This window comes from Nuphar pumila, chromosome 6, assembly GCF_984573655.1.
Source record: "Nuphar pumila chromosome 6, dmNupPumi1.hap1.1, whole genome shotgun sequence".
Taxonomy (NCBI): Eukaryota; Viridiplantae; Streptophyta; class Magnoliopsida; order Nymphaeales; family Nymphaeaceae; genus Nuphar; species Nuphar pumila.
Window position 1 is genome coordinate 86,800,946 of NC_143254.1, and position 72,089 is coordinate 86,873,034.

General features: G+C 36.9%; 1 protein-coding gene across 1 annotated transcript; it reads right to left on the reverse strand.

The window, feature by feature from the left end:
* Nucleotides 1–15,151: 15,151 nt before the first annotated feature.
* On the reverse strand, nt 15,152–57,618 carry LOC149835034 (ubiquitin carboxyl-terminal hydrolase 18-like). The gene is made up of 11 exons (XM_090011652.1): nt 57,166–57,618; nt 54,190–54,388; nt 53,961–54,049; nt 53,769–53,854; nt 53,518–53,680; nt 53,267–53,390; nt 44,178–44,335; nt 40,242–40,326; nt 39,946–40,158; nt 39,800–39,861; nt 15,152–16,560 (listed from the first exon to the last, which is right to left on the reverse strand). Exons 1-11 carry the CDS (start codon nt 57,423–57,425, stop codon nt 15,474–15,476), a joined length of 2,526 nt encoding a protein of 841 aa, XP_089867778.1. The 5' UTR covers nt 57,426–57,618; the 3' UTR covers nt 15,152–15,473.
* Between the last annotated feature and the right edge of the window lie 14,471 nt (nt 57,619–72,089).

Genomic DNA, 72,089 nt, shown 5'->3' on the forward strand with positions numbered 1-72,089 from the left:
TTTGCTAAATCTTACAACGATGTTTACTTATGAAGCCAAATATTGTGACGATTTGTAATAATGGTGATCGTTTAACAAATGGGATAATTTGTATTATTATATACTTTGGGAGGCGGTTGTAACATATAATGATGCAGTTAAATTAATGTGTTGTGCGGGTTAGCAATGTCTGCAGCTCATCAGAGAAGAAATACCGCGTCATTCTATGGGTTGTGTATTAGAAAAGTGATTCGTCAATCACATCTATCTGAGCATTTTGAAAGGTACCAAAATATACTGAAGATTGAGAATGATAAAGACAGAGAGAAAGCATTGAAATTGTATTATGCAGAGGATTATCCCTCAAATACTAAGGCTGAAGACCAAAAGAAGAATAATGAAGAACTAAAGATGAAGCAGAAGAAAAAGGGTGACGAAGAGAAAGAAAAGCAAAGGAAGAAGGAGGAGGAGAATGAAAAGCAAAGGTAAAGGAAGAAGGCAGGGGAGAGGGAAAGGCAAAAAAAAAATAAGGAGGAGGAGAGGAAAAGGCAATTAAAGAATAAAGAGGAGGAATTTGAGAGAGAAAGGCAAAAGATATTGATGGAGCATATAGCTATGCAAAAGAGGGTAAAGCAAATGAAGGAGGCGGAGGAGAGGAAAAGGCAAAAAAGTAATAAGGAGGAGGAGAGGGAAAGGCAATTGAACAATGAAGAGGAGGGGGTTAAGAGGGAAATGCAAAAGATGCTGATGGAGCATATAGCTATGCGAAAGAGGGTAAACCAAATGAAAGAGGCAGAGATGGAAAGGCAAAAAAGAAATAAGGAGGTAGAGGAGGAGAGGCAAAGGCAATTGAAAAAGTATGAGGAAGAGAAGAAAAGGAAGAAGCTTCAGAATGAAGAAGAAAAGGAAAGGTGAAGGAGGGAGAAGGAGTTTGAGGAAGCTAAGGAAAAGCAAAGGAAGGAGAAAGGGGATGAGGAAAAGAAAGAAAGAAAAAGAAAGGAGAAGGAGGACGAGGAAGAAAAGGAAAGAGAAATGAAGAAGCAGGAGGAGGAAAGCTTGTGCCTATACAATTATTCAGCCCAAACAGATAATATGCATATCTCTGCGCGACAACTCTCGACCTTATAGATCATGGATTCTGAGTTTACCAACATAGAGATTACTGCACCCTGCCTGCAGTCCTTCGAGTTCGACTGTCAATCTAAGCGGGTTAAGAAGGGTTGTTCAAGTAAGTTTTTTTGGGTCATTGATCGAGTAAAGACTCTCAAGGCTTGCACCTGCGTTTTTCAGGTAGGTGGTTGCACAATGTTAGACTTGTGAAATGACAATAAAAAGAAATCATTTTATGATCTGAGTTTTTTGTTTGATTTAAACAAGTTCTTTATTTATTGAATTGCGATTTACATCCAATAAATAGAGACGAGAAAGAATTCGACTGGTATACAGTAAAAGCAAATCGTTGATATGTTCGCCCCTCGCAACTAATAATCGTTCAAGCCCTTATCGACCAGAAAAATCGCTGGGTATACATGATAAATCGCCTTAAAGTATAAACATCTTGTAAAATACATTATTGTTTTTTTTTCGTCATTTACGAATCAGTCATTGTGTAAATCGCAAATAAAAACATCTCTTATCGTTGTGGACTATTATAATTTACTAAGGGTGAACATTAAAAGCCCTTATCAATCGAAAAAATCGCAAATCACTTATTGTGATGTTCATTCAGAGAGGGTGAGCATTACCACGATTCCTGAACATCAAACATCTCTTATCGTTGTGGATTGTTTTTTTTAAAGGGCGAACATTATAAGGCTTGTTGAGCGCATAAATCTTAAATCTATTATTGTGATCTTCATTCACAGAGGGCGAGAAAGATCATGATTTTTTAATAGCAAACAACTCTTATCATTGTGGAATATTTTCATTTATGAAGGGCAAATATTACAAGCCCTTATTGACCCCATGCATCACGAGTCTCATTTGCGATTTACATTCACGAAGAGTGAGCAAATCAACGAGTTATGAACGGCAAATATCTCTTATTGTTATGGTCTATTTTATTTTACTAATTAAGAAGAAGAAGAAGAGCAATACAGAAGAAGAAGACGAACGAGAAAAAAGCAGAAGACAAAGAAGAAGTTGGGATGTCGCAGTAAAGAAAGAGAAGGAGATGTTAAATAGATTTAAAATCAAATCGCTGATATGTTCACCCCTCGCAACTAATAATCGTTCAAGCAATTCTGGTTGTGTAAACTGGAAATGATGAGTTTTTTTAACGTGCCTTTATATAAATGTACAAACATTATTTGCAAGATTATTAATAAATGGTGGAATCAATTTGCACAAGCACTCACAGTGCACCTTTACCACGATTTGTGCTCATGAATAGCGCGATTGTTATCCACTTGTGATCGATGTAGAAATGAATCCGTAAATCGTTATACCATGGCGTTTTACAAAATGATGCTTGTCAACTGGACAAAGAGGTTTGTCTAAATGAACGATAACCACATTCGCGATTTACACCACGACCTATGAAGATTACATGTTGTAGCGATTTGCTAGTACAACAATGTCTACATCAACGATTTTTCCTATTCGCTTTTACTGGCGATTGGGAAAGATGGTTTAAGGATTTCGATTTTTTGCTTCAATAATAAAAAAATGAGTTAGATTCTCGAATAGACATGTTTTCGTTTGAAAAAAAAAACCAAAGACAAATCTTTGTTGCCGTAAATTCATAACTATAAATCTACATGATTTACATGAATTACATGAGTTACAACTACTTTCGTATATAAAAATTATTAATAGTTGGTTACAATGTCTATGAGCAGCTGAGGGTACATCCTCTCCAATGTAAAGGAGCTCAGTAGTAATGGCATCCCACTGTACCCTATTTCTCAGTAAACGAGCTCTGCTGTTTTGTCAAACTCTTAACAAATCTGACAATGTGGAAATCGGGTCATGCAAAGAGGCATGACAACTAAATTAATAGTCCACACGTGATTCCTGTGTTCCATAACTCGCTTTTGAATTCATCTGAGTCTGTCATGAAACAGAAAATATAAGACGCTGCATTAAGTTTTACAAGAAATGCAAACCTCCTCCCAACATTGATTACATACCAAAAGACTTGTAAACTGAAGTTATCGTTGCCGAAAATCTGGTTGGAAGGAATGAATGTTACAATGTTGGATATTACGTCTTTAGGGTATTGTTGCATGTTGGACATTACATGAGTTAGATATTGACAAGCTTTATGTAATGCAAATAACATGGGAAGCAATATAATGTCTTACATACCTGTTCATGCGAAGGCCTTTGTTGCTTTTGATTACAGGTTAGTTTTTTCTTAGACATTTTCTTGCCAACCAATTCTAGTGCACTATTTTCCCTCCAACAACTGCGATCAGAGGCACATTTTCTTTTGATACCCTTCGCTTGATGAATATGTCAATCATAATCAACAACGCTCACTACTGACTTGTTGAAGATGATGTTTACGCTTCGGTGCAACTTCTTAGAAATGTCAAAAGAACCATGATTTTTACCTATGTTGTTTGATCCCATTATCTTCGACTGGTATTCATTAGCTGCAACGGACTGAAGGTGAATTAACTGCACATTTTCAAGTAACTCCCTTGATGCTTTTCTCATGCATGCATATCATTCTTCACTTTCCAATGCCAAATCTGCAATATGCATAAATGACATACACAGTTGTTGGTATCGAGAGGCTATGTGGCACTTCTCGTCAACACCAGATTTACTGACATTATCCATATCCAGCATTTCAATCTTTGCTTGTCTCATCCATCTTCGCATTACATAAGACTCAAGTATTTCTTGTATCTTTTATTGATTAAGTACCTTTAATGCATGACAACATAAAATACCTTTGAATTCATACATTTTGCACAAACATTCAACTTTTTCGTTGTCAACATTGTACGTGACATGTGTTTCTTGTCTTTTCTTATGCTCTTGGTTGTCCCATAAAATATGGTATTTGTGTATATTCTCAGTTTGCACGAGTCCTTCTATATTGCAATTCATGACATGTATAACTTCTTTCTTCATTCATTCAAATACAGTTAGTGTATACAGATCTGCAGGTCGCATCAATATTTTCATGTTCAAATTTAGAGACCGTGTATTGAAGCATTTCACGTCTTATTCAAGCTCATTCTGTCTTAGACCGTCTACAAATAATTCATATTGTTCCATGAAGTGAAACATTGTTAAACATGAATATAGGGTTTTCTTCAGTGTGGCATGCATAGATTCAACTCTTTGTGTGCTTATCATACCTGCACAAAAGTATTGTCTTTCATATGCCAATGCTCACTTCTCTTTTTCTGCATATAAATTTTGTTACCAAAGACAGTCTTTAAAGTCGTATATCTTAATCATTTTCTCTCAATCTAACATAAAGGTGACCTCGTCTATGCTCTCAAGTACACACCTTGTAAACTTTTTGTCAAACTCTGTCTTCTGATTAAATATGTGTCATATGTTCTTTGTTGCATTTTGAAAGATATGCCACAAACATAGGTGATGATGTGCATCTGGCCACATATGAAGCACTGCAGCCACAATTGCGTGATCATCATCTATAAGTACAGCTTCAGGTTGCTTCCCATTCATTGCTTATGTAAATGCTCTGAACAACCACTCAAAGCTTTCCTTGGTCTGGCCATATAAAAAAGTGTCGCCTAATATACAACTCTGTGAGTGATGGTTCACTCTGACAAACTACGCAAATGACCATTGTTCAATATTAGTCTTCACTGTAGTATCAAATACAAGCACATCATTAAAGTATTCATAATCTACTCTTTACTTTGAATCTACCCAAAACATATTCACAGCATATCCATCTTCATTCAGTTGCATTGCACTAAAGAAACCATGGTCAATGCTTGATTTCTTCTGTAAGTAATCAACCAAAAAACATATTTCTCCGTTCTTTATGTTATTTGTCTTCTTCCTTCTCAAGTGGTTTCTTAGATCCAAATGTGTAAATGACACATTATCGCGACCACCATCTATGTGGGCAAATAAATTGTATGGCTTTCTTGGTGCAATGTCGGTGCTATCGGCTATTTCAGTCATTGCAGCATGCACTATAGTTACTTTACGATAAGACCTTAGCATAGGAGTCATAAATGATGCAGATAAATAATGATTATGATCACTGATTAAAGTACGAACTAGAAATTTCTCATTCAGAAGTCTTCTCAACACCATTCTCGTTTGACATCCACATATTGATTCTGGCATGCTCCTTGTTGAATTTCCAATTGATTTCTTCCAACCTTGCTTGGAACAAACATATGTCTTTCTCACCACAACACCCTGTGCATTTTTTGACCAAAAAAACCTTCTAACACTGAAGCCAACTTTTAAGGCATAATCATTGTAAAATTTATATGTAGCTTCCTCATTATTAATTTGCATTCCTTCTACTGAAACATAGTCAAGTGTACTTCTATGTACATTCCCAGTGCCTACACTTTTATTAAGTGTAGGCACATGATCTACTACCTCATTATCGAATTGCATTTCTTCTACTGAAACATTCAAGTCAAGAGTGAATCTAATGCATGCACCCTTCTTATCATGTGCATCAATAGTGCACTTGTTCACTTCTTTAGGTGCGTCATTAGTATAGATGTTTAATTCTCCATATCTTTCAAATGATTAAGATAGATCATCTTCTTTACAACCAGATGATAAGCTCGCTATTGTTATAAGCAAGATATCAATTTGTGTTAGCAAGCACATACGTTTACTATGATTTAATCAGGATACATATAACAACGGATACCGATAAGGTTAAGCAAGTCAAAGAAACGATATAATGAATCACAGTATAAAAGCAACTACGGTTTGATATTTGCTTATGCTGAGCATCGAGTTGTTACTTACCATGCCAATAAAAGAAACGACATGTTGTCCATGTGTGTTGACGATAACGCTTTCATTATATCCACGAAGTTGTGAAGCGAGTTCAATAGAAATGGCTCACTGAGTAGCGATTTGATTAAAAGAATTGCCACTGCATGCGTGTAACAATGTGTTTCTGCACGCACACGTTTTCAAAGTCTATCTACAAATATCTTACAAATACATACTACAAAACATATAATATCTTACAAATCAATATACATATCGAATAATATATTGCAAATCGATACGGCAATTCAGCATAATAACTTACAAATCGACTATACAAAACCATAATATCTTAAAATATGATAAATATATTACAAATTGATACAAAAATTGAACATAATAGCAAACAAATCGATATTAACTAACAAAACAATACCTCACAAATCGGTAGTATGTTACTAATGCAGCAGTTTGAGATACAATGCATATACTGAGTGAATGGAGGATACCTGATGGGGTAGAGGCTCTTCCTAGCATTTGTAAACAAGCATTCTTGTCCCAGCGTCTTACAAATATCGATAAGTTTTCAGCCATCATAAGGATAAGATCTACTTGCAATAACAAAACAATGCCTTAATGACACACAAGACGATATACATTCTTCATCGATAGCATAATGAGATGGAAAGCTACTCACGATGCCTTAATGGCACTGGTTGGAATGTTTGTGCATCATTGCTTTCTTCCATAATGCCTAACGACAATGATAAAGAAGAAAAGACATAGTAATGTTTTGTAAGCATGATATCAATTTGCGTTAGCAAGTACATACGTTTACTACAATTTAATCAGGATGCATATAACAACGGATATTGATAAGGTTAAGCAAGTCAAAGAAACAATATAATGAATCACAGTATAAAAGCAACTGCGGTTTGATATTTGCTTATACTGAGCATCACGTTGTTACTTACCATGCCAATAAAAGACATGACATGTCGTACATGTGTGTTAACGATAACGCTTTCATTATATCTACGAGGTTGTGAAGCGAGTTCAATAGAAATCGCTCACTGAGCAGTGATTTGAATAAAAGAATCGCCACCGCATGCGTGTAACAATGTGTTTCTGCACACACACGTTTTCAAAGTCTGTCTATAAATATCTTGCAAATACATACTACAAAACATATAATATCTTACAAATCGATATACATATCGAATAATATATTGCAAATCGATATGACAATTCAGCATAATAACTTACAAATCGACTATACAAAACCATAATATCTTAGAAATCGATAAATATATCGCAAAATATATTACAAATCGATACAGAAATTAAGCATAATAGCAAACAAATCGATATTAACTAACAAAACATTATCTCACAAATCGATAGTATGTTACTAATACAACAGTTTGAGATACAGTGCATATACTGAGTGAATGGAGGATACCTGATGGGGTAGAGGCCCTTCCTAGCATTTATAAACAAGCATTCTTGTCAACAAGTCCCAGCATCTTACAAATATCGATAAGTTTTCAACCATCGTAAGGACAAGATCAACCTGTAATAACAAAACAACGCCTTAATGGCACACAAGACGACATGCGTTCTTTATCGATAGCATGATGAGATAGAAAGCTACTCACGATGCCTTAATGGCACTGGTTGGAATGTTTGTGCGTCATTGCTTTCTTCCATAATGCCTAACGACAACGATAAAGAAGAGAAGACACAAGAATGTTTTGTAAGCAAGATATCAATTTGTGTTAGCAAGTGTATACGTATACTACAATTTAATCAGGATGCATATAACAACGGATACTGATAAGGTTAAGCAAGTCAAAAAAAATGATATAATGAATCATAGTATAAAAGCAATTGTGGTTTGATATTTGCTTATACTGAGAATCGAGTTGTTACTTACCATGCCAATAAAAGACATGACATGTCGTACATGTGTGTTAACGATAACGCTTTCATTATATCCATGAGGTTGTGAAGCGAGTTCAATAGAAATCGCTCACTGAGCAGCGATTTGAATAAGAGAATCACCACTGCATGCGTGTAACAATGTGTTTCTGCACACACACGTTTTCAAAGTCTATCTACAAATATCTTACAAATACATACTACAAAACATATAATATCTTACAAATCGATATACATATCAAATAATATATTTCAAATCGATACGGCAATTCAACATAGTAACTTACAAATCGACAATGCAAAACCATAATATCTTAAAAATTGATAAATATATCGCAAAATATATTACAAATCGATATGGAAATTAAGCATAATAGCAAACAAATTGATATTAACTAACAAAAATATATCTCATAAATCGGTAGTGTGTTACTAATACAACGGTTTGAGATACAATGCATATATTGAGTGAATGGAGGATACTTGATGGGGTAGAGACCCTTCCTAGTATTTGTAAACAAGCATTCTTGTCCTAACGTCTTACAAATATCGATAAGTTTTCAACCATCATAAGGATAAGATCTATCTGCAATAACAAAATGCCTTAATGGCACACAAGACAACATGCGTTCTTGATCAATAACATGATGAGATGGAAAGCTACTCACGACGCCTTAATGGCACTGGTTGGAATGTTTGCACGTCATTGCTTTCTTCCATAATGCCTAACTACAATGAAAATAAAGAGAAGACACGGGAATGTTTTGTAACACAAGGCGGGAATGAGAAGGCGACAATGTGTTGTAAAACAGGATAAAAACAAGGCAGAAACCTTGACTGGAGACGACGACAAAGTTTATGTTGTCAATGGGAGCTACTGTTACAACAGATGGCGCAAGAGTTTAATGAATAGGCTGAAAACGGAATGTCTCGACATTAAATAGTTAACATCAAGCTTTCTGGATGGAGGACTTTTTTGTCTTTTTCTCGAACCATCGTTTCCTAACTTTTGAATGGAGGATATTTTTGTCATTTTCTTGAACCGTCGTTTCATGGCAAGAATAGCAAGAAAGGGTACTTAAGTCTTTGCAACCTCACCAAACTTGATGCTAAGTGATGTCAACATACACGGGAATACGAGCCCCATGTGTTTACATACGTTCATTCGGACCCCCGAACATAGACGTGGGATTCAGTGAATCATCGGGGGAGAACATACACCAACCTCTCGATCTGGTGTGAGTCTGAAGTCCAACATGATAACGTGGTGTTGATCTCTAATGTCCGATAAATTACGTTGAGCTTGGATGTGAAATGCTGAAAAAGTGAAACGGATAATGGCTTGGTAAGAACATTCTCATGCGCATCACCGGGTGAGAGATTCTGAACACACAAAAGGTGTTTGATTACTTTTTCTCAAACAAAGTTCACATCGATCTCGATATGATTGTTGTGACTATGAAATGTAAGGTGAGCAGGTAGGTAGGTGGCGCTCACATTGTCACACCACACAAGGGGAGGAAATGGAACACGAACATGACGTTCTTGAAGTAAAAATTGAACTCAAGTAATTTCAGCAGAGGCATTGGTTACAACACGATATTAGACAATGTATTGTTTGTGAGAGCTCCAAGAGATAAGATTAGGACTCAAAAAAATTGCATATCATTTTGGCAACTTGCCCAATCTGCATCCGAAATATACGTGAATGGACATGGATGAGGACAATTTGAAATGTAACCCATACTGAACGGTAGACTTAAGATAATGCAAGATGCGCTTGACAGTTGTCCAATGCTTAATGGTTGGATGATGCATGAATTGACACAACTTGTTCACACTGAATGAAATATCATGCCTTGTTAGTCTGCAGTGCTCTTATAACGCTGTGATAAAGAGTGGGATCATTAAATTCTGAGCCACTGGTAGTCGAGAGTTTAGAGGAGAAAGACATTGGTGTGGAGACAAGTTTAGCATCAAGTATGTTGAATTGCATAAGGAGGTTGAGGATGTATTTCTGTTGGGAAAGAAAAAGACTGTCTTTGGAGTAAGAGACTTCCATGCCAAGAAAGTAGTAAAGACAACCAAGATCCTTAAGGGAAAACTGTGTCCCAATGGAGTGGATGATGTCATTAATATGTGCTTAGAAATTTCTTGTATCAATATATCATCAACATACACCAAGATAAAGATCTGTATTTTATTATTATATGAAAGCTAAACAAAGCAGGGTCGGTTTTGGAGCTCTCAAACCTACATTGAACCAAGGCATTACTGAGTTCTTGGAACCAAACTCGTGGTGCTTGTTTGAGCCCATACAGGGCCATGTTAAGTTTGCATACGTAACTAAGAGACATGGAGTTTTCAAACCTAGGCGGTTGAACCATGTAAACACCCTTTTTTATAGTTCCATTAATAAAGGCATTGTTAATGTCAAGTTATCGAAGGCCCTAACTTAAACTTAGAGCAAGAGCCCAGACAACTCGAATAGTAGTCAGCTTGACAACTGGACTGAATATCTAAAAAAAAATCAACTTTGGCAACTAAATGAGCTTTATACCTCTCAAAAGTTGGATCAGCTCGTCTTAATCTTGTAGACCCATTTGAATCCTACAAATTTATGAGATTTATCGAAAGTAACAAGCTGTCATGTTTTTCTAAAAAGAGGGAAAGGAGAGGCATTGTTAGAGCTATGGGCAACCTCCGACGAGCCAATAACTCTTCTAGCGGGTCGGCGCCTCTCATGTCAGGTATGGCGACTCTTTTATCTGGTTCAAAAGGAATGTCGATGGTGAGGAAGAAGGGGAACACCAGAGGTCACGGTGACGGCAGAGGAGTCACCACACCCTCTGCAATGACTCCTATACTTGAGACTGGATGACGATGGATCAAGCTGGAGCACATTGTGACACATGAATAAAAATTCACGTTTTGCAACAAAAAAACACTGTCCAATTATCATTTTCTAGCAAATTAACCATTTGAAACACATTTACTAGGTCAAGTTTGTGAATAATATTACAAAAACCCTCATTCACTTACAATAGGCTCCAAACTTTGGTATGCACCTATGTGTGTGCTCATGAGGATATATATATATATATATATATATATAGAGAGAGAGAGAGAGAGAGAGAGAGTTTTATTTTAGTGGTTGGTTTGTCAAAAAAAAAAAAAAACTGAGGAAAAATTGGGGAGGTGTTTTTCATCTTTATCCTTTAGTTTTTTCATCGAGAAGGGGTGCCTTTTCGCCTTTCCCGATAAAGAGAATAAAGTGGTGTGGGTAGCCTTTTAGGTGGAGGAACATCAACCTGCTGACAATGCCCCCAACATACTTTTTGCCTTCGTCTTATTGCAAAAGCTTTCTTCACGACTTTTTCTACGGCCCCTTCACGTTTGGGAAATACCCGGGCCCCACATGAACCCGTGAGAGATACTATACTACTACCGTCCTTCTTGAGCCATATCACAATTACTTTTTACCTGTCTTTTTTTTTTTAATAATTTTTACTTTTTTATATATTTTTACTTGAGATATGTCATACTGTGTCCGTGAGGACCATGCTTACCAATATCCGGTACAACATAAACATAATATCCTTACGTATGGGACAAAAAATCTGAATTCATACTATTCTAATGTAGTGGGGTGTTTTTTTTTTTTTTAAGGGAATGGTAAAGAAATGAGACAGGAAGGACCAAATCTAGAAAGAAGAACAAGTTTGTGATTTGAGAAGAAGTCAAATATGAAAACTTTACAGGAGATCCCAAAAAAAAAGCTAGTGCTGTTAGCATACGGTGTCTGATCAAGGACCAACTCAAACCAAATTTTTAATTGTATAGATCATGTGAGTCTGACCTCGTGAGTCATCACACGTTCATACTCGGATTCGTACATGGCCTTCACGGACCTGGTCTATGGAGATTTCTTTTTTCTTTTTTCTTTTTTCTTTTTTCTTTTTTCTTTTTTCTTTTTTCTTTTTTGGGCTAAGCAAGTCAAAACTCAGTTCTCATCAGTGGCGAGTAGGGGTGTCAATGAGGCAGGTTTGACCCGGACTCGGTCCGTACCAAACCCTATAGGATCGTGAATAAAGAAGGGGGGCCGAGTAGAACCTCGATCAGACTCAAAAGGTACCATTAACAAATGGAGCTGTGTATGGTTTGTGAAATTTCATACCAGACCAGGGCCCTGCCCAAGTTTTGACTGAGATTTGCATTTTTTTTCAATATAATAAAGATAAAAATATACATATATATTATTTTACAGAGTATGGCCCTGGACTGGTTCGTGTAATTCTGATAGGTTCTGGGTACGGTTTCTCTTATGGTAGGTTCAATTGGACCAGGGTCTAGACTTATTAGTAATATCTCAAATCAGATCTGGGTTTTATACTACCTGGATCAGAACCAAACCCCACCCATTGACACCCCTAGCCTTGATGGTTGTGAACCTACTTGGCTTTAGTGCAAGTCTCCAATAAAACCCATGAGCTCCACCACGCCCCTTGGAAGTACTCCTAACTGCAGTCTTGCAACAAAGGATGCACACTCTAGATATCGAACCCACGGCCTCATTCAACTTGATTGTTTTGAGCCAAACCACCTAGCCAAACGTACAATGTCATTGGAGCTTGGAAGCTTGATTCTAAAATAAAAGATGTTTGCTGGCTAGGGTTGGGGTGCGATTAGTGGAAATAGTTTGTTAATAGTTCTTGACCTAGTGATCAAGCTGGTTTAGAGAGAGAGAGAGAGAGAGAAGTGCCAGAAATGGTGAGAGGTTTTTTTGCTCGTAACCTGAAGATTACTGGTGGTGTTGCCAAATGTTGTAAGAATCATCTCAAATCTATTCAGCGATTCTGATTCAAGGGTGAATCATTTTGAATTGGCCAACTTTTAACCATAGAAAAACACATGCCAAAATATATTAAAATAATATTTAAATTAAATTTATTTTGAGTATTTACACACAAAAAAAACCCCAGGATTGAAGGAAAATTTGGCTAAGGCACAAAATCAGATGAAGTAAATCTATAACAAGAATAGAAAAGACCAGGAGTTTCAACCGGATGAGTGGGTGTGGGGCTCAACCGAATATTTAAGGGGCAAACCCAAATTGCGAGAAGCAACCACAAGCTTTCTCTACGTTACCAAGGTCCATACCAAGTGATTGAGCTTATTGGACCGGTGGCTTACAAACTCTGGTTAACTTTCACTGCTCAAGTCCATCCCGTATTTCATGTTTCTAAATTGAAGGCACATCATTGTAACCATCTCAAAGGAAGCTCAGTTACTCTAAAAGTCGTGAGCCCCAAGACCCCAATTTGAATTCTCAAAACCCAAAAAATGTTAATCAATGATCGAAGTAGTCTACCAAATAGTGAAAACTTAGGTTCGATGCTTCACCCAAGAGAAACCAAAAACTTGAACCGACTACCTGACTTGGGCCGAGTGATCCTATCACACCTCTTACCATTCCTCTATTAGGAAGCAGACAAACCTCACCCTATGAAGAAGGGTCTACAAGTCCATCGAGGTTGAGGCAAAGGGTTGCAGTCTTACTGGAATTGAAAGAAAATTTGGCTAAAGCAAAAAATTGAATGAACCAAATCTATGACAATAATAGAAAGGACAATTTATGATCACTGTCTTGACAGCGTAAAACTCTTTGGGCTTACCCCTTGCCCAAAGGGAGCTGCCATTTAAAAAAAATTATTTAAAACTATTTTGGTTAATTTTTTACTTATATAATGTGAATAGGCCGATTCTCAACGATACTGACAATATTGGTCGTGAGGATAATTAATTTAGAAATGAATTAATTATGAGTGGCCTATATTTGATTAATTAGGATGCGTCTAATCACCCGGGCAAGAAAATGTGAGCTAACAAAACAAGCCTTACTTTTCACAAAATGAGTTACATAACCCACAACAGCACTGTACACCTGGCTAGATGGGTCAGCCTAAGACATTCAAGCTAAAGGACATAGTGGGTTTGATATTCAAGGTGTGCATCCATTGTTGCAAGGTCTAAGCATCAAGTTCTCTGGTGGGCCATGACTTTCCAACACGAAAGATATCTTGAACTAACAACTGTTTTCCCATGTAATTAAAAAAATATATTCATATTAAAAAAAGGACATAAGGTAAAATGTCTATGTCATCACTCGTAGGGCTGGTAAACAAGGCATCTTATGACTCAGCTCATTTACTAATGGATCGAGCTGGCCACTCATCTCGTGCTCGAGTTTAGCCTAGTCGAGCTCAAGCTCAGCTCATCCCTAAAGGAGATGAGCCAAACGCGAGCTGGCTGGTGTAAAAAAATTTCATGCCGACTTAAATTGTGCATATTTTATAAATTTAATTTAATAATTCAAATTTCACCTGTGTATTTTTAAACATCCTTCTCTTTATATATGCACATAGATATTCTTTACATCTTTTTATATACTATGAATCACAGATTCACAAATAAAATATATAGTTTTTTAATTTATACAAGATCATACGAGCAAAGCTAAGCTGAACACCCAGTGTTCAGGCTTGAGTCGTTTAAGCTAAACACGCAGCTTGTGTCTTAACTCGCCAACCATAAGAGCCAATCACAAAACAAGTTTGTAACAAGACAAGTCACAAGCTGTTCAGATCATTTACAAGCCCTAATCACTTGACTGGAAAACTCTTGGTCATAATCTAAGATCTATCAGTATCATGAAATAAGGTCCTCATTTGGAAGCCAAATTGATGGATAATGTCTGATTTGCACCATATCCCTTATAAGATCCAGTTTCCAGAGCATAGTTGCCAAAAACGAGTACGCAGTACTGGTATAGGTTCGTGAGGGCTTAAAAAGTTACAGTATTGAAATGATTCTAGAAAATATCAATAAAAATTTCTAATATATATTGATACGGTTTCTAAAAGAATTAATATGAGTTTCTCAAAATTTTATAAGAAATATATAATTTTATAAGGATATCTATAAATTAAAATAGTTAATCATATGTTAAGCAATCATTAGTAAATAATAAGATTTCATACTCTTAACAAAAATAGTTTCTTTGTAAATATCAAATTGTCGTTCCAGAATAACAGAATCTAACGAATCCATTTGATATTTCTGTTCGCATTTAACTTTCTTTATAATTGAAAACTCACAGACTGTCCTCTATTCTCAACCGTCCGGTTCAAGGTGCTCATGTTGACAGGGCACTACTGTAGTGTGTGCATGAACTCGTGTGTATATATGTATGTGTGAAAAGCAAGAGAAGAAATCTCGCTGTTGTGTGTGTGTGAGCTTTCGGTGCCGGCGTGTGAAAAGCAGGAAGAGAAGAAAGAAATCTTACTGCCCAGAACGATTCTTTGTATTCCAAATAACCCAGGTTATCTAAGCATATTTCTGCAGCTGATGGGCTTTTACAAATAATGAAAAAGGGCCCAGATCCACTAATTCTTTTATGAGTGGCATGAACCATGCAAGAATAACAAGAAAAAATGAATGCACCTTAAATTAGCAAGGAGGCCATCGATTACTCTTCCTGTCCCCACCTGAATGTGCAAATCCAGCTGCTACTATAAGTGCAAATTCCCAACCCATTTAAGTATAATGATTTGTGGTAGTCTTTTACACATCAACCATCCCCAGGCAATTCAGTATGTCTCTTGCCTTGGCCTTTTGCAGTTCGCAAGCAGTTCTGAGCCATCTTTGTAACATTCCGGTTCTTTCAAACCGCCATTACCAATCTCACCATCTCCACCGCCAACAAAAGAATGGGCAAAGCCATTGCACAGTGTGCTAGTTTTCATGTTATGATCAGATTTAAGAGTTCTCCTGTCAGTGGCTTCTGGTTCACCAACGTGATCCAGCCTCGGATCTATATCATCTTTATCCAATGGCATCTTTCCAGCTGCCATGTCAAGAAAACCACGAGCAAAAATTGGCTTTGGTCTCCTGAATGATCTAAGAAGGCTTTCCTTGGGAGACAACACAGTATTATCTTCTATCATTTCATTTGAGAAAATTCTTCCATTTCCAATAATCACATTCTCCACTTTCTTGTACACAGATGGAACAATGTTCTGTTCGTCTGTTGTGGATACTCGAGGAGTATGCACCTGTCTAGGTGATTCTGGTTGTAATGCAGAAGCATGGGAAATACTATTAACAGATGAATGTCTAGATGATTCTGGTTGCAATGCAGAAGCATGGGTAATACCATTAACATATGAATCTCCATCCTTGTACTGACAAGGATCCGGCTGTATCCGATTATTATGCTTTGATGACATCTTGTCAACCCATGACGAACCATTTGACAGGTATTCCAAAGAGCCACACTTGCTATTGCTGGTTGTGCACTTTTTCCCCTGTAACTCGTAATTTGCATCTCTATATGAGTCAGACTCTTCACTTCTAGAAACAGAAACTTCATATGATGATGACTCATTAGAAGCTATAATGCTTGAGGAATTCTCAGAAGTTGGAAGGCAATCATATAGGTTTGCAGTGTTAGGCCTTGAATGCATAAACGGTGCCTCCACTGAAACTTCTTTCCCTGTTGCAGAATCAACCTCACAAGCTGACTCTACCCTTTGGACTGGGACTTGAGTCTCCATCATAGTGAGACAATTGGCAGACTTGGTTGTGAAACTCTGGGACTCCTCAGTTGCCACTGGTTGTTCATCATCTTTCTTCAATCTTTCCAGAGGTTTATCACAAGCTGGCCGAACATGTACCCTGTAGGATTTGAAACATCATAGGTTAATACAGTTTGAATTCAAGAAGAATTTTGACTGCACTTATCAGGGAAAAAATGCATCTTGCACCAAAAGGGATGCTAAAATAGAATCTCTAAAACCTGGGTAGACTCTACAAGGTCGGAGAGAGATAAGTTTGTATTTTATTGTTATTTAAAAAGTGAAAAAAACTTATACATGCCATCATGCATCATAAGTATTTCCTTGCCACATTTTAACCCAAAGAAAAAGAACAAGAAATACAAAAGGGCCAATTTTTATCTCGAGGCGTGATTACATAAATGTCTAAAATTTTAGTTGAATACCAGAGAGGGAAGTGCAACCACTCAAGTAGTGCTAGAATACAACAACAACAACAACTACGCCTTCATCCCAAAACAATTGGGGTCAGCGATATGAACCAAAAAAGAAAATCATTTTGGGTCTTCCACATGAATCCTTCTCCAATCATTTCTATCCAATGCCATGTCCTCGGTGAGGTTCAAAGCATTCATATCCTTTCCTATCATCTCCATCCAAGTCTTCCTAGGCCTACCCCGACCTCTTTTAACTAATATATTTTTCCATTTCTCCATCCTTCTAACTGGAGCATCATTAGGCCTTCGCCGAATATGTCCAAACCACCGTAAATGATTCTCTCATCTTATTTTCAATGGGTGCAATGCCTACCTTCTTACGTATCTCCTTGTTCCGAATCTTATCTTTTATTGTATTTCCACACATCCATCTAAGCATACGCATCTCAGCTACACTCATTTTTTGAATATTATGTCTCTTGGCAGCCCCACATTCCGTATCATATAGTAAAGTGGGCCTAATAGTCGTCCTATAAAACTTTCCCTTCAACCACAATGGCATTCTACGATCGCACAACACTCCTGATGCACTTTTTCATTTCATCCACACAACCTTTATCCTATGATTTACATCTCCATCAATTTCTCCATACTTTTGAATGATAGATCCTAAATATTTGAAACAGTCATCCACCGGTATTTCTTGCTCACAAGCTTCACTATACTCTCATCACTACTTCTTTGCTTACTAAACCGACGTTCCATATATTTTGTCTTACTCTTACTCAACTTAAAACCTCTTGCTTCCAATGTTTGTCTCCATAATTCTAACTTAGCATTAACCCCAACTCTAGACTCATCAATCAAAACAATATCATCAGCAAACAACATACACCACGGCACATTTTCTTGAATTGATCTCGTAAGCTCATCCATCACTATAGCAAATAGGAAAGGGCTTAAAGCAGATCCTTGATGTAACCCAACCGTTATAGGAAAATTGATTATCACCCCTCCACAAGTGCGGACATTGGTTACTACTCCTTCGTACATATCTTTAATTATACTAATGTACTTGAGAGAAACACCTTTCTTCATCATTGTCCACCAGAGAACGTCCCTAGGTACTCTATCGTATGCCTTCTCCAATTCAATAAAAACCATATGCAAATCTTTGTTCCTCTCTATATCTCTCAATAAGTTGTCTAAGAAGATGTATAGCTTCCATAGTTGATCTTCCAGGCATAAAACCAAATTGATTCTCCGATATCATGACAACCTTCCTCAACCTAGACTCAATCACCCTCTCCCAAAGTTTCATAGTATGACTCATGAGTTTTATACCACGATAGTTTGTGCAACCTAGACTCAATCAACCTTCCAAGTAATGCTAGAATAGAAAAATGAAAATAAAGAACAAACTTCATCTTGATAACCATATATACCATCCCATCCACTTTTTAAAGCAACAGTAAATGTTTATGGTAGTCCTTTTTCTCAAATGTGAATGATCCTAATTGATTCTGCACTAGTTGTTTACTTTAGCAACCAAGCATGCTGGACCAGACTAGATCAAACAGCATCCAAAGATCCAACCATTTGCCACAGAAAATCCATAGTGAAATACGGTAATAGGAAAGAAGGCAAATCAGCAGATGTAACAGCCTTGCTGAATAAACAAAATTGAAATCAAAATATATAGCGTAATCTCCAGCATGGATCACACGAAATACGGTTGTGTCTGCGCAACTATGTTTCCATTATGCAAAATAGAGAAACTCCTTGATTAGGTCCAGATCTCAATTTTAGCCTTAACCTACGATTTGAGTTCAATTTTCAAAACAATAGATATATTTATGCACCATAATGCAACCTGTCAGACTTCTGATCCCCAAATTCCCAGTCCACGTGGTATCCAAACTTCAGTGCAGTATATGCACTTGCATCTTTGTTCATCCAATTTCTTTTCTCATCCTCTTTTTTTTTTGAGAGGAAGGGAGGACATCCTTTCAAAATTCATTTTTCTTTGAAGACTTTGAAGGAAAACAAATGACAGTAAAGTTACCAAAAGTGCTATATATAAGTGGAAAGCACGTCTCCCTAGAAGCTCATGTTGGAAACGCAAGATGCCTTGCTTCCAAAACGAGAAGGGAATCATGTTCCCCCTGCTCTTCCTCCACGTGTTATTTTCACTCCCTCACACTTCTCGCATGCTTCCTCTCATGCCTCCCATGCACCTCCCTTAAATTGGGAAGCAGGATTCTTAGATTTAAAATCTCAATTCGTACAGCCAAAATTCATGATTTTCAAGAATAAGTCCTTTGATTTTTTAAACTTTAGAAGAAAACATTATAATATGTTTTTAAAAAAGAGTTACAAATATTAAACTAGACTCAATTTATGGTTTTACATTCTTCCTGTTCTCTTCTTTAAGCATCCAATCATTTCTAAGTCCATTTTTTATGCAAAACTCAAGCAATTTCGTAAATGCTAATAGTTTATCCAGTCTTGCGACAAAGTATTTTAAGACTATCAATGCACTCATCATGCAAAAAAATGGTTTGTAACATCAAAAGGCTTTTTCGTTATTTCAAAGACAAGCTAATGTCATATAGGACTATAATTGCATGCAATATTCAGTTTTTTGTTGCTTCTGGTCCAATTCCCGTTTTACTTGCAAATAGGTTCCTGCTTCGCGTTTCCTAAAAAGTTTTAAATGTCTTTGCTTCTCACTTCCACTTCCTGTATCATTTTCTGCTTCTGTTTCTCAGTCTGGCAACCTTGGAACAGACTTTGTGAGATTAGAATATCAAAGTAGCTAATAGCTAATACTTGAACAAAAGACTGTCCAAAATGCAGGTTTAATTTCTTGAAGAGCAAGTTGTACATGATAAATCCTCATCTAAAACTTGAGGAGAAGTATTAGTTGTGTATGCCTATTTTATTTGTTTAATGTTTTGTATTGGTATACTTTATGTGGGACTGTAATTATTTGCTTGTGCAATTATTATTAGCGTGATTATATAAATAAGAATCTTGTCCCCAGCCACAAATGAATTCATTAGGAGCCAAAGGCATCTCTCTAACATGGCTTTCCATTCTTCTTTGCTTCCATACAAGAAAACTGCTAGCCGGTAAACAAGTATGTTAGATTAGGGTTTTGAATGTGAGTGAAGCAAGACGTTGACTCCAAGAAGGATGGAAACTGACAGATTTGAGCCCCTCCACAAGCTTTAACCAATGTGAGAGTATGAAGAACCCTGATGTGCATATATCTTTACTATAAGAATTGGAAAAATTTTCTCCTGGTGCACAGATCAAATGTTTCATTTCATCTGGGAAATATCCGACAAGGTTTTGAGCAAAGAAAAAATTCTAGCCTCACCAAGGAAATGAAGATTCTTTACTATATTATAAAGAATAATACACAATTAAGTTGTTTCATTCTAACTCCACATATGCACATGCATGAACAGTTTCAAGCAAGGCCAGGCCCAAAGTTAGATATGTATCATAGCGTATCGTAAAAAATCATAAGTTTTTAATTTAAAAAAAAATCAAAAATTCCAAAAAAAATCAAGAAAAAGCAGAAAAATTAGCAAAATTTCTAAAAAAATCATCACAGATGAATTGCACAAAATACAACCATAAAATCACATGAAGCATTTATATCTCTATGAGATGCATAAGACAGCATCAAACACCAACTAATATAGATAATATTGCAAGCATATCCCACAAGAACAATGCAAAATATTAAATATCTTGCAATCAAGAACATGCCACAAGACTCATACTTTCATATTATATAAACAAAAACAAAATAACCAAGTTTATAAACACTTAAGTGTTAAATAACCAAATTTTTTGAAAATATAACCTCAGACATCATCATCATCATCATCATCATTATCTTCTTCTTCTCTTCCTCCTTTGACTTCCACATCGTCTCCAATATACGTGGGTTGTTTATCATCTACTTCATGTGCTCTTTCCACGTTGATCCACTGAATATCCTCTTCATTCAAAATGTTTGCTTCTTTAACCCATTCAACTCTTACGAGAGAAATCCGCAAAAGCACTCCATCTTGTGCACAAATCGGCCCCAAATCGCTCTCATGCCTTTTAGGGTGTGTGGGTTCTCGTCTAAAGGCCTCTACACAAATGAGAATCGACTCTAGGGAGGTCTTCAAAACCCAAAATTAAAAAAGTTGAGTTTCAGCCCTTTTAAACTGCACCAAATACGGTACGATATGAGATTGTACTGTACGATATGGTACGATGTGTTAGAATACCTGTATTGAGAAGAGAGAGAGAGAGATATGAAGAAGAGCTAAGAGAGTTGTGGCTGTCACGATTTTTGTTCATCAGAAATCGTGACCTAAAACGTATATTAATACTTAAATGTACAGTATGGGTCTGGATCCATTATAATATCCAGACCGAATCAAAAAATAGCAAAACAAAACTTATATACAGGAGGTGGTTGTGGGTCGGGTTTGGACCCATACACCTAAAACACCTTTTTTAGCCCCCCTCAAGTTGATCATGGTTTTGAACCATGAACTGTAATGAAATGGTGGTCTTCCACGAACGCCCTTTGAATGATCGAACGAAGTATCTAAAAGACACTTTAAGCAAAGCCCTTAAAAAGGGTAAAATAGGAACAACACACACATAAATAAATAATTTTATTTATGTAAAAAGGATGCTTGAAAAGCATTACAAGAAGTGAAGTTTACAAGGGGGCTGCACCCCTATTTATACAAGAGCTAATGGGAGATCACATAAAGAGCTCTCCCTTCTAGCTGTTGGACTAGTCCAACGGCTAGAAATCTAGCTGTTGGACTAGTTCCAACAGCTAGTATTTGGTTAAGTTCCAAGTGGAACTTAACCAAACTAGATATTATCTAGTTCGATACGAACTAGATAATATTTATTGTACAATAAATTAAAAGAAAATAAAAAATAAAAAATAAAAATAATAGATATATATAATAATATATTATTATTATTATATATCTATATTACATTTTAACACTCCCCCTCAAACTTACGATATAATGAGCGAACGTTTGTCAAAGATGAAGTGAAATCTGAGAGCCGCAGGAGGTTTGGTGAAGAAATCTGCTAGTTGGTACTCAGATGTAACATATGGCAGATCAATGGTGCCGTGTAGGTACTCCTCTCGAACATAGTGACAATCCATCTTTCTGTGTTTGGTGCGTTCATGAAAGGTCTGGTTGCTTGCGATGTAGATTGCACTCTTATTGTCACAGCACATGTGTGAGGCATGTGTTGCTTCAGCTCCCATGTCAGCTAACAGTCTTCGGAGCCAAACAACTTGTATTGTGGTGGTTGTCATGGCTCTATATTCGGCTTCAGTGGAGGAAAGAGAGACCTTCTGTTGCTTCTTGCACCTCCACGATATAAGAGATTCACCTAAGAACACACAAAAACCAGTGGTTGTGTCTATCATTAGGATCACCTCTCCAGTCATCATCATTATAAGCAATTAAATCTAAAGAAGATAATGCATACAAGAAAAGTCCCCGTGAAAGAGAACTCTTTAAATATCTAATAATGTGTAAGACTGCTCCCATGTGAACAGAGTGTAATGAAAAGAGGCTGAAGCACCAATGGAGTAAAAAGCACTCTTTAAGAGTGACCTCAAGAGCCAAGAACACAAACACTAAAAGTGTACACACAAAACTCTCAAAAGTAGAAAATGACTTAAAGTCATAAGTTGGATTTATTGAAGAAAGGAAGAGAAGGGTGAAAACCCAATGCCTACAAGAGGAGAATACCTCCTCTATTTATAGAGGAGGGAGTATAAAGGAAGGGACCACAAGGGGCTCCCTTGTAGTCGTTGGGAGCCCCAACGGTCATAAATCTGACCGTTGGGGCCCCAACGACTACAAGTGTGGGGCCCTTGTGGTCTTAAAAAAAGAAGAAAATAAAAAGGGAAAAAAGAAAAAAGAAAAAAAAAAGATTATATTGTGGTTTTACAAGAATACCCCTACCGGGTATTTCAATTAAAAGGAAAATTGTATATATATACATATATGTATATATATACTTATATATATATATACGAATGTATATATATAAGTATATGTATATATATATATATTTTAACACGCCCCCTCAAACTTTACGGGGAGAAGACCGAAAGTTTGCTAACAAGAAACATAAATCGTGGAGTTGGGAGCGCCTTGGTGAAGAAGTCAGCTAGTTGATACTCTGAAGTAACATATGGTAATGAGATAGTCCCTCTGAGATATTCGTCTCGAACATAATGGCAATCCATTTCGATATGCTTGGTCCGCTCATGAAAAGTGTGATTGCTGGCAATGTATATCGCACTTTTGTTATCACAGCAGAGCTTGGTGGGAGTAGAAATAGGGACGGCCATGTCACCAAGGAGACTCCTGAGCCATACGATTTCCATAGTTGTCATTGCCATGGCCCGATATTCAGCTTCAGTGGATGACAATGAAACCTTCTGCTGCTTCTTGCATCTCTACGAAATGAGGAATTCACCTAAAAAAATACAAAGACCCGTTATTGAGATACGATCATTGGGATTTTCTCCCCAGTCAGCATCAGTAAAAGCAATTAAGTCAAGAGATGAGGAAGAGGATAAGAAGAGTCCCTTGGATATAGTATTTTTGATGCATCGCACAATTCTCATTACGGCCGCCATATGAACCGAAGTAGGTGCATGCTGAAACTGGCTTGCTGCATGAACCGCATGAGCGAGCTATATCTGGACGTGTGATGGATAGATAGATGAGAGATCCGATTAATTGACGGTAGGGGGTTGGATCCTCAAGAAGAACACCATCTTCAAGTCTCAGTTTCGCATTAATAACTTCGTGAGTCTCAACTTTCTTTTCATCAGATATTCCTGATTTGGTACAAATTTCTGCAGCTAATTTCATTTGAGATAGAATGTATCCTCGCGCGGAATAAGCCACTTCAATTCCTAAAAAATATCTCAAATATCCAAGATCAGACATATCAAAAGTTTCTTTAACATAGACTTTACATCATTTACTTCCTTTTTGTCATTCCCAGTGATGATCATATCATCAACATACAGCAGAAGCATAATAATGGAGTCATATGTCCTTTTAATAAATAGAGCAGTGTCAGTATAGCAAGAAGAAAATCCTAAATTGATTAATACATTACTAAACCTATCATACCAAGCTTTAGGAGTTTGCTTAAGTCCATATAAAGCCTTTTTTAATTTCAAATTTTTTTCATTTAAATTCATACTTGGAGGCGGTTCCATATAAACTTCTTCATTTAAATTATCATTCAAAAAGGCATTTTTGACATCAAGTTGAAAGATTGGCCATTTTTTAATAGAGACTATAGCAATAAGAGCCCGAACACTAGTCATTCGAGCAACTGGGGCAAAAGTTTCATCATAATCTACCCTATACTCTTGGGCATATCCTTTGGCTACCAATCTAGCCTTATATCTTTCCAATGAACCATCACTCTTAGTTTTTACTTTAAAAACCCATCTACATCCAATGGGTTTCTTGCCATTGGGAGGATCAATGATTTGCCAAGTTTGCGCCCTTTTAAGAGCATTAAGTTATAGTTCCATAGCTTCATTACAAAGAGCATATTGTTTAGCATCATTGTAATGAGATGGTTCATGAAAGGAGTGAAGAGCAAGTAGGCATGCTCGAAAGTTAGGATAAAAAGAATCATAAGAAACAAATCTATTGGGTATTTTGGAAATCCGATTTGATTTTCTTTGAGAGGTTTCTTCGATTGACTCACTTTGAGAAAATTTTTCAATGGCACAAGGAGGATTTCTTTCATTCCTTCTAGAGTAGACTTGTATTTGTCTTGAAACGTTTTCTCCTAAGTTTTGATCATCATTTGGATGATCAGAATGATCTTCACCAAGGGGTTCACTAGGATCAATATGATCATCTATGATGTTTTCTTGAGGCAATAAGTCAAATAAAAAGGAATAATCAATATTTTCATTTGGTTGGTGCGAAAAACCATTTTCTTCTTTTAGAAATGTGACATCTTTTGAGATATAAAGTTTGTTTTTTAGTATGTCAAAACATCGATAACCTTTTTGTTTTTCGCCATATCCCAAGAAAATACATTCAATAGCCCTAGGAGAAAGTTTATCATTTTTGTGAGTTAGAACAAAGCATTTACATCCAAAAATCCTTAGTCTTTTATAATCGTAAGACATATTGTAAAGTTTTTTAAATGGAGAAAGATTTTTTAAAGAGGATGAAGGAGTTCTATTGATAAGATACGTTGAGGTTAGAACCGCTTCGGCCCAAAAGGATTTTGGGATATTTTTTGAAATTAATAACGTTCTTGCGGTTTCTATTATGTGTCTATGCTTTCTTTCCGCAAGACCATTTTGTTGCGGAGTGTTGGGACAAGAACGTTGATGACAAATTTCATTTTCTTTTAAATAGCTTTGAAAATCATTGGACATATATTTGCCTCCCGAATCGAACCTAAGAATAGATAGATTTCCCAAAAATTGATTTTTAACCATTGCATGGAATTCTTTAAAGAAGGAGAAAACTTCGGATTTGCGACTTAGGAAGTAGATCCACGTGAATCGAGTGAAGTCATCAATAAAGACCACATAATACGAAAATCCTCCTTTAGACAAAATAGGGGAAGGTCCTCACACATCGAAATGAACAAGTTCAAATGGCCGAGTGGTAAAGTAACTTCTTTGAGGAAATGGAGTAGCTTTAGGTTTCCCAAAAATGCAATCCTTACAAGTCATGTGATTGTCTTTACAAGTATTGTTCAAAAACGGAAAAAGAGACATTTTTACAAAATTTGGATGACCAAATCTCTCATGCCAAATTCCAATACTTTTGTCTTTTACAAGATTGCAAGATGACTTAGATTGAAGAGTCAAAAAGTCCATAAAATAGAGATCACCCCTTCTATGGCCTTGCCCAATCAGCTTCCCTGACTGGAGATCCTGCACGGTGCAATCTTTAGGTGAGAAAGAGACTTGACATCCATGATCGGTGATTTGAGAAACGGAAAAAAGATTTAAATTAATTTTTTGAACGATTAACGAAAAAATTTTGAGAATCAAGCGTTCCAATACTTTCAATTTTCAATAATGTTCCATCGGCCGTTAAACATAAGAAGATATGGGTTCGGACAAAACATTTGAAAGGGAGTTTTTATGAGATGTCATATGAAAGGAAGCACCGGAGTCTAGTATCCACATACCTGGAGGTGATAAAGAATAGGAGATGGCGGCTCCGGATGTTGAGGAAGAAGTCTTGAGAAGATGTTAGAGAACTTCGGAGATATGATTAAGAGTCTCTTTGATATCTCCCTCTTTGGCACTTTCTTCTTTCTTCTTTGGAGAATTTTCTCCAACTGCGGCTACCTTTCCTTTAAGTTTGGGACAAACCGGTCTAATGTGTCCCGGTTCATTACAATAATGACATATTATCCCCTTTCTAGGCCCATTACTATTTTTGTTAAAGTGAGGAGGTCTATAGGCTTTAACATTTGATCTGGGCCTAGTAACGGCCAAAACTTCATCATTCTTAATGCTTAAGCCAAGTCGAGTTTCCTCTTGGCATATTTCGGCTAGGGCGTCTTCAATAGGTAGGGCTTTGCTTCTATGGAGAAGAGATGCCCTAACTTGTTCAAATTCCGAGCGAAGACCATGAAGAAATTGAAAGAAGTGCTCCTTTTCAATTTGTTCTCTTCTTAATTCAATATCTTCCGGAATCACCCATTTAGGCTCAAGAAGAGCAAGTTCATCCCAAAGAGGGGTTAGAGAGCTAAAATAATCCCGGACACTCATATCCATTTGTTTGGTGGAACGGATTTTTTCTTAACAAAAAAATTGTCGAGCAAGATCCTTTTAGGTATACATACCCTTAAGGAAAACCATGCCTCATTGGCCCTTCTAAATTTGGCAATATTTGCACAATTTTTAAGGTCAACATTGTTCATAAACCATGCCAAAATTTTGGCATGGTTACTTTCTCAATCCTCAACTTTGGATTGATGTTCATTGATAGCTTTGATGCGCTCATCGCCATCTAAAGCTTTTTCAACCTCATTTTCGAATTTAGTGAGAACAAGAGAGGGTTCGGGAGTAGTTCCCATAACAAAACGCCAAAGTTTCTTACCTCTTAGATGATTTTCCATCGTGGAGGCCCACGTGAGATAGTTGGACCCATTTAGCTTAAAAGAAAGCTCCACTTAAGAATCACGTTCCATCGGCACCAAATATCCTTCCTTTCTTCTTAAAATTTGAGAGGCACACGTTCCAAGATAATAAAGAGAAGCTCAATCACCAACCGAGCTCTGATACCATGTAATGAAAAGAGGTGGAAGCACCAATGGAGTAAAAAGCACTCTTTAAGAGTGACCTCAAGAGCCAAGAACACAAACACTAAAAGTGTACACACAAAACTCTCAAAAGTAGAAAATGACTTAAAGTCATAAGTTGGATTTATTGAAGAAAGGAAGAGAAGGGTGAAAACCCAATGTCTACAAGAGGAGAATACCTCCTATATTTATAGAGGAGGGAGTCTAAAGGAAGGGACCACAAGGGGCTCCCTTGTAGTCGTTGGGAGCCCCAACGGTCATAAATCTGACCGTTGGGGCCCCAACGGTCAGATTGTGTGGGGCCCTTGTGGTCTTACAAAAAGAAGAAAATAAAAAGGAAAAAAAGAAAAAGAAAAAGAAAAAAGAGAAAAAAGAAAAAAGTAAAAAAGAAAAAAAGAAAAGATTATATTGTGGTTTTACAAGAATACCTCTATTGGGTATTTCAATTAAAAGGGAAACTGTATATCAGTGTTGTTAAAAGCGTTGAGGCGTAGCGAGGCGCTCCACCAAAATCTGAGGCGAGGCGTAAGCCTCGAGGCGCAAAGCGTAAGCCTAAAAAAAAAATTTTTTTAACTTAAAAAAAACTATAAATCAGAAACTGTAGCTTTTTATTGTTTCATTCAACAAATTTATTTCCAAAATGTAGGTCGGGTGAGCTCCTATACATCAGAAACTGATTGAAATAACCATACAACTGCTCCTTTATGTCCAACTTTTATCTTCAAGAGAAGTTGCGCTGAAGTGACCACCAACATGACAAGGGATACAAGTTCCATAAGAGCCTTTTCAGTTCCTTTCTTTTCAAAGCAGATTGATATTCGCCACCATGAAAAGCAAATGATGCTTTCCAAAAGAATAATAAAATATGCAAATTTAGCAGCAAGGAATTAATTTCTGGACTGTATTCTGCACAAGATGTCCAGGCTCTCTCTCTCTCTCTCATATGCCTCAAGTAAGCAAGCATTATTGACGAAAAACCAAATCAATGCATGCTTAAACAATTCAGGACATCGCATATTTGATTGCACACCAAGAAATCATCATCGCTACAGTTATATGGACAAAAAAGGAAAACAAGGGACCGCAGTCATATGGACAAAAAATGGCTACAATTATTAATAAAAATCTATTTCATATGGACAAATCAAACCATTTGCTGCAGTCAGGGCTGGGCTAGGACTGGGCTGAGCTACAAAAATGGATAAAAATCTATTTCATATGGAATCAGGGCTGGGGTAAGATTGGGCCTTTAAAAAAAAAATTAACTGTTTCGGGAGGCAGGACTGGGTGCCCCCCTTAGCTACGCCCCTGGTTAATAAAAAAAAACGAAAAAGCCATACCTGAAGGAAAACGATGATCGGCGACGGGTGGTGGCCGGCGACGAGTGGTGGCCGGCGACGAGTGGTGGCCGGCGACAGCAGTGGCGGCGGCGAGTGGTCGCACGGCGAGTGGTCGCACGGCGAGTGATCCCTTCTCAGCAGAGGCGGTGATCGGCGAGTGGTGGTCGGCGGCGAGTGGTGGCCGGCGGCGAGCAGTGGCCGACAGCGAGCAGTGGCGGTGGACGAAAGGGGACGGAGTGGAGAGAGAAGGGGCGAGGGCTTTCCCTCGCCCCGAAGCGCCTGTGTCTTTTTTAAAGACACAGGTTCTCGATCTTTCGAGAATACGGGCCCGGATCCAGGTCGAACTCGGGTCCGGGTCATCCGATGTTTAATGCGCGCCTCACTTTGAGGCGCGCCTCGCCTCAAGGCGTACGCCTCAAGGCGCATGAGGCGTACGCCTTGAGGCTGTTGCGCTTTTTACGTGCGCCTCAAGGCGAAAAGGGCCTCACCTCGAGGCGAGGCGCGCTTTTTGCGCCTTGAGGCACGCTTTTAACAACACTGTTGTATATATATACATATATGTATATATATATACATATTTTAACACAGAGGTGGGAGCATGTTGAAATTGACTAGCTGTGTGGACAGCATGTGCAATGTCTGGCCGAGTGATAGAAAGGTAGGAAAGAGCTCCAACAAGTTGTCTAAATGGATTAGGATCTTCAAGTCGTTCTCCATCATCAATTTTCATCTTAACATTAACTACTTCTGGAGTATCTACTTTCTTTTCATCTGAAATGTCAGACCTACAAACAATGTCAAAAGCAAATTAAGTTTGAGAAATCAAATACCCTCTAGGGGAATAAACAACTTCTATGCCTAGGAAATATCGTAATAGTCCTAGGTCAGACATCTCAAAATGAGTTTTAAGAAGAGTTTTGATATTAGCAACTCCCTGTTTGTCACCTCCAGTGATGATCATATCATCCACATAAAGAAGAAGGATAATGATACCTGCATAAGATTGCTTAATAAACAAGGCAGTGTCAGTTAAACAAGAACGAAAACCAATATTAGTCATAACATGACTAAACCTGTCATACCAGGCTTTTGGTGCATGTTTAAGACAATAAAGTGTTTTCTCAAGACGAAGAATTTTACCCTTAGGAAGACTAATACCAAGAGGAGCTTTCATGTATACTTCTTCAACAAGGCTCTCATTTAAGAATACATTTTTAACATCCATTTGAAATATAGGTCATTTCTTAATAGAGGCTAAGGCAATTAAAGTTCGAACAGTGGTCATTCGAGCCACAGGAGCAAAGGTTTCCTCGTAATTAATGTCATACTCTTGAGCATAGCCTTTGCCTACAAGACGTGCCTTGTATCTTTCTAGGGTCCCATCACTTTTGGTTTTGACTTTATAGACCCATCGACAACCTATAGGTTTCTTTCCAAGAGGTAGGTCTTGGATGGACCAAGTATTGGCTTTTTCTAAAGCATCTAGCTCTAATTTCATAGCTTCAATCCATTCTGCATGATTTTTGGCTTCAAAATATGAGGAAGGTTCAACATAGGATTGAATTAAAGCAAGAGTTGCCCTATATGAGGGTGAAAAAGATTCATAGGACACAAACTTCCCGGGGGCTCTAGAGATTCTAGAAGTCCTACGAGGAGGAACTTCAGAAAATCTTTCTAACGCGCATGGAGGGTGTTGCTCTCCAATTCTTCGTATTGAATACTGAAGACTAACATCCCTACTAGTTTGATATTCAGTATCAAGATCAAAGCTAGTAGGACTTTGGTCATTGTCAAAACTACATTCAAAATCTTCATCATCGAATTTGGAAGTTAAGTCAATTAAAAAGGAACATTCAGTAATATCCTTGTGTTTTTAACTTTCAAAAAAATTCTCCTTTTCAAGAAAGGTCACATTCCTTGACATATAATTTATTATTTTGAACATCGTAACATATGTACCTTTTTTGGTTTTCGGCATATCCTAAAAAGGCACATGAGATTGCACGAGGGGAGAATTTATCGTTTTTGTTTGTAAATACAAAACATTTGCAACCAAATACTCTTAATCTGGAGTAGTCTGGAGCTAAGGTATAAAGTTTTTCAAACGGAGATATGTTTTCTAAAGAAGAAGATGGCATTCGGTTTATGAGATAAGTAGCAGTTAAAGTTGCTTCTGCCCAAAGCTCTTTTGGCACTTAGCTTGCTATTAGCAAAGTCCGAGTGGTCTTCATAATGTGACGATGTTTGCGTTCTGCAAGACCATTCTGTTGCGGGGTGTTTGGGCAAGATCGTTGATGAATAATGCCATATGAAATAAGATAGTTTTTAAACTCGCTAGACATAAATTCTCTCCTTGAATCAGTGCGAAAAATGGAGACATTACTTTGAAATTTGTTTGTGACCATTTTATGAAATATTTGAAAATGAGTAAAAACTTCGGATTTATGTTTAAGAAAATAAATCCAAGTATGTCTAGTAAAATCATCTGTAAAGATGACATAATATGCAAAACCACCTTTAGAAATTACTGGTGCGGGTCTCCAAACATCCAAATGTATTAACTCAAGTGGTTTTGAAAAGACAAAAGTTCTACTAGAGAAAGGTAATCTTTTCATTTTTCCAAGAATGCAGTCTTTACAAGCAAAATTTTCATATTTATAAAACTTTCCCAAATTTGGAAAATATTGGATTTTAGACATATGAGGATGGCCGAGTCTTTTGTGCCATAAGTCTCTTTCCAATTTCTGAACATTTAAGCAAAAACATTCTTGGGTAGCTCCAAAAAATCCATGTAATATAGTCCTCCTTCTCTATGGCCTTCCCCAATCAGCTTCCCTGACTGGCGATCCTGTATCCAACAACCATCAGAAGAGAATGATATATTACATCCATAATCAGAAATTTAAGAAACAGATAAGATATTCAAATTATGTTTTGGGATATATCTAACTTCTGGAACACAAAAAGTTTTGTGTTTTTTAAAACACCCAATTCCCTTTATTTCAAGAGATGTTTCATCTGTTGTAAAGACTTTTGAAATACTTGAGTTATTTTTAAGACATTCAGATAAGCATTTATAACGTGGGGTCATATGAAATGAGGCACTAGAATCTAAAAGCCAAGAAAAGTTACCTGGACCGGAAACAGATGCAATTGCCGCTCCAATTGAGGCTTCAGCAGAAGAAGAGACCGCTTGAAGAAGAGGTTGAAGGATCTCCATAAGTTGAGCCATAGAAACAGGTGCATCTTGATCTTTTGATTCTTCAACTTTTGCAACCTTCTTTTCATCTCTTTTCTTTAATTTTGGACATTGAGGCCTATAATGCACGGTTCATGACAGTGATGACAAATCACCTTTCTTTTATCAAACTCGTCATTTTGCCTCCCAAAAATAAGGTGGCCTGTAAGTGCGAGTGTGATTCACAGGCCTAGATATAGCTAGGACTAAATCATCATCAGTTTTAGAGGAACATTTTCGGAGACGATTTTCATCCATTGTTAGTTCTTCAATAGTTTCAACAATGGAGGGAATCTTTCCCCGATGAAGGAGGGCTGATTTGGTGGTTTCAAATTCCGGACTTAACCCACTTATAAATTGGTAAAAGTGTTCAGCATCAAGTTGCTTTTGGCGAAGCTCAATGTCTTCGGCACAATGCCACTTTAGTTCTAAGAGAGAAAGTTCCTCCCAAAGTTCTGACAACCCATTATAATATTCACGAATCGTTTTATCACCTTGAGTCATTATTCGAACATTTTCTTAGAGGTTGCACACATGTGCAATATCTTTAAGGGAATACATATTTTTAAGGTATTCTCATGCCTTATTGGCATGATCAAATTTGACAAAGCATGAACATTTTTTAATGTCAATGCTATTGATAAGCCATGACATTATTTTTGCATGAGTCATTCTCCACTCTTTCCATTTTTTCTCATAAGAGGCTAGGGCTTTGATTTTCTCTTCTTCCGATAGAGGAACCTCTTTATCTCCCTCTTTTTTGGTAAGAGATAGTTTAGGTTCCGAATCGGAACCATCCACAATCCCCCATAAACCCTTTCCCCATATATGGTGCTTCATGATAGAAGCCCATGTTACATAGTTCGTATCACTTACTTCATGGGAATGACGGTGACTTTATCATTGTCATTCATCGATTACAAGGAGAGAGAAAGAATAAGGATAGAAGAGAAGAACAATAAAAGAATGAAAAAGGAAAGGAATATAAGATGTGGGAGCTCTTCAAATGAAGTGATAAAACACTTCCCCTTCAAGCGGCAAAACACTTTTGCAAAGGGCATGAAAATCGAGGCAGATTTTCTCCAAGATCTAATATTCTCGTAGCTCTGATACCATGTAATGAATTGGTGGTCTTCCACGAATGCCCTTGGAGTGATCGAACGAAGTGTCTAAAAGACACTTTAAGCAAATCCTTTAAAAAGGGTAAAATAGGAACAACATATACATAAATAAATAATTTTATTTATGTAAAAAGGATGCTTGAAAAGCATTACAAGAAGTGAAGTTTACAAGGGGGCCCTATTTATACAAGAGCTAATGGGAGAGCTCATAAAGAGCTAGAAATCTAGCTATTGGACTAGTCCAACGGCTAGAAATCTAGCTTTTGGACTAGTTCCAACAGCTAGTGTTTGGTTAAGTTCCAAGTGGAACTTAACCAAACTAGATATTATCTAGTTCGATACGAACTAGATAATATTTATTGTACAATAAATGAAAAGAAAATAAAAAATAAAAATATTAGATATATATAATAATAATATATTATTATTATATATATCTATACTACATTTTAACATGAACAACTTGTCTTTAAGCATCCAAAAATGATCTTTTGTCAAGCCCTTTGTAAATATGTCTGCAACTTGTCTTTCAGTGTTGACAAACTCAGGCTCAATCTCTTTTTCTTCAACTTTTTGTCTTACAAAATGTTGGTCAATCTCAATATGCTTAGCACGACTGTGGTGAACTGGATTGAATGACATGTTGAGAGCACTTTGATTGTCACACAGCAAGGTAGAGCGAGCAATCGTTTCTCCTACTTCAGTTAGGAGATGCCTGACCCATGGGACTTCGGCAGTAGCTACAGCCATGGATCTATACTCAGCTTCAGTGCTTGATCTAGCAACAGCCTTTTATTTTCTACTGCTCCAAAAGACTAAATTTCTTCCAATAAAGACACAATATCCTGATGTAGATCTTCGTTCATCGGTATCCCCTGCCCAAACTGCATCACAGTATACACTGAGTTTGCGCTCATTCTTGCCTAACAACTGCGGTGAATATATCAATCTATCCCCAATGGTTCCTTTCAGATATCTAAGTATCCTCTTAACCGCTTCCATATGTCCAGTACGTGATGCATGATGTGATGCATGCATAAACTGAGACACTTGATTGACTGAATAAACAATATCAGGTCGAGTGAATGTGAGATACTGCAACATTCTTATTAGGCTGCGATACCTGGTGGGGTCGTCACATAGATCTCCATCATGAGCACTGAGTTTTTGGTGAAGCACACTTGGAGTTCCTAGAGGGTTGCAGTCTTTCATGACTGCCTTGCTGAGAACATCCATGGTATACTTGTGTTGAGTGAGCGTCAAGCCATGAGCCTGGTTATCAACTTCTACACCAAGAAAATAGCGCAGGACACCAAGGTCTTTCATCTTGAACCTCTGACCTAGTAAATCTTTTACTTCTTGGATGTGAGCTTCAGAATTCTCTGTGATGACAATATCATCAACATAAATTAATAGTAGAGTGGTCACATTCTGACTTCTAAAAATAAATAGTGAGTAGTCCAATACGGATGAGCAAATCCATGTTTTTGAATCTCAAGTGAGAAGCTATCAAACCAAGAGCGAGATGCTTACTTTAAACCATAAATAGCTCTCTTTAGCCTGCACACATGTGTTTTGCAATTTTGTTCTTGATATCCAGGGGGTTGTTCCATATAGACTTCCTCCTTCAAATCCCCATGTAAGAATGCATTTTTCACATCAAGTTGACTCAGCTTCCATCCATGTTCAACAACCAGGGAAAGAATAATTTGAATTGTTGCCATTCTCACCACAGGACTGAAGCTCTCATCATAGTCTTGCCCTTCTTCTTAGGTGAATCCTTTTGCCACAAGTCTTGCCTTGTATCGTTCAATGATTCCATTTGTCTTATACTTTATTTTGTAGACCCATTTACATCCGACAACATTTTTATCTGGGAACAACTTCCCAAGTTTCACATTCATGCAATGCCTGCATTTCATCATTCATGACTTCTACCCACTTGGTAGAAGTGGCTGCCTGATAGTACATAATGGGCTCACCTTCCTTATTGAGTGCAGTTAAAAAGAGTTGAAAATCCAAGGAAAAGTTGTTATAGTTGACCCACCTATCAATAGGATGTCATATGTGATTTGATTTTCTGACTTCAAGAGTATGAGAGGGAATAGGATCGGTGACTGAAACATGATCTAGATGATTTGATATTTTCGGTCTCTGTCTAGAATAAGAAATGCCTTTGTATCTGCCCGGTACGAATGGTAGTGCTTCCTCCTCATTCTGTGACCCCGATGTCCCAGTGTTCTCAAATATCTCCTCTTCTTGCTGTACACAATCTGGAAAACATGCTTCATTGGAACTAGCAAAAAGTTCTAAACTCAGCAAGGATAGTAGACTTCAGTTGTGTTAGGGAACATATCTTTTGTGTCGGTACCATGATCAAAAAAAAATTCATCAAAGACAACATTCCTTGAGATTCTGATGCGCTTGTTGGTTGGATAATAACACCTATATCCTTTGTAGTCATCTGCGTAACCCACAAGCCTACACTTCTGAGCCTTGTCCTGAAACTTGTTTCTCAGGGACTGATCAATGTACACATAACAAACACATCTGAAGACATGCAGATCGTGATAACTAGGGTGAGCTCCAAAAAGACAATAATAAAGAGACTTATTTTCCAGAACCATAGGCAGTCTATTTATCACATGAACGGCAGAATGAAAGGCTTATGTCCATAGGTTGATGGGAAGGTTACTGTCATGAAGCATACTCATAGCACTTTCAAGGATATGCCTATGTTTTCGCTCAGTAATCCCATTTTGTTGTGGGGGTGCGTGGACAGGACACCCTTCTTCCTATTCCGTTATTTTGAAGAAAGGAAATAAAGTCACGAGATGAGAACCCCCCACCTCCATCACATTAAAAAAATTGATTTTAACCAAGGAAAAAAAATTTGAAACAAAGAGAAGACTTCCGACTTCTTTTTTATGAAATATATCCAAGTGTATCGAGAATAGCTATCAACAAAGATTAAGTAGTATCTGCTCCCAGATCCAGAAACAATTGGGGCAAGTCCCCATACATCGGAACAAATTATCTCAAAAGGTTTTGAAGCTCTCTTATTAATGGAATGAAAAGGCAATACATGACTTTTGCATGAAAGACAACTCGGACACTTCTGACTTCTCTCATCCCCATTGAGACTTTCTTTTGGAATGAGATTATTAGAGACAAGTTTCTCAATAAAATGACTCCCACAATGTCCTAATCGACTATGTCATAAGAAAGGCTTATTGCATTCAGAAATTACTAAAAACATTGGCAGAAGGGGATGAACATGACTCTAATGAAGACTTCGAATCCAGATGAACAGGGCAAACGGAATGACATGGAGCTTCTTCAAAAACATACATATTGTCTCGTCTCTTTCCTTCAGTGAATGTTTCCCTCGTGCGTAGGTCCTTGACCTGCATAGAGAAGGGAGTGAATTCAACTGAAGCATTATTATCAACAATAAGTTTGGAAACAGAGACAATATTTTTTTTATGGCGAGAGCGTGAAGAACATCAGAAAGTTTAAGAGCGGAATATGACATGAGAATAACAGTTTTTCCAACATGAGAAACAGGATAGTGGGATCCATCTCCAGTGACAAACTTATTTTTTCCAAAATAAGGAATAGGGTTAGAAAGTTTACATGCATCGCCTGTCACATGAGTTGTTACCCCTGAGTCGACAAACCAGTGTCTTCATCACTCTGCTTCAATTTTAACTCTGACAAAGCGGATATCAACAGATCTTTAATCTCTCCACTGTTTCTGATATTTGTCAATTTTCTTTTGGTTTCTGTCCGTGGACCCTTTCCTTTATTTTCTGGATTATGTCAACAATTCGCCTTGATATGCCCCATTTTGTTACAAAGGAAGCAAGTGGGGATGGATCTTTGTCCTTGCGCATGAGTTAACATATTGGGAGTGGGAGGCAGATCACGTCCTCCGTGTTAAATTCACCATTGTCCTCCTTGTCCTCGTCCTCTACCATAAGTCATTCATGTGGCAAAAACTTCTTGGGAATTTGTGTGAATGTGAGTTTCTTCAAAGAAACCCTTCAGAGTCATTTCATATTGAATCAATTTAGCTCGTAGCTCATCAAAAGTAAGAAGGACAGGGAGACACAATAGTGAAGTAACTATCATATTGTAGTCGGATCCCAATCCACTCAGAGTTTGTTGCACCATATCACTGTCACTTACCGCACATCCTATGACTGCAAGTTGGTCTGTGATAATTTTTATATTGTTCAAATATTCCATGATGGTCATGGAATCTTTTCTTAGCATCTGAAATTTTCTTTTGAGAAAAACCATCCTCGCTTGTGAAACCTGTGAATCGTCTGAATCAGTCGCTCCCAGAGTTGCAATGTTGTACAATTGTCAGGGATGGCAACAAGGACCTCTTGAGACAGGGTAGATGTGATGTATGCAACTGATTGATCTTTTCTTTCCCAGTTGAGAAATTCTGCATTTTTGACATACACGATCGAACTCGCCCCTTTATCATCTTTTTCTTCTCTCGGGGCAAATTCTGGTGGGACTGAAGTGGTTCCATCCAGGTGACCTAAGAGACCTTGGCTCCTTATAAAAGGAATAATTTGTCTCTTCCAAATCAAGAAATTTGAGGTATTCAACTTTTCAGAAACGAGTTGATTGAGAAAGCTTGAAGAAAGATTCGATTGAGAAGAATAAGGATCCATTGAGAAATAAAATTCAACAAGAGTGTTCACGAAGTGCTCAGTCTCTTCTTTTTTTTTAAATAAGCAAGAGACCGCAGGCTGTCAGATTCAGAAAAATATTGAGACTAAACATTGAACTTTTCTTTACACTCTTGAAAATTTTTTGAGATTGACGTGATGAAAAGAAATTTTCACACGTTAGATACGTTTTCAGGTAAATGTAGAAAATGAGAGTCAGGGAAGAAGAACGTACAACAAAAACTGGTATATATGGATATGCAAAACAGATACAAAAGAGAAGATCGGACAAAGAGAACAAATCAAGTGATACCAAACAAAGGCGGATCTGAAATAGGTATCAATTTGGTGTTTTACGTGAATCGATTTCAGTGATTCACGTGAAAAAGAATCTACCCTTTTTGCACAGTCTGAATTCACGTAAAGAGGGTTTACGTGAATCTCATATTACCACAAAGAGATCAAGCCCACATGAGATGTGGGTCGGGTGCATAGAAAATTTCAGAGAGAGAACAGAAATAAAAATGAAAAGAAGGAGAAAGGAAGAAAAGTAGAAGGGGAGGAACGGAAAACCTCAAATCTTCGATCGTCGCACCTGTTGGAAACCTTCTTCAGCCCTCAGATGGATCTCCGCTCTGATACCATGTTAGAATACCTCTATTGAGAAGAGAGAGAGAGAGAGAGAGAGAGATGAAGAAGAGCTAAGAGAGTTGTGGCTGTCACGATTTTTGTTCATCATAAATCGTGACCTAAAACGTATATTAATACTTGAATGTACAGCATGGGTCTGGATCCATGGTAATATCCAGACACAAATCAAAAAATAGCAAAACAAAACGTACATACAAGAGGTGGTTGTGGGTCGGATTTGAACCCATACACCTAAAACACCTTTTTCATGATACACCCGATATGAATACGATACACACTCGTATTCGTATCGAGTTAAGCTATAGTTACAATATGTATCATACGATACTTACAATATCGGTTTCAGGTAGGGGTGTCAACAGGTCGGGTTTACCCGGATCAGACTAGTACCAAACCCTATAGAGTCTGAGTATCGTGATAAACAAGAAGACCCAATTAAGACCTGAGTCCGGACCCGAAGGTCCAATTAATACATGGACCCAGGAATAGTTTGTGAAATTTTATACCAGACCCGGACCAAACCTGAGTTCTGATTTAGACTTGCAATTTTTCAATGTAAAAATTAAAAAAAATATTGTTTACCGAGTATGGCTCGGGTCTGGTTCATGTAGTTCATATCGGGTCCGGGTATGGTTTCTCTTATGGTGGGTCCGATTAGACCCGGGTCTGGACCCGATACCATACCCAAAAATAGGGGCCAGGACTGGTTTCACCTGCATCCGATCCAAACCTGACCCATTGACACCCCTTGTTTCAAGTATCAACACTAGAAATTCGTTTGATGGCAAGCTGATTATGCTACATCTGGTAATCGTGGGAGTACATTTCTCAAACATCTACCTAACAGCCACTCGACATGAACTAACAAATGTGAAAACATTAAGAGGCTGGATGGTGAGATCAAAATACCACACAAGGATTTTAGTAAGTAAAGAAGCTAAAGTAATGCCTTTGATATTAAGACAAATGGAAATGAGGATTTTATATTACACTTAATGCACAATGCAAAATAAGATTTTTTGTAACACACACACAGAGAACTACAACTTCCTGAAAGAGCCTACAGCTAATCATCTTCCTTGAGAAAATGAATGGAAAACCATAGCGATATGGAAAGGAACGATTGAAATACGAGAAAAATTAGTAATGATGTCCAAATAAAGAGAAAATGTGCATTTCAACTTTAGAAATAAAAAAAGGAAATATCTTTAAAAAATCCAATTAAACTTTCGCAACAATAACACGATATATTGAAAAAGTTTTTTATTTGCAAGAGAATACCTATAATATTACAGAAAAGTTGTGACAACATCATGATATTCTCAAAATGACAATGGCACATGTGATATATATATATATATAGCGGGAGAGAGAGAGAGAGAATCTCTTCACAATATTGACCATATCATCAGATACAATTTCTAATTGTTCTTTTATAGTTAAAACATCAATATGATAAGAACAACATTGCATTTTCTTTGTAGGCAATTGATAATAGGCCTGACCTGCTATATAGGAGCATATATGCTCTTTGAGAGAGTACCTCCTCTAATTCCACTTTCATCACCTGACAACGACAGCAGGGAATATCAGAAAGCAGAGTCAATAGAGTAGAAAAGCAAGTGTTCCACAAAATTCAACATAAGAATACCTTGCAATCATCAATCCTGTACCAATTCCCCTGGACATCCTTTGTATAGCAGATGTAATGTCCAAAAAATGAAGCATTAAGCATGTCAACATGAACCACAACAGCATAAAGTTTGTAAAAATTGGTGCTGCCACCTGCTTCACTCATGTATGAACATAGATCTAATGTTTCTGGAAAAGTTACTCTCTTGTTTAATTTTCCAAATCTTCCACTCTGAAAGTTTCAACATGAAATATCATACAACCTCTAATAGGAAATGCATTCATTTAGATGATAATGTATAAAAATATACTAACCTGGAATCTCTTTAGAGCAATTGTAAGGATGTTTGGAGCCTGATGAACAGTGAGCCGCTTCCATGCCATCACGTAAGCATTGCATCTGCATAGAAACAAATGTCATGGTCCATCATGAATCTCAAAGAAGAAAGAAAGAAAAACAAAATGAAGAAAAAAAGCTTTTTTTTCTTGCATGAATGTCATGATGCACCAGGGATCTTCTTATAAGAAAAGAAATAAAAACAGAAAAACACAAAAAAAAATAAAATTTGTACGAACTCATATTATTTTTAATTTGAGAATCGCTAGCCTTAAAATCAGTTTAAATTACCAATGGCAGAGATAACTTCCTATTTATGAAAAAGAGAGTAGAGAGCCAGATTATCTAATATCACATTTCCTCCATTAGTTGATACTTCAAGGAGGTTACCTGAAATGAAGGAACAAAAATTGATCTATGAAGGTTTAATTACTGAATCACTTCCCAATGGCATGTTTTGGGTTCACTTAGATAACGATATTTATAGACTTTGCAATAAAGATTCAAATGATTAGGTATTTCAATTTTCATGGGAGCAAATTTCGAGGCTCAAACACTAAACGTTAAAGAGATTTATTTTATTTCGAAGAGTGGATTCGGAATTAAGGAACAAATATGAAAATAAGAGCCTCTGTTTGCAAGATTTGTGAAAAATGTTGATTGATCAGTAGGCGAGGATGAATTACAGTAATTTTTTTCAATCCAAAACATAAACATGAACAAATTTAACTTTCTAAGAAACCTAATGTTCAATACTACAGTACAAATAAATAAAGGATTTGTTTTCACATGAAATGGACATATCCATATATCTCTGGTTCATATTTATGAGATGATACATAGAATATGACAAAACCTATACCAAGAATTGGTTCACATAGAAATAGCAGTATTAGTTCACGTAAGAATGGGGAACGAACACCGATAGGAGTTATTCATGTTCAAGCGAGTTTCAACAATACTATTGCTACTGTTACAGACCCACAATGCCGGGTCGTTTGTTGGTCCTCCGAGGGTACTTGTGGATTCAAGGGCACAAGATTATTAACCCTCTTCATAATTACAAACAGCAAATTTGCAATAGTCTTCATTTCTTTATCTTTTGAATTCAGTAAATGTAACATTTCATTTATATGCTCCTCTATATCTTCTTCTACTCCACAGTTGAACAAAATAAGAGCAATGAAAATGGAAACATCCACAAAAGGCTAATACATGAAAAACACATGATACAATGACCCTATACAGAGATAACAAGGAATCAGGTGATGTAGAAGAAATGTCAAGCATGGGACTATTAAAAAGAAATCATTGCATATGTAAACAATATATATACAGAAAAATAGACACTAAATGAATGATTTGACTGGAAGTTCCTTTGAAAATTTTAATTATTGGAGACAAGACATTATTTTTAGATATAAGACATACCTACATGCATTTTTGTACATGCATATCCCATGCACCAAAGAAGTGGTAAAAAATCTACAGTTCCAAAACAACAATATTTGTTCTTTTTCTTTCTTTCTTTCTTTCTTTCTTTCTTTCTTTCTTTCTTTCTTTCTTTCTTAATCTAGACCGAACTACTGTTAATATATATATATATATATATATTCGGTATTGTAATAGTTTGCTCAACAGGGGCATTTTAGTCTTTTCACATGTAATTATAGGTGTTTATTAGAAACAGTTATATTTTTCTTTTTCTTATTTTCTTATTTTTATTCTTTTTTTTTCATGCCATTGGGGGGCCCACTCCATAGAGTTGTTGGTGTAAAAATATCTCAAAAAGAGATAGTGTGCAAACCAAGCACCAACTCCACGAAAGGATATGCGCACAAAGGCACAAGAACACTTAGAACAAAATGTACCCAAGGTACAAATGAAGAACACAAATGCAAAAATATAAAGAATTTTATTGAACAATTGGAGAACAATGCTCTAAGCATTGAATACAATTATGAGGGGGGTTCACCCCTATTTATACAAAAGAGGGACCCTTGGAGGGGCTCCCACTAGACGTCGGAGCCCCTCCAACGGTTAGAAATCTAACCGTTGGAGGGGTCCAACGTCTAGTGTTGGACCCCCTCCAAGGTTGACTAAGTCAACAAGGAAGAAAAGAAAAAGGAAAAAGGGAAAAGAAAAAGGAAAAAAAGGTACAAACATATTCACTAATGTGAATATGCGCAAAAGGAGGAAAATACCGAAATACCCTTACGGGTTACATGTTGGGAAAAATATATATTTATATAGATAACGATAGATACATTGGGGATACAATTTAACAGTTGGGGCCCCAACGGTCATAAATATGACCATTTGGAGCTCCCAAACGTCTATGAAGGGAGCTCCCAATGGCCTCCCTCATGGCTTGTATATAAATAGGGGAGGTGTTCCCCTTATACTTTCTATGCTTTTCAAGCATATTATTAATAACATCCTATTATTTTACTTGTTGGTGTTTCCCTTGGTTGGCTCTTTGTATTGTCCCATGGACTTTTGAGTATGCACTTTTGTGCTTGTATTGTGCCTTTGTAATTGTCCACTCTTGGACTGTGTGTGCTTTTGCACTTTTTTCTTGTAATTCCGCATACTTCATTATAACTACATGGGAAGATACATTATAGGCATGGAAGAAAAGGTCACTCAACACACAACATGCTAGCAACAATATCAAATTAAACCTTAGAAATAGTTGTGAAGACATAAACCAAACAAGATGTTCCCAATTGCATCATCTGGCATCAGAAATGCCAGTAACCCATTCAAAGTAAAAGAAACCAGCACATTATCCTCAGAAGGGTTATGAAATGTGTTTCATGTTATGGGAACCAGACCTTTTGTTACATTCAAACCAAAAAAGATCATTTCATCATGATATAACCTAATAATTTGCACATGAATGTCGACAGAGAGAGGTTCACGAAATTTAGGAGGCCAATATCCCACCAAGTGGAAGCTTCAAACTAATGCCAAAAGTGATCCCTATTGCACACCAACTTGCCACCACAAAAGAATTCAAATTGACACGGATCTTATCTAATTTTTCTGTAACACATGCTTCAATATTTCTCAAAAAAGCCTCCACAAATACCTAAGATAATAGTATATAACCACCGCATACAGCAAGGTCGTGACACTAACATGCATCTGCACATAGTTCATATCAGAATACACATTAAAATACATCTACATAAGGAAAAACTAAAAAAGATAAAAAAGTGCTGAAACATCCACATAGCAGGACAAACAAGAAGTGGAATAGTGTCAAAATGTAGAACTGATGAGGCTGACAATGTGCACAAAAACTGTCAACCTGATGTCAACAAAACATGTAGAAATCTCAGGAAAGTATAAGTTTCTGCAATTACAAGGACATCATAGCCAAGTTTCAGTGGTGGATGGTGACCAATTTTCACAGCCATGACTTTTCCTTGAACATTAGGAAAGCACAAGAATATCTCTTCGACCACCACAGCAAAAGAAATAGAGTGTATTTTCAATAAGGCATATATAACTGCATTATCTACAAACATTCATGGCCTAATTTAATTGAATATATTCCCATTGAAACATAAGTTTTCAATAATGAAACTTGTGTGTCAGCAACTATTAAAAGAAAAGGAAGAGAACCTTTTTCTCTTGTTGAAGAGCAAAAGTCCAGAACATCAGAATTTAAACATTGAGATTAGGATGATAAATTAAAAAATGATAAGAGTTTAGCATGGTCATAGCAAACAGAAGAGTAGCAATCAACAATTTCAATGAAGAATTCATAATTCCAGTTTTGCACCTCAGAATCATGTATTCACCCACTAATAGTGCAGTAAAACAATCTCCCAGTAAATTAGCAAAATAGAAGAAAAAAGACCATGTAATTTCTCTAAGCAGCAACTGAAAAAGAGCACGCATACCCATCACATTTGTACATATTTTCTCCATCCAGCCACTCCTTCCCAGTGAACTGGTTCAGACATTCTTCCAGAGATTCAGCATCCCCATGAATTTCAACTGTCAAATCCATCATATTCTCGTATCGATTTGAGATCTTATTGCATTTTGAGCATATAACCTGTATATAGGTCAAATTAGACTAGAAGCTTTGGAAGGCACATATAAAGTGACAAGAGAAGAAAGAGATTTCATAATATCACAAACAATTTAAAAGACAACCTATTTTTTCATTAATTTAAACAAGGGAAGCAGTGAAAACAATGGTTAACTGTGGCATGTGACCAATGAAATGAGGGGGAAAAAAAGACAAATATGTGCGAACACTGAGATGCAGCAAAATTATCAACATTGTTGACAGTCCCTGAAAAAAGATAGATGCCATGTCACGTAGGTAGGCATACAGGTACAGGTAGGGAGAGTACAAAATGGCAAATTCAAAAAAAAAAAATCAGCCACAGGAACGGTGATATATATAGGGGTTAATAACTTAATATTGAAGGCACAGAACTATTACAATATAAATCACCTCGATCACAAATCTTTTGGATTTCTTTTGTAAATTGGACCTTATGGATGTGATCTAAAAGGTTTGTTTAGTAGAAAATAAGTTTTGAATCATGTGACTGTGACATATAAGCAGTTTTTTTAAGGTCTTCAAAAATCAATGGCCCACAATAAACTAAAAATTCACAACTCAAAAAATATTATTTTTAGTTCGAAATAACATGATCCAAGGTTTGAATCTTAGAAAACAAACCATGCTGAACACATCTATGTAGTCAGATTTAGTTGATAAAGCTTGAAACTACGATTTCCAGCTCAATAGTTGTGTGCCTTCAATAACACCAAATATTATACAACTGGTTTTGCAAGTCTTATTATAAACTAATTTTTTAGTGGAAGAGGGGAATTCTATATTTGAATAAGGGGGAGAAGAGGCACATGATATTTTTTTAAAATAAAAGAAACTGAAGGCCTAATGAAGTTCTTTAAAAATTTAAGGGAGGGGTGTTTTCCCTTCAAGTACTATACAAAATGATAAAGCCACTATAAAGCCATTCTATAAAGGGAGGGGAATGAAATTCTTCAAAAAATTAAACCATTCAATAGGGAACTATACATCCATCCATCCTTTTATGTACTATCCACGACTGTTCGCAGTGCACCATGAATCAAGGAAGATATGTGAAACAATCTACTAAAGACGGCTTACATAGTTAAATTCTGCAAACTCAAGAATCAAAGAGTTATTTAAACATAACTTGCAAACTGGAGAGAGAAAGGGAGTATACATATATATTATTTATGTATACTACTACTTACCACATTAGATTCATGATATTGTTTTTATATTGAAAATCTTGGATCATGATATTAGTTTATCAAATATAATAAGTTTATAATTAAGCCCACGTTCATAGTAGCTAATTGTTTAGTAAGTAGTTAATTGGGATGCTTGATATGGTAATTTGGTGACTCAACAATATGATGAATCTGTTGTCATACCCCATTGTGCTATGTTCCGCCCTCATATTCATATCTGATTGGCACATAACAAAGATGCATCGTGTATGGACTTATGGCAGATGACCCCTGTGCAAACGAACTGATCAGTGAGTGGTGGCTTCTCACGTCGACCACCAGGTTGGTTGGATCAGCAGCCAATCAGATTGATGCTCAGCCTTTGCCAAGAACAGAGAGAGAGACAGACAGAGAGAGAGAGAGAGACCTTACACCTGGATGGATTCATAGTTCCAGATCCACTTTAACCAAACCCAGACCAAAACTCGCAACAAAACATAAGACAACCTAGAAGCAACTCAAAAAAAACACAAGAAACCTACATCAACTCTGACACTCTTAACACATTGCATGCATTTTTTTAGTTATAATATGTATTTTCACTATTTTTATATATAAAATAGAGGTTAATAAAAACCCAAACGTGTCACTGGGTTGAAAACACCAAGCCTTGAGCTTGAAAGAAACGAGTTGAATCACGAGTCATCAGGTTTTCAACAATGGACCAACATTAAGTGTGGAAAGAGATAAAGTGGATAAAGGATTCAATCATCAAAGGAGTAGAGTTGTTTAGGGAGAAAGGTTGATAATGGGAAAAACATTTGATGTTAGTTCGACTTTGGTCAATGCTGGGCATTTTGAAGTATCTACAGGTTGAGCATAAACCATAGTCGCCAATGGCCAATATTTCGAAAATATCACCTCGTAATATCTGCATTTTAAAGTGAGACAAAAATATCAGCAAAATATTGTGATATTTTCAGAATATCGACAAAATATAGATAGTGATATAAAAGCACAGAAACAACCCCTTCTTCACCTTTTCGATTAAAAAAATCTAATACCATTTGATTTTATCAGAATCTTTCCAAAAAAAGTGACCCAACCCTCATATCGTGATATTTACAAAATATCAACAAAATATAAATCATGATATATAAGCACAGAAACAACTTGTTTCCACCTTTTTGACTAAAAAAATTCAATATCAGTGGATTTTATCAGAATCTTCCCCCCCAAAAAAGTGACCCAGCCCTTTATCAGATTTGAGAGTTTTCTCCAAATAGGAAAGAAGAGAAGGAAACAAGGAAGAAAAGAGAAGAAAGAGGAAAGAAGAGAAGCCAATTAGGAAGGGAAGAGAAAAAGAAAGAAGAAAGAAAAGGAACGACACCAAGGAGATAAGGAAGAGGGGAAGGAAAGGAAGGAGAAGAAGAAGGAAAGATGAAAAAAGAGGGAAGAAATTTTGTATGTTTATCTTAGTTTTTTATATTTTCTATTTTTGTATTTGTATTTAATTCTTAACATTTTTTTGAATTGGTTATATTCCAATATTTTCCCAAGTAAAATCACTTTTTGAAAAAAAAAACTCTGAGAAAGACCTCGGCGAGAAATTGCCAAGAATGATACTTGTGACCTATGTCACAGGCAAGTTGTTAAAAGCACGCCTCGCCACAAAGCGAGGGCCCTTTGGCCTTGAGGCGCACTAAAAAGTGCAAACCCTATCAGGTGCACGCCTCATAGCTTAGGTGTGCGCCTTATATTGCATTTGACCCAACACAGGGGGGGGCGCGACTGATTAGGGCACTCCCCCCTCTCGTCTCTCACTGTCTCTCATCCCTCGCCCTCCCTCTTGCTCTCTGCCTTTCTACCGAAAGGATGAAGAAGAAGAAGAAAGTCTCTCTCTCTCTCTCTCTCTCTCTCTCTCTCTCTCTCTCTCTCTCTCTCTCTCTCTCTCTCTCGCGCTCTCTGTTTCTCCTACACCATGTTCTTGTCTAATTTTTTTTGTGCATGTGTAATATGTGAGAATTTGATTTTTTGCCAAGTGCTCGGTAGGCGTTATTAATCTGGTTGCTAGTCTTTCTTAATGGGACTATCATGAAGTGTTTGGTGGACTATATGGTTGGGTTGATAGTCTTGCTTAGTGAATCTGTCTTGTCACACCTCAATGTGATTGCTGCAATGATGAGTGAACATCTATGTCACAGGGATTCGGCTAGCAGGGTGCCGCACCTGCGTCGACGCGGGTGCGGTCAACCCGACCCTGGGTGCATTGACCGCACCCAGGGTCATTTCGTTCTTTTTTTTTTTGGATTTTTTTTTAAAAAAAAAATTGCCCTATGAAATGGGCTGCGGAATTTTAAAAAAAAAAATCTGGGGGGGGGGGGGGGGGGTCGCTGCCCCCCTATAACCCCCTGCAGGGGCAGCCCCCCCTGGACCAGAGTTACCTGAAGCGCCTAGGCAAAAGGGGAAGCGCGCTTCCCCGAAGCGCAAAACGTCGCGCTTCCCCGAAGCGTGAGGGAAAGTGTCCCCCTTTTTGGGAAGTGTGCTTCCCTTTTATGGGAAGTGCGCTTCCCCCACGCTTCCCCCTCACTTCCCATTTTTTCCATTTTTTTTTGCTTCCCCCTCACTTCCGGTTCGCTTCCTAGGTCGCTTCCGGTTCGCTTCCTAGGTTGCTTCCGAGACGGTTCGGAATTTTCTTCTAAGTGGTCCCACGCTTCCCCGCTTCCTAAATTTTTTGAAGTGACTCGCTTCCCGCTCCCGCTTCCCGTATCGCTTCCCACTCCCGCTTCCTCGACTGGTAACTCTGCCCTGGACCCATGCCCGCTGACCGCGCAGCTGGACCCGCATCGGGGGGAACCCCCGAACCTTACTTATATATATATATATATATATATATATATATATATATATATATATTACATTTTTGCCCCTGCCGCACCCCCGCACTTGGGTTATTTGGAAGTGCCGAATCCCCGTACCCACACCCATGTGACATAGGTGAACATGCATCATCCTAGTTTTGCATGAACCTCGGTACGAGACGTGGCTGGAGGTCTTTTGACCTCTATTGGAAATTTAAACTTGCTATATGCAGCAATTATAGACCCCAAATGTTTGTTAAATGTTTAGAACATTACGGATCTTTTGTTGAGCTATGTAATTACTAAAAGTTTTCTGCAAAGCTTCTATTCTATGATATTATTATGCATTTGAATGGAGACTTGGGTGAAAACTTGGATGATACTTGGCAATTGCTTTAATGTTTATGATTGGTTTGGTACTTTATGTTATTTGACTTTTATAATATGTAATTATAATGTATAGGTTTATTATTTATTTTTGGTAAACTAAATAAGAAATCAATAAAGCATTTATTTTATTTATTTGTATTTTTAGATATTTTTAAAGGGTTTTTTAAGTTTTAAAAAATTTTGAGGCTTACGCTTTACACCTTGAGGCTTAAGCCTCTCTTCAGTTTTTGGTGGAGTGCTACGCTACGCCTCCACTTTTCACAACATCGGTCACAGGACGTGCACTTTTGGTGGCAGACACAAGCAAACACGCTCAAACACATGGACACGGACATCGACATGTGAAGTCATTATTTGAATATTTTTAACATTTTTAAGTTTTTTTTATAAAATATGCATTTTTAATACTAAAATATAAAAAAAAAATATTTTTTTATTGATTAAATATTAAACAATTTGTGTCCTTGTGTCCTATTTTTCAAAAACTTTTGAACTTGTGATTTGAACGGCAATGCGTCCTCACGTCCATGTGTCTTTGTGACATAGCTTGTGACTATGGCATAAACACATCAAAGAAATTCAAAATGGGCCTCTTTCAAAAAGTTTGGATGTTCTTATGGTTTTTTAATAATAGTGAGCCACAGATAGCAAAACATCTACAACCAAGAAGACCACCATCTTGCTAGCAGATGCAGCCTATGAAAGGAGTCTAAGCCAACTATAGAACTATTGCAGTTTTCAATTTCTCATGGAAAATTTTCATTCAATCATGGATTGAAGAACCTTTTGTTGTTGGTACGCACAGACAGTCTATGGAGACATCGCTAGAGTTGATGGATGAGATAAAGTAGGAAAAGTTTGAATAAGGTCTACAAATGATGGATCAGAGCAATGACCATACATCGTATAAAAAGGAATCCTACATTTGAAGATAAGCTCACCACTATATTGTGACCACATTCATGTAGAAAATGATGTCAAAGTACGCACATCAGTCACAAGGTTGAACAAAATCTCTCTTGAATGAGTACTAGATGCATTGATAATGGAATTGGGCCTGCATCTGTCGGCCACTAATTTGTGGTTATTGACTTGATACTCACTGGTAGTGATCACTTTCTGTAAAACATTGTTATCCAAATTCTCCTTTAATTTTATGAGGCTGCTATATTGTTTGGCCTCCAAGACAGAAAAATCAAACTACGACACTCTCAACCTCATTTCAATACATTAGAAAATACATATTAAATTTTAAGTCTTACTCAAAAATCCACCTAAGTTTTTGCAAATTGGGTAACATACCCACCCCACTAAACTCCACCAAAATATTAGCCCTCTTTAAGATCAAACAGTGTTCCTACCCTCTCCTCAAATCCTTTCATCTTTGCTACTCTTACATTCAACCCTATTGTATTAACATATACATTTCTTACTGTGGTATCACATTTGCCTTTTCTCCTAAAAAGTAAAACCAGTGTGAGAAATTCCTAAGTTTTCCTGCCTCCCTTTTATGCTTACTTGACTACATGGCAGATACTTGTATTTTCATGCTCCTTGCTAATCATTGAAAACAACCTTAACCCTACTAAGATAATACCAACATATGCCAATGTGAGAGGAGGGGAGGTGTGACAGCAATGGCTTCCGATTACTTAAATGAGGTAACAGTATCAAATATTCATTAAGCCAGGAAGGACATAGAAAAAAATATAATTAAAGATTAAAATATTGGGGAAAGGAATTGGTTAAAAAGAAGAAATAAAGAGGTTTCAAATAGTTTCATCCTACTTTCTGGTTGCTTTAAAAAGACCGAGAACAAGAGTTTCATCATAATCAAAAAGCGACATCTATGTCACAGGAGCTAGAGCCAAGTAATTCCAACAGCATTGGTTCATTATGCCACAGTTTTGACTTTTATCATAGATCCATTCCAAGTGAAGCAGAGATAAAATTATTTTCATGTTATTGTCACAGAAGCGAAGCAACTGTGTCCACATAACATATGCAGTATGATGACACTCAGAATTTCTTTTGTACTACAGGTAGGAATGTCAACAGGTCAGACCAGGGCTGCGTCAGGGTCAACCCGAACCTGCCCATATAAATAGTAGGTGGGTTCGGGTTCGAGTCATAGTCAGGTCAAATATATAAAAACTCAAACCCGACCATATTATTTTTCATAAATCTCATATTTGCATTATTCCATTAATGGGTCAGGTCAAGATCAGATCAAGGCTTAACTTAATCTGCCATCAATGGGTCGGATCAGGGTCAACCCAAACCCACCCATATAATAGTAAGCATGTTCAGGTTTGGGTTCTACACATGATGACCTGACTTGATCCCACCCGGCTCTATTTCACCTGGCTCAACCTGACCCAACTCCACTCAGTATGTTGAGGCTATGTTCTCTGTCTTTGTTTCTAGCTCTATTTTGATGCTTGTGTAGTTTCGAATCAGCACATTTGCTAATAGACTAACTGAGTCATCATATTTGCTTGTTAGAATCTGAGATCCGATGCGAACAATCAGTCGAACAAAAAGAGGAGTAGGCCCCCGCAAACAAGCAGTGGAAGCTGTTTACCCCAAGTATCGATTAGTCATCATGACTTGAAGGGGGCGCAAAAGATCAACTTGAGGAAGTCGACTGTGACTAACAGTGCTCCATCGATATTTTTTTCCTTATCCTTCTGATTTTTTCTCCTTATCCTTTTGTCCTTTTGCATTCCTCTTGAATACATAGGAAAACAATGAGAGAAAATAGAGCAACTATAATGTGTACTCTGGAGTTATCAGTGGCTCACGGATCCGGTCAAGATGCAACATCTAATTGCCTCCATTTGAGACTCCCATGACTTGCTTGAGTCCTACCTATATATGAGTCTGCCTTTGTGGATATCTTTGGAGATCACAGCATTTCAATTCCTAGTTTCAGTTCATGATCTGATTGACTTGAAACTATTTTAAACATGTACACCCACCTAAGCTGAATCCAAGCCAAGTGCACCATAGTCTAAGACCAAGATGGGCTGAGTATCTTGAGTTGATGAATCTTAGTTCTTACAAAACCCATTAGGTTCGACAACAGAAAGAACACATGGTCTTCTTAGATATGCACATTCAGTCAACATGATTCTAATACATCTCACAAAAGAAATTTCAAAATCATATCCAAAAACAAATTCAACTTTAGAGAGAGAGATGCAAACGGACTACTGGGTTTGTATGAGAGATTAGTTTAACCTTTCATCTTCCTTTCTCTTTGTTGTTTAATGCGATAATTAAAAAATATATATGAAAGACTCAAAAGGTAACTGTTTCCAATGAGTAAAAAGGATAACTGCTTTCAATCCCCACATTCATGCACTAACTACAAGCCTTCTTTTATAAATGTCAATTTATTGAAAATCTCTTCCACCTTCTTTCATCAATTACAACACCACTTGCCCAAAATAGTCTCTGATAAAACTTAAGGACCGTTTAATCAATTCATATACACGACCTTTTCCAGCAAATGCTCATTGATGTGTCAGTACTGTCTTTTGCTTTCTAAAATGAAGGCTAAGTTCAAATTTCGTCGTTGGCATTTACCTTTTTGTTGAAGATCACTTAATACCCGAGTCTCTTCAGAAGTCAAACCACAGTGCTTTTCCAAATTACATATACCCAGACCCAAACCTGATCGGGTTCCAATTCAAAGTCCTAAACTGGCCCTTTCTTTTCAGGCTTCTAATTTTTTTGCCAAACCCAAAAATACAGGTCCGGATCAGATGGGAATCTATGTCACACAGACATTTCACTTAGCACATGTATCCTGTGTCAACACGACACCCGGACAAGATACAACACTTCATGGACATAATTAAACCAGTTTAACAGACAGTCAACATTGGGACATTAACTTTATCTATTTTCTTTTATAATCTTATTTACTTATTTTGTATTCTTTGAATTCATTTTCTTTTAAAATGTGTCATCAATTACATTACATTTCAATTATTTGATGTTCCTAATTATAGTGATTTAGAACTGTTGTTTTATACACACTCACTCATATGTAGATACATCTATGTGTGTGCACGGCTGTGTCCCCGTGTCCTAATTTTTGAAAATTATTGTATCATACTAAGCGTATCAAACGGACACAGTTTTCTAAGAATATTAAAAGAAATGCCTGTTTGTTGATGTTGATGTTGATGCCTGAAGGGCACCTCCGTCAACGAGAAAGGGTGAGGGAATCCATATCCATGTGACATAGGCGGGTACCCAACATCAGATTCAACCCACTGACAGCCCTAACTACAGGTCACTTATAACCTCTAGCTCCTCTTATTACCAACAAAGGTTTTTTCTCAAGCTGTCTCATACATTTCAGTAGGCACCAATATATGAACAAACATGAAAACAGGATAAAGAATAAATTATTGTGAACATAAAATTTATAAACTAGTCCCCAAAAATATTTTACTTAATGATGTCAATGGAAGAACATTCACCTGAGATTGGAGATGACCACCAAATATGTGATGGATAAGAGTAGTCTCTTGACTGCTTGGCTCAATAACTTTTTCTCCCCCAAACTCATCAAGGCAAACTGATTGCATTGTATCAATTGCAAATCTGGGACATAAAACTTAATAATGACACAGGACCAAAACTTCCATCTGACCTAGGATAATAGAAAAGGCAAACATAATATACAAATAGGTTGTTCAAATTTAATCCAATCAAAAAGCAAGCGTGAAACCTCATAAATTCATGAGCATCTTCCTGTTTCCCATATCCAAGATTGCCACCAATGTTAGGAATGCGAGAAAGGATATTGAGTGGTGAAAAAGGGCACAAGCTCCGTCTCACTCGATGTACATGGGTTTGAAGCTCACATAAGAAACACCAATCATTTCGACTGCCTGAGGATTACCAAAAAACGAAAATTTAACATAGCTTTAAAGCCATAGAGAACATAAGATCTAACATGGAATGGGAGTCAATATTTACATTCTTTACAATGATCTTTTTCCAGCAAGTAAGCAATCAGTGGTCGAGTTGATGCAAGACATTGTAGAACCACATTTGCAAAACAGCTGCAAAGGTAAGCAATTGAACAAAAGCACTAAGCACTGAATCTGTTAAAAAACAGCATAAAAAATGAAAGATGACTAAGAGAACAGAATGGTACAGTACAGCAACCTGTTACCACAATTTAGAAGTCCACAAGGCGGCAATCCTGGTTTGTCCCAGTTGAAAAGCTCCACAAATTCATCATAGGGGAAAAGAACCTGTGCATTAAAATACTACAATGAAATTCACTATGACATTCCCCAAGAAAGTAATTAATCTAACGTTTCTGTGAGACCAACAAATATTATCACATTGTGCATCCTTTTTCGGTAGGAATCCTAATAAACTGATCATTCACCTTCCTCGGCTGCCTTGGTGCCTTGCAGATTCCACGGACAGGCAACAAGGAACCTCCATTACAAGGATCCCCCATCTGCCTGGCGGGTTTTTTCCATCCAAAAGCAGTACTTGTCAAGTTTGCATCATTCTGGGTCACTGCTGGCTTGCATATCATTTTGTGACCTTCATTCCAATCCTGCTTCTGGCATCCAGGAGAGCTAAAAAGAACAGAAAGGTCATGCAAGCTTCCAACTAACAACATTATTGAGCATAATATTGGTTCAAAAAGAAATGGCAATACCAGAAACGACAAGAAAACTGTCACCAGATAAAAAATACAATGTTACATCAAAAAATATATAGTATTGAAAAAATATGATAGAATATTATGATGACCAGTTGTTGGTTCTTTGGCCAGAAATTAAATGGGAACACAAGGAAAGGCCAACTCAGTGACCACTTATCAGAACTGCATCCTACAGCCATATGAGAAATAGGACTAGGGATATTCCAAAACTCATAAACAGCATAGCTTAACAACACACGCAACTATAAAGTAAGACCAGATTATCTATGTAAAGAACAGCCAAGAAACTTAAAGCAGCTCACAAAACCATATTTGAACACTGAAAAGGGAGTGGTTAAAGTCTAACTAGATTACATCAAACATAAAACATTTATCAACTATATTAAGATCCTAAATCAGCCATGTTCAGTACGTAAAGTTCAGGTTCTATCTATTAATATCAACAGCTAAAATGTCAGCATGAATTACAAAATCCACAACTCTTTTAACATTTAACAGAAAACAAAACACACTACATATGCCACATCCTACACCCTTTAACAGTTATCAGTTGACTTGATTGTTCTCTTGCAATCCGCTTGCTTGCATGCATAAGAGAGATTGTGTTCATCTAGATTTAAAGAAAAAGAAGATAAAAACAATAGCACAACAATTAGATGTAAAATTTGGAAATGCCACTTCAAACCACCAATCTTAAGCTTCAATTTCATATATAATCACTAAAAAAATAAAGAACACAATGAAAGCATCAAACAAAAGATCTGAAAAAAAAAAATCATTGTTAATATTAAACATTTTGCCTCTTTGTGTAGTATAGACAAGTGACCCTTCACCCTTTTGAAAATGAATATTACCATTTATTGGCTATAACGAAACTGCTGGAATAGTAAATAAACCATGCTTGATGTATCAGTACAGCCAGCTGCCCTTTGGCTAACGAAATGCATGTGAACCAAAAAGCATACAACCATAAAATATCATAGTTTAGTTGATTGTATAGGATAAGCTGAGGCACTTATGATCTATGTCACATGGGTGCGGGTACGGGGGGTGCGGCACTTTCAAAAAACTTGGGTGCAGGGGTGCGGTAAAATATATATATATATATATATATATATATATATATATATATATATATATATATATATATATAAAGTCCAAAAGTTGGACATAAATGACCCTGGGTGCAGTCAACGCACCCAGGGTCAGGTAGACCGTACCGCGTGCCGCACCCACACGCGCACCCGCATCGCGTCGACGCGGGTGCGGCACCCAGTTGGCCGAGTCCCTGTGACATAGCTTATAATGTTTGCCCACTATGATATGACTGGAAGCTGTTGGGGCTGCAACCTTTTTGATGGACAAAAAACAGCAGGAGCATGCCTTTTTTGATGGACAAACCTCTAATACAGATGGTTGAGTTGGCTTTAAGAAATCAGATTGATGGAACAACATGCAGTTCTCTAATCAGCACCAAGTGGACAACATATCCAACTAGGTTGATCCATATAAAGCCACATATTTAAACTTTCATATGTAGTACAATAAATAAATGAGGATTGGATATGGTCAATCTGGATCTGGTCACAAATTCCAATGACTACTTTGCAATAACCATATCCATATCCACATCTAGCAGATATTGCATGACACAAACATAAACTGCCCATTACCTGGTATGCACAAATTTTCCAGCAAATGTTACGTAAATGAGTTTCTTGATATCTTTATAGCCCATCCAATTAGCTGATCATATTCCCTTTCAAGTGCATTGTTATTTCAACTCTGCAACTTTGCTTGAACATGTTTCGGTTTGCCAACTAAATTTGCATGTATAAATTACTTTGCCATGTTATATTTCTTGAACAAGTGAGCTTGTTAGACCCAGATGTATTTTGACGGTCAATCAGTTCTTTCCCTGAATACCAGACCATATAAGAACAAGAAGACACCAATACATGACAAAATGCCCAAACGCTTCCTAGTATAGAGAAATTGGAATTACTATCTCCAATCAATCTTGAAGAGGGAAAGAAACTTCTCCCTTTAACACTCAGACAGGGGTTTCTCGGACCCAACCAGATACTCAACAAAGAAGATTTGCAACCAACTTCAAAATACACAATGACTAAACTTCGGCCTTATCTTCTGGCAACCATCGACGGTTTTACACTTGAACCCGAAGAAAGCAATTCCAAGACTCCAAACATCAGGGCAAACAAAACATTCACAAACCACAAAATCGACAAAGGGAGGAATGCCCAAATCAATCTCAGAATAAGCATCGAGCGAAGATGATCATATGATAAAACTAATGTAATGCAAGAAAGAAAGAAGAAGCATTCTCATCGAAGTGCATAACCCACAAAAAAAAAGGATCTTAATACCAAAAACAATCAGAATTCCAGGCAACAAACGACGATAATCCATAATATCCGATCACAGTTAATTCTCTTTCGGGTTTAGTTTACACTAAAACATATGTGATAAAATTAGCGAAATCTACAGCAACGAACAAATCGAGATCAAAGAAACACCGTGCCATAATTAAACCGCAATCAAAACAAAAAGAACTCCACGATTAACACTAGAAGTCAATACAGAATTCAATCCAAGATCACGAAAGGGTTTCTAAAAGGAGGGGGGAGAGCTAAAACTTCGAAAATGGGGGAAGGGTTTCGGCCTTACCAATACCGCACGGCCTTGCACTGGGAGCACTTCTTGGTGGTCCGGCTCCCGCAGACAAGGCAAGCGTCGGTCGCAGCCACCGTCATGCGCCCGGACTCCTCCGGCCGCCGCCCGGCGTCGTCCCCGAATTTCCCGACGTTCAGATACCTGGAGGCCGTGTCCCTGACGAGGAGGACGGCGGCGACGCCCACCAGGAGGGCGGTGACGAGGAGCTTGATGAGCGTGGACAGATCGACGGCGGAGATTGCAGAGCTTATCATCTACTTAGGCGTTGGGGAATCGGAGGAGGAGAGGGAGGCGGTCGTCGTCTCTCTCCCCTTCATGGATCTACAGGGTGGTGGCGGAAAGAGGGAATTCCCGTTCCCGTTTGATTGCTCTTCCAAAACACGCGCTCCTCCTTTCCTCTTCCACTTCCTCTTCATTCAATGCGGCCTCTCCAAACGCTTCCTGCGGAAAGAGAGAGTGAGAAGCCTCCCCACTTTATACTTGCGCGGTTTTTTCGCGTACTTTTTAGGTTCTGGATTTTTTTGTTTCTTCCTTTTTTTTTCTCTTTTCTTGAAGACAAAAAATAAAATAGGTTATAAAAATAGTATTTTACAAAAACACTGCTTAAGTTACTATATATTTGACATAAGGGTTCCAAATTCTTTGTAAAATCTATAATCTACATCATAAAAACATGATCCAATGGCTTTTTCTTTTTTTGAGAAAGCCAATGATCATTTCTACTAATCCAAAAACATCTAGATCATATTTAGAGGGTCAAATGTGAAAAAATAAAAAATAAATAAAAGGCATTACATATTTTTCACTAAAAGGTTCCACAGCCAAGAGGGTAACAAATACTATATTTATACAAAGCCATGATCATTATATTTAGCAACATGCTTTTATAGTCTATGTTACAAAGGCATACTTTGTGATAAAAGATGTGTTATCTTATTAAAAAGACAACATTGTCATTTTATACCTCAAATGAGTATTTGAAATTTGAAATGCATTCAAATAAAGGCCGTGTTGGCTGTATTAACTGAAACATTAAATCGCTTTTTATAAATAATGACAGGTTAGGCAGTCTTTCGTATATTAGTCAAAAAGGTGGGCTTTGTTTCAGTTATCTTTTACGGTTCCTTTAAAAGAATAAGGAAATGTTCAACTGACCGCCAAACATATAGACCTAATTAATATATCCATCAATAATTTTTTGCATAAGTCGAATAAATTTAAGTGAAGCAATACCATGAGTTAACTCGCACTAAATTTATGTAAAAAATAATAAGTTTACACATAAAAAATAAAGAAGATATTAAATTCAACCTTTTCACTATCCTTGTGTTGACTTCTTTCCCTCAATTAGAAGTAATCGAGATTATGTAAAACCTTTTTTTGTGCTGATAATCTCGATGCTCCACAGTAATGATTAAGATTATAAGTTTGGTGGACATCCGAAATTTCACTTAGAAAAAAAAGATCGCATGACAAAATATTGAATTCGAAAACTAAACCTTCTTGTCAAACGAGTAAAAGACCTGTGAATTGTTGGTAAAAGTAAACATCATAGACCATCATATATGGAATATTGGGCCATAGTGACTTCTTTTGTTCCCTTTTCAGAGTAGGGCAGGTCTCTACCGTGAATGATGGACCATTTGGTGAAGCTGTATGGCAAATATTGCAGTACTTGTGGAAATATTATGGCGAAATACTTTATATTATGATAACATTACAGCATATTGAACGTACATTATCTTTGTTCTTGATCTTAAAAAAAAAAAACTTTGTTCTTATATAAACGATTAATGCTTAAATTTTGTCAATATTTTTTTTTTAGTGTGGACTTTCTTAGAGTTAGATCCTCTAGACGTGATCTACTTGATTTGTTTAGTTGAACTGGTTGATAAGTTGGTCGTTAGTCTGTGGAAGAAAAGAAAAAAGAAAAAGATCATTTCTAATCCAGTACAAATCTAATCCAACCCCTTGTCATTTCTTAATTTCTAATTTTTTCTCTCTCCTTCCGACATTTTTTGCTTTCCCGGGCCCATCCAAGTGATGCATGTGGTACACAGTTCTGATTCATCCTAGTGGGTCCGCCCATCCAAATGATACATTCTAGATTTGGAGGGGAGTGTACACACTTGATGGAAAATATGTAGAAATTATTTTGAACCTTATGGTTCTTCCATCTTATGAAAGGGTAATGAAATATTAAATTGTGATTTTAAATATTGACCACAACAGAAGAATGTCGCTGATGATTTAAAGTATGGTTTTACTGCAATATTTTTGAAAACCAACAAAAAAACAAATACTTTACTTTTTGAAGGTATGCGATGTTATGAATATAATGTCATGCATTTTCATACTTAGTCAATTTAAATTTTTTGAAAAATTAACTTGTCTAAGTATAGGAGAAAATTGATGAACCACCTATATTAAGAATGTGTTAATGGAGTATGGGCTTGGCCCAGATCCCATTGGTAAGGTCGATATGAGCTAACAAAAATGTAGTAAAGAGTTTTATTTTTTACTTTTAAATTCAAGCAAAATTCAGGTTAAAATTGAGCAAATTTCAGAAACAAAATTCAAAGTATATGTCGTTGGATGCATCTCAAAATCCTGAGTCCAACGATATTTTGTTTTTCTCAATCCGAGCTATGGTTGGCCCGAAAATCTTTTTTTTTTCAAAAAAGAACCGCCTTGAGGGGTTGGGTCCAGATTTGGATCGGATGGGATCCAAATCCATGTGATTCAAATTAGACTCAGTCTAAAACCCATATTAATTAGAAATAGATTTAGTTTAGGATCCAAATAAATTTTGGGTATAGATTTGGATCTTAAATCCTAATCCATATCCAAAATTCAAGATTCGATTATAATACAACTTTAAATTCAAATTTTAGGTTAAAATAAAGTAAATTTTAAAGTTAAAAAGACTCCTAGAGGGATAAGGTATCATCTGGAAGCTTCTGGATAACTATTTAGTAATAAATAATTAAATTATTATTTAATAGGTATTAATTTTGATTTTCAAAGGTTGTTTTATGGTAAGTCTTTAGAAGAATCTACCCTAACCATAAAATAAGGAGAAAAAAAGGCAAGTAAAAGTAAAAGAGCGTAATTAGTGAAAGAAGAAAGTAGCAAATGAGGTTTAAAAAAGTCAACAAAAGAGGAGGTTGAGGAAAAGTAGGAAAAAAGGGATTTGGAGATAGAGTGAACAGCCCACCATATGGCAAAACCCTAAAGGGGTGTCACCTCTAGGGGCTTCCTTAATAAAAAAAAATGTGAATTATAGAAAGGGAGAGAAAGAAGAAAAATAAGAGAGAGAGAGAGGTGTGAAGAAGAGAAAGAAGTTGCCTTCCCCTCCGTATAGTTGAAGCATATTGGGTTCTTTTTAAACTTCAAAAAAAAGGTATGGGCTCTTCCCTCTTTTCAAAAAAAAAAAATGTAAATCGGGTTCTACGGAGTATATTAGCAGAAATACAAAGAAGAAAGTCGATTTATTCTTCTTCAATAGTGTTTATGTATATATATTGTTACCGATTTCTCTTCCTTGAAAGTACAAGTTGAAAATTTGATATATATATACTGGTGCAGATCGATTGTCTCTTGTGCAGATCTGTCCACTTTTATACGTAGACAAGTTTGCATAGATCGGCCACATGTAGTATGGGTCGAGCTGGACTACTCTAACACACACACGTGGGACAAATTTGAGGCAGATCAACCATGATTGCCCATGCACAGATCTGACCCAAATCTGTTGCAGTGTGAGGCTACAAAAAAAAAGAAGACAATGCATAGTGAATGCTAAATTTGTTATTTATAAAGTTGATATCCAATGCATAGTGAATGCCAAATTTGTGATTTATAAAGTTGATTCTCAATGCTAAATCTGTGATTTATAAGGTTGATATCCAATGCACAAGGAATGTTAGATTTGATATCTAATGTAAAGTGAATGTTAAACTTGTTATTGAAGAATACTGAGATGTATTACACGGTCTGCAGTTCAATCATTTACATATTCCTATTTTTTTATATAAAATCATATCATAGGCTGACAAATGATATATTATGTAAGTTCATGATTTGAAAAAAATGACGCATGTTAGATTTTCGGGCAAATAACTGCCTTGTCAAACCCAGCCAAACTGAGTTTGGCTGGGTAGATATAGTGACATGTTAGCCCCAGCCGAATTGGGTTCGGCTGGGCTGAACAGAGCTTGCTGGGTTAGTCCTAACCGACTGAGTAGGCTAGGATGAGCCATATTAAAAAAAGAAAACATATAATCACTCTATCCGTAGGAAAGAAAATAAATGTATATCTATCAAGGTACTTGTCCATATTTCAGATTTATGCATGTCAAGTATTTGACTAATTTGAAAAAAATGACGCATGTTAGATTTTCGGGCAAATAGCTGCCTTGTCAAACCCAGCCAAACTGAGTTTGACTGGGTAGATACAGTGACCTGTTAGCCCCAGCCGAATTGGGTTCGGCTGGGCTGAACAGAGCTTGCTGGGTTAGTCCTAACCGACTGAGTAGGCTAGGATGAGCCATATTAAAAAAAGAAAACATATAATCACTCTATCCGTAGGAAAGAAAATAAATATATATCTATCAAGGTACTTGTCCATATTTCAGATTTATGCATGTCAAGTATTTGACTAGATACCTATGTTGGTTTTCGCATGTTAAGTATTCAAATTTATCCTTGTTATATATTTAGCTTTTTGATGGGATAAATACTCAGCATGTGCACATAAACGTGCAGATTTAAGCATGTATAAAATTCTGTTTTAATGTGTTATCATTATCCAAATTTATACATGTTACACATGCTTATGTTATAAAAGTTCAGATTTGCATGTATGAGAGGCTCATGTTATTTTCAGATTGGTATATGTTAAAAAGTTTAGTTTCATGCAAGTAAATGTATAGACATAGATATACATTATATATAGTTTTGCATAAACATACATGTACGGATTTTTTCAAGACCTTTACTGAACTGTTATGCATATGTCATGAGAACATTGGAATATGCTATTATACCTACCAATGTTGTCCAGTTTTCAGGTAGCAATGGTATGGCCTCGATAGGTATGAGTGTCGTACCCCGAGCTTGCCGAAATGGCAAGGACATGTCAGTTATGCATGCTTTTGGCATTTAAAGTGTTGTCTACAAACATATGCATGAAATGAAAATGTACACCTTGAAATTTGGATTTTTGTTATGGCACTTACCTAATCACATGGATAATTGCATAATGATCATGAGAAGAATTACGAAAATAAAAGTTGTATTTTGTATCATGTGATCATATACATGAGGGATTGGTTATTCATATATAACTTTGTTTAATATATGTGAATGTGCATTTAAGTGCATATTGAATGATTTCATAAGTGGCATGTTCATTATGGTATTTGCCTTAGATGCATCAGTGGTCAAAATGGATCACTTCAGGCTATGTAGGCCTTGAGCAGGTATTACTTCATATTTAGTCTATGTATCACAAAAATCAACTTAATGTTTTTAAACAAATTGCATTGTTTCATATGATAACAGGTCATGGTTCTGTGACGAGTTTCACGTGTTGAATTACGAAACAAGGGTTTGACTTTTGCATACTGAATTGTAAAACAAAAAATTAAAATAAATCATTATTTTAAATAAAAAGATAAATGAGAAAATAGTGTAATTAATATTTTCCTAGATATCCCTTTAGTGTAAGAATCCTGAACTACGGTTTTGGAGAACCGTGAGAATACTAAAACTCTATGTGCGTTTGTGCTCTACAACCCAACTAGGTGGTTCACTTTTCGGCTACAAATGTAAAGAGATTCTGTTACTTTGCCTGGGGTGGTGTGTAAACACAACTGTTGTTATTGGTATACCAAGAAAGTGACATTAATGAATGCTAATTTCCCTAATGTCCCTATATTAGATGTTGAATTTTAATGTTTTGATGAATGATACAAAATCCTGAAGTCGGTCAAGGGTCAAGTAGAAAACTCAATATTAAAATACTAATTTGTATGTTAAGCTACAACTGGAGACCCAACTTGAACTCAGGAATTGTTTACCCATTTTGAGTATCCGCAAGTTATGGTAATAACAAGAGAAACAAAAAATGTGTGCATTAAATAGTAACACACATATAGAAAGAAAACCCTCATAATAACTTAATAGATTATTTATGCATTTTATTGTTCTGCATTAGATCATGCAACTTTATTGCTTTCTGGAATGTGATATCTCCTGTTATATAATTCTTATTCTTAGAATGCATAAATGATTAATTGAAGCACAATATAGTTGTTACATTTCATTTAACATACTGCTTGAATCTCATTTATGTTCTCTTTTTAATTATTTGAGTTGATAAAAGAATTCGCACGCAGAATCTCGCATTCTAACACCCTACTTGTGTTTTGCACAACCTCTGAGACTCAGTGATGGGACTTACTACTTCAAGGAGCTATGAGAATTACATGACTATTAGATAGTGTTCAATTTGGATAGAGGGGCTCTACTTTTGAGACTTATTTTTATTATTGTTATTTTTATTATTATTCATAATCATATCTCTAGACATTTCAAATTTTATTGAATAAAGTTAGTTTGCTTTCAATAACAGTAGTTTAAGATCCTTTATGGTTGTGGATGTGGTTACGATTGTAAGACCCCAAATCTCTGGGATTATTTTCGTAATAAAAAAATTTACCACTTTTTAACGGGTAAGAGTTGGTGGTTACAATGAAAACACAATCCCAAACTCAACAAGTCAATTTGTGAGTATGTGACTTGGCCAAACCATCTCGCATTTGCTTCTAACCGAGTCAAGAGATTAGTATGATTTAGTAATAGATCAAATGGGACAAAGTTTTAGTATTGAATCAATTAAGTCAAGCTAGTCTTGTTTAGTCAAGTTGTCAAGTTATCTCGCCCAAGTGATTGGTTCAAGCATGGCCAATTTGAGACAGAGTTTCAGGATTGCCAACAATGACATTAAAACACCCACACTTTATATATATACATATATATTCAAGATTCTATTCAAGAAAATAGCATTTCCAACAATTCACCCTAACCTATTACTCTCATGGACTAAGCCTTTCAATGCTCGAGTTCTACTCTTGAGTAGGGTTGTCGACAGGTGGGGTTTGTATTGGGTACCCGATCTGATCCAAACCCTAATTTCTGGGCATGGGCATGCAAGATGATGACCTGAACCCGACCCAAGAAATATGAGGCCAACTTTCGGTCATGATTTTTGTCGGGTACCTGACTCGATCTGAGTATTTTATATATATTTTTTAATAAATTTTTTAAAATTATGCAGGTTCGGGTTTGGGATTCTATTTTTGTGAACTGACAAAACCCGAACCCGATAATTAATTATATGGGCGGGTCCTAATCAACCCTAACTCTCGTTGAGAGCCCTATTCTTGGGTAGTTGGTTAGCTGGCAGTTACGGTGAACTTTCTACACTGGGTCTATTACATGGGTCCAAAAAGTTAATATCATGTGATGGATGCTATGATAGCTTCTGCATAGTGAAAAGTGCAAACATATCACAAGTGAGAAAAAAATGATATGTTGCTTTTCATCAAAAACTGTGATTGCATGTTGATGTAACACGACATATTTTCCATACCAAAGATTCAAGATTTCACAAATGCAGGATTGCAAACTGAGGATCTAAGATCCTTAATATATAGGAAAGGAGACAAATTTCTTGAATCTAAGGGAGTGTTTGCTATATGCCCACCCAAAGGAAGCCTTTTTCCTTTGAAGGGCTCACTTTGAAGGAAAAGTGCTCTCTCATGGAGGGAGGTATGAACCCATTTTGACATAAAAATTGCTTTTTTGCATTTATTATATAGGTTCAATCATATATTTTTTATGGTCATGTTTGTTTTGCCCTTTCTAAGGAAGACTCTATTTCTTATGAAAAGAGTTGTTCATAGGAAAAGGCATGAGACAAACGCCCCCCTAAGAATCAAAAGGGAAGGTCCATTACCAGATTCTCTATGTCAAATCTAAGAATCTCCCTCATATTTGAAATCCAGGGGATTCAAAGCGCACCCTATGTTGCATAAGGGGTACAACTTCTGTGTGCAATGAATCAAGTTAGTGTTGACAGGAACCAAAACACTATCATGTTTAATGTCGTGATGTGATAGAAAACAACATTGTCAGGAAATTTGTCAAATGCATCTCGCTTTGGCATTATATAAAATGCAAAGAAGTTCATGAATTGTTGAATAACCAAAAAAAAGAAAAAAACACTAAATTCCACTTAATGATCTCTCATCATCATCTCCTTAACATGTTTGAGGCATTAATATCCTTAGAGGTGCATGGATGTCGTTCATTCATGAGATGAATGACAACCCAAATACTAAAAATTTGCCTTGTTTTTCAGTCGTTCAAATTTTGTCTTTAGATGCCATTCATATACAAGATAAATGGCTTTGGAATTTTTTGTGGAACCAATCTGAGAGGTAAACCATCCAACAACGGTGTTTGGGTTGCCGTTCATCATAGCTAGATATGTGATTCAGGTGTTTCTATATGTTTTTATCATAAATATATTATAAATTAGTAATGATAGGATGCCCTTGGAGCACTTATTACCACCTAATAGAGGCTTTAAAATTTCAAGTTTCTTGAATTTCTTTTGTTAGTGTTCTTCTAAACTGAACCCGAATGTGAAAGCAATTGTACATAGCACTAGACGCCATGGATAAAATAATGTGTGGGTGCTCGGTGTTCTCCTCAGCCTATCGATGCCCATGCTGAGCTTAGGCCATCAAATCGATGGTGAGCAGGACCTTGAACCTAATGAGAAATGAGGACACCTTGGTTGCACTCATCAGCCATGCCTCAATTTATTGTCGGAGAAAAGTGGGGGGTTACATACATGGCATTCATATATGTGAACCCTTCACATGCCATATTGAATGTGAATCTTTCACATTTACGTAACCCCTTCCCCACTAATTCTCACTAATTATCTACTAATACTTTCATTAGAAATCATTTATGAATAGGTTGGTCTCTAACCCATTCTATTGGTCCCTTAATACTGTTATTCTATTATTCTCTGTAACCAAATGAGAGATCATTTATATAGAATCAACAATACACAAAGCCATAGAGAATTAATTTAGTTTCACAAATGTGATCACACATAACCATAATATATTGTTATACATCAAAAGAAATCAAACAAACCCATCCCCCTTACATGTTGTTAATATAATCTTGGTGCTAGCCCTTTAGTAAGGGGATCCGCAGTTATTTTCTTTGTAACGATTGTATCAATACATACCAGATGATTCTTAGTTCTTTCTTTAACAATAAAGTACATTAACTTCATGTGTCAATACGAGGTTGAGCTCTTGTTGTTATTTGAGGACACAACTGCTTCATTATTAAATAAGATCTTTAATGGTCTCCCAATAGAGTCCACTATTTCAAGATCCATAATAAAGCTTCTTCTTCTTATGAGTGAAAAATTAATCGCTTTGTATGAAATTCATATTGAAAAGGTAAATGTGAGACCCCTTATTATTTATATTTTCTAAGATAAGCATAATTGGGTCATTATCGTTCCACTTTGGTGGAAACAATAATACTCATAGTTGCTTTGTCTTCTCAATTTACAAGGAATTGACTTTAATTTGTGAAACTAGCAAATCATGTAACTAGAGGTAATTCAACACTGTACCTTTAGATACGAACATGCTTCGTGGGTTGGTTTACATATCTACTATTACACCCTATGTGAATTTGAAACATAATGACTTACCTTTGAGTAGGATCATTGTTTTATAAAGTCACACACAATCATAAAACTAAATCTTAACATGGTCCAAAGAATCTTCAATCAACACAACTTAGATAATTTTAGTGATAGCATGAATTAGTTAATCGAGATCTTTTACAACAAACATATTTGTATTATAAAGCATGTTCATGTACATATAATAATGCATGTACATTCATGAAGAAACATGTATTATATCATAAAAAATATAAATTCATGCTTTAACTTATATGCACAAATAAATTTTGATGAAAACACATCACAAATGTCATGAATTTAGTTATAATTTATGTTCAAAACATTATGCATAACTTAAATAACATAAAACTCATGTATTAAGCATGCATAAGTCATGCTTAATAATAAATACGTATAGAGCATGAAAAATGACAAAAATATACTCTTTTGGGTAAAACTCATGATCCTCATGTTGAAACCGATCTAAAACTACTCTGAACTAATCTAAAATGGCCCCAAACAGGTCATCTAAGAGTATGAACTGGTCTTAAAACTTACGAATCGGTCCAAAAGATGAATAAAAGCTCATAAAATCCTATAACTGAATGAGAAAATCCATGTTTGTTCATTGATTCATGAAAATGGGTTTCTACATTTCAGAACCAGTGAAAATGCATATGAACTGATCATAAATGGCTCCAAACCGTTCTCGAAATGCATCGTATCAGTTATATAATCGGTTCAGGTGTAAATAGTGAATGGACCTCATTTTTGGATATGATCTAATTCAATCTAGAACTAGATCCAATTTCAATGGATCCTAGGTTGGATCTCCTCGGTCCAGATCCTATCTAGATTTAGACTCATAATGACTGAGTCCCGAGTCGGATCCCACAATCCAAAACCGATTTGGATCCAAATCTAGTCTATAACAGGACACAAACTCGATCTAAACAAAACTCGAGAATGAACCAGATCACGACTTGGTTCATCTCGGTACGACCCAAACCCGAAGAACTATTAGAACCGGGTCTGACCGGTCTAGATTAGACCCAAACCCGATCCATAATGGATCCTGTCATCATCCCGGGTTGTCCAGACCAGACCCAAATCCAGGTCTGACCCAGACTCGAAACCCCATATGGATTCGGGTGTGGTCTAATCCTTGGGATTGGGTTTAGCCGATAGGTCCGGATCTGGGCCCGACTCTCCCAGACCGCAAAATATTTAGAACGAGGATGAGATGTTTCTTAGAAATTGAAAAGGCAAAAGCCCCTCATCCTTCCCCCTTTTCAAAAGATGATACTAATGCCCTCCCTATTTCAAGGGACGGTAGCGGCGAGGCCACCAGTGAAATGATGGTCAGCTATCCCCTCACCTCCTCGGCATATGTCGGTAATGTGAAGGGCATCAAACGACATCATCCTGATTCTCCCTGTTTCCTATAATCAAATGTTGATGCCCTCCCCTAATTGCAGAGGATGGCACCAACTAAGCCGTCGATGATGGGGATCGTGTGACAACCCCTCTTGTCAGTCACCCTCCATCAGCAATGCTAGAAGGGGCATAGGCCACTCCATGGAAGCATTCTCTCGCCGGTGAGTCCTCCTAGTAGATGTCGGCCCTTATGCCACAGCTCAGGGAGAATAATAAAAAAATGGATTTAGAGCATGCCGATATCATATACGTCAACCTGTGGTCACTGGCACTAGTGGCCAGCCTTAATGCCGCTGGCGACAACGATCCCCACTTCAACCGACAATTTCCTGTGGATAAGCATAGGGCGTGGTGGGTCTATTGGCCTGAGCCTGCCATCAACCCAGTTTATGCCTGCTGAAAGCAAGCGACTAACGGTGAAGGCGCATGCACAGACTGTTGGGTGGCGGATAGATGATGTGGAGAATCACAAGGGGGGAAAAATGTTGACAAGAAATTTGGTGAGCGTCGAACGAACACTGGCGCACCCACATGCACATCAAAAGCGTGGTGGGCCCATAACTCATTGTTGGTGTTCTTCTAAACAGAACCAGAATGTGAAAGCAACTATACATACCGGTAGACACCATGGATAAAATGATGTGCGGATGCTTGGCATTCTCCTTAGTCTATTGATGCTCACGATGAGCCCAGGCTGTCAAGTCGATGGTGAGCAGGACCCTAAACCCAATGAGAAATGAGGGCACCTTTGTTGTACTCATCAAGCAACCATGCATCAATTTATAGTGGGAGAAAAGTGGGGGGTTATAAACATGGCATTCATGTATGTGAATTCTTGACATTAACGTAACCCCTTTCCCACTAATGCCCCACTAATACCTTCATTAGTGTCAAACTGGGTTACACATAGGGTTGGACCCGATCAGAAATGTCCAACACTTTTTTCTTATTAAACCCTACATATATGATCTCTTTTTAGTAGAAAATAAGTTTTTGATCATGTGATTGTGATGTAAATGTAAGTTTTTTAAGACATTCAAATTTCAATGACCTGCAATGAACAAAAGATTATGGCTTAAAAAACTTATTTTGTATAAAAAACATGATCCAAGGCACATCTAAGAAGTGCCTCAGACCCGACCCTGTCTAAAAAATAGTGGTTCATGAATTGTTGAACTGAGAATTTTGTCACACAGTTTCTGCATGACCATGCATAAAAAGAATCGATAAATTAAATGTAGCCGCCCCTTTTTGTGATATATTAATACGAGATGGTGCCTTTTATATATGGGATAAATATTTGGTACTGATGAAGATAGATCTATTGTGTAAAAATCACTTTTATTGATATGTTTTCATTTATCTACATCAGACCCTACAAAACACGATCCACGTGATTTGTTACTCTGTTCGGTAAGAAATTGGCATTGGATCATATGGTAATTGTGATATGCAAGTTTTCAAGGACTTTAAAGGTCAAGAACCCGCAATAATATACCAAAACCTTCACAGCTTTAACAATTATGTTCCCACTTCAGGAAAGCATTATCTCATATTCATTTCTTACCAAACCATGATGAACACATCTATATATATATGGTAGAATTGAGTTGCAGCTACTTTTCCAGCTCCACAGTTTTGCACCTTAATTAGTAGCCAATATATATATATATATATATATATATATATATATATATATATATATATATATATATATATATATATATATATATATATATATCCAGACTATTTGCTAGGAACAGCACCATGGTCCCGTTTTTTCAGATTTACAAAACAAATTTTTGAAGCTGTTGAAAGCATTATATGCACATCACACTGACATGATTGAAAAATTATTTTCTACCAAAGAATATATGTGCATCACATAAGTGCAAGTGCACCTAGCACTGGGTGGGCGGTTGCCCACCCCAGAATTAGAAACCAGATTTTTTTTTCTGACGATGTTAAAGAAAGAATATGTGTCCATGTGTGTTTTCTTCTGACGATGGTAGTGCTAATTTTTTCCCTTAAATTTTCTCACCTTATTGAATTGTGTAAAAACCGCAGAAGAGACAGGTTATTAGTTCGTGGGAGTTTGAGTTCTCTCTTGTGAATATTCAACGAAGATCTTGTGTTTTCCCCCAGCTTCTCTTTTATCATTTGTTCTTTGTGAAACCGTGTAACCTACCTTTATGGGGAACCCGGCTCCACTGATCCCTATATCATCCTCTGTGGTCATAACTCCCTCTGGGATCTCATTGGTACTAAGTTGTTTTGATCAATCTCGCCCTATCGATGGGTTCAGCACAGTTGATTTAATAGAAATCAATCTTTTGATAGTGTTCTTTAACAAAAAAAAACATGATTTTTAATTTATTTTGACAGTGTTCTTTAACAAAAAAACCATGTTTTTATTTGATTTTTGAATCAGCAAAAAGTCCTCCACATAAGTCGGATTCTGTCTATTCAAATGCCGATCTTCACTAAATGGATGATGTAGATCACATACACAAGGTCCAATTTGATGAAAACAACTTGCATCGGTGAGGTCCTAATGACATGAATGGCGATATGGATGACTGAAACCTAAACGTCGTTATGGGTGCCATGCAAAACACTATGCTTGCTTCACTAAAAGGAGGAAAAAAGGGATTGAAAGTGTGTTGTTATAGCCTAGCCACGGGCAGGCCGATGCCATGAAGGCCCTTAGAATGATGAAACCAGATGGTACCATCAACTTGAAGGCCATCGCTTTCTTCGGCCAGGGAGGCCGCTTCTAGAAGAGCATGTCAGATCTACCACGCACAACCAAAATTTCTTCTGACGATGGGTGGGCGAAAAATTTCTGGCTCCGCCACTGGTCCGAATAAATGGATCATCCTTCAAGACCATAGCATTATCTCTGAGACCCGAAATCTGCCCACCCAACGAAAAACTTCTGGCTCCGCCACTGGCACCTAGTGGAGTCTCTCTCTCTCTCTCTCCAAATTTTCAGACCTCAGAAGTAAGAAGTTCAGAAAAAGATGAATTAGGGGGGAGAGAGAGAGAAACGAGTTCTCAAGCGGAAACAATTCAATTCATTAATTCCATATTCAATTTTAGGGTCAATGGGAGTGTTTAAATCCATGGGATGGATCATGGATTAGATCTACTTATGATGCACGGGTCCTATACCCAATAAATCCCTTGTTCTACGTGAAATGCAATAAATTGAAATTGAAATGCTAAACAACAAACAAGCTGAAATGAACTAAGTAAACTAAGGGGCTCAAGAACCAACGAAGCACACCCATAGAATAGACTGATATGAATTAGCATAATTTCCGTAGTTTTTTTTTTACTCCAGGATTGAATTATTAATTGCATGATAGGACAGGTATGGCGGCAGAAAAGTCGATTTCTACAAGAGCAGATCAGGTCCAAGGAGCTTTGGATGAAAAAACGTTCAAAGAACCTGGATCTCGTCCATCATGGAGATGAATGGCACCCAAAAACCATCCAAAAGGTTGGGTTTTCAGGTTCGGACAAACATCGAGGGTACGAGTGATCTTCAGAGAGAGATGGAAACTTGAGAGGGGGCGTCCAACCTGAGTGAAGACACGGGAGGAATCTTGAGTACAACCACCGTGTGTGTGTGGTGGTGGTGGTGGGGGGGCATCGGCTTCATTGGATGCAAAACCTTCAAAAT

Bases quoted from the DNA above. Each gene is read 5' to 3' on its own strand.
- LOC149835034 (XM_090011652.1), bottom strand. From the start codon at position 57,425: ATGATAAGCTCTGCAATCTCCGCCGTCGATCTGTCCACGCTCATCAAG. The intron at 54,389-57,165 runs GTAAGGCCGAAA...TGTTCTTTTTAG, and splicing joins TGCAAGGCCGTGCGGTATTG to CTCTCCTGGATGCCAGAAGC. The intron at 40,159-40,241 runs GTTAGTATATTT...TGAAACTTTCAG, and splicing joins TTGCTCTAAAGAGATTCCAG to AGTGGAAGATTTGGAAAATT.